Source organism: Poecile atricapillus, chromosome Z (genome assembly GCF_030490865.1).
Source record: "Poecile atricapillus isolate bPoeAtr1 chromosome Z, bPoeAtr1.hap1, whole genome shotgun sequence".
NCBI classification, from domain to species: Eukaryota; Metazoa; Chordata; class Aves; order Passeriformes; family Paridae; genus Poecile; species Poecile atricapillus.
The window spans coordinates 92,949,475-93,021,563 of record NC_081289.1 but is presented as its reverse complement, the minus strand read 5'-3'; the positions used below and the strand labels follow the sequence as shown (position 1 = coordinate 93,021,563).

Here is a 72,089-nt window from a genome sequence, read left to right as displayed (position 1 = left end):
CATATGCACAGGCACAGAGCCTCTCCACCTGCATCACTGCCCATGTTTTCATAGTGCAAGCTAACAGTCTCCAGACTGCTGGACTGTTGTCCAGTCTCCAGACTGCTTTTTCAAGAGATGCTCAAGTCCCTCACAAGCCTCCAACATGATACATGTACATGAAAACAGACTGCCCCACTGCACCAAGGTGGAAGCCCCACACCTCACGTGCCTGACAGAGAAGCAAAATCTTTGAGCACACTTAGACTGGAGGGGTTGGTTTTTCTCGTGTGATAGCATCTCCTGAGATGCCTGCCAGCTTCTGAGAACACCAAGATCTAAATGCTAAGGTCTAAAATGAAAACAACTCCTTCCAGCTGCTCTCACAGAAAAGAAAATATCTCAGAGGAAGAAGAAATACAGAGAAGAGATCTGATGCAGAGAAAGGCAGATAGAAAGAAGTGGTCTGAAAAGCATTTTCCTTTAATTATTTTTATGTGAAAAGGGTGTAATATTGTAGAATGGAGGAAAGTTTGCAGTGGTATCAGGTGCAGAAGTCTAAGCCAGCTCATCATTTGGACATGCTTGAGCATCATCTTCATTTGCAGCAACAGCATCCAGCAGAGGCTCATCCACTGTTGCAGAAAGGCTCACCCCAGAGAAAGTGAACAAATGAAACAATCAAATGAAAGCAGAAAAAAAAAGGGTAGGAAAACCTGATGAAGATATATTTAAGAGAGAGCAGAAGCAGTCTGAGAGCCCCTCGAAACTTGAGAGGCTCTGTTTATGTTACAGAGCTACATATCTGTTATCTGCTAACAGAACCCATTTGATGGCTGGCAAGGTTTGCTTGGGCAGTCAATGGGAAAGTGCAAAAGTTGCATAGGAGCTGGGGGTTGGCAAGTAGTAGCTGTGGTTTGTAAGAAAGGAAAAAGAGAAGCAGGTTGCTCTGCTGTATCCATCCAGAACCAGGAGGCCTTGATACCCAACATGAGTTTTGCAGCTTGAAAATGTGTGAAGGTTGCATTGGAAGGGTGAAAGTCTTCCAGTGGCTATCCCAGAGGAAAACTTCAGGAGTTTGATTTAGATATCTTTTTATAGTTTGTATTGAAATAGTTTGATAAAACAAGTTTTCTTGTTTTAGTCACGTTTGCAACTGGAAAAACTACCTCAGCAAACATCAGGAAGTTCAGATTAACCATCACAGATTATTCACAGAGGTGTTCAAGTTAAAGTTTCTTGCAGTGAGCCCTGTGTACACCAAGGCTGTCAGTGAATCCACGTGGTCATCTTGACATCAGTGAAAAACAGAAGGAGATGGCAGATAAGGATAGAGAGAAACCATGAATCAGTTCTCCAAAGAAATAGCAAATTTTTTTTCCAGTGTTACCACTCTCTACAGAAACCCTTCTGAAACTGTTTCAATCATGTCAACTCATATTGCCATTCTTCTATTATCAAGTCAGAAAATCAGTTATCTGATGTTGCAGTGCCAAGTATCAACATTTCCTAAAAGAAAACCCTACCAAAACAAAAAAAAACCCAAAACCAATAAAGTTTTTATCTGGGGCTCTGAAATCACTGAAATATTTGAAAAGGAATAAAACAGCCAACTGCATAAGAAATATATCTTTAGGAGCATTGTTCCCTGATCTCCACTTTTACCTTGGCTGCAGTGGGAAAATGCAAATAATTAGTCAGCCTTGGGTCAGCATGAGAGTTATAATATGTTCATTTCTTTCATCATGAATGCAGGAGGACAATGAATTATAACCATGCCCTGGGGCTTCATGTTCTTTCAGCATAACCCAACACATTCAGAGATTGTCTGCATCCTGAGAAAAAAAATTCAAACTTGACGTTTTCATTGTTTCCTCTTTTAGAGCTCAAGTTCTTCTTTCCCAAGGTTGTTTCTACCAAGTTACTACAAGTAATGCCAGGCTTGATTTCATTCTGCTGCACTACCACCCACTTCAGGAGTGGAAGCGTCCCTTCCCTTGGTGCCAGTAAGGAATGCACTCAAACCTCATGATTCTCTTCAGAGCTGTCAGCTGAATATGAAGACCTTTTCAAGCAATAGGGGCTTTTCTCAAGAATTACTAGGAGTATATGCTCATGGACATCTTTAAAACAGAGATTGCATTTCCTCTTGGTTGCAGTCTGCCTGGTCACAGTGACTTTAAAAAGGAACAACTCAGTTACTATTATTTGGGCTATTGCAGACAGTGTGGGGCACCCCTTGACGCCTTGGAATGGCTACTTAGAACAGAGGCCAAACAGAGTTAAAATAATAAAGTAGAGCTTTATTAAAAGCCTTCAACAGAAGCGCCTTGGGCAGGTGCAATGCAAATGCATCACAGAGGCTACACCCAAGGTGGGTTGTGGTCACGAGTTTTTTAGACAGATAAAAGTTTGGTCTGTTTGCATATCAGAAGTCAATTCAGGTAATGAAGTCATATTCCCCCAGTTTGTACCCCCCTAATTCACTCTTGTTTATACTTTTTGGGGTCTGAGGCTGTGATGGTGACCTTGGTTCTCAGGCCTCGAAGGATTACTTTGTCTGCCCAAAGAGTGAAGAGAGCTTACTAACACTCTATATGAAGTTCAGAGTTATACACTAATGCAGTACTGGATCTGAAAAATACAAAAGCTAAAACTTAAAGCATCATCCTTCTGCCCAAATGTATTGGTCCTTGAATTACAGACAGTGAAGAACAGTGCCTAAACCGGCACTGTACAACCTGCTTGGCCTAACCTGTATGCAGCTATATAAGTTGCACTTTTAAATAACAACAGCAAAAACAAACCCCAAGGGTATGGCATTGCAGGTGGGGAGAAAAAACAGTTTTGTTTTCCTTTTCTAAATTGGTTTGGATAATAGTGACTGCAAACAAACTTAAGAATGACAATTGCAAGCTCCAATGAATCACAGCTTCTGTCTTGTTTGAAGTGGATCAATAAATGTTAACTTTTTTGTCCCTCCATTTTTACAAATTCATAAAGTTAATTTCTGCCAGCATGATGGCATGGCAGCATTAGGGCAAGCTTTTTATTTTATATTTCCTGCAAAGCTTAATGAAATTCTTCTCTAATCAATAAAGCAAAATAAAGTCCCTTTTGGAATCTCTGACACAAGCCATGTGATCAGTCCAGCAATAATCTTATCAGGCTGCCATTGTACTTTACACAAGCTCCAGCAAAGAGGGACAGCTGGCATTTATTTTTAAACCTAGACATGACCATGAGAGCTGGAAGTGCTTGGGGATGAGTTAGTCATGGTTCACAATGACAATCTTTGTTAATGAAGCTCCAAGCAGGCTTCTATCCAGAAGTAGTAAGTAATGAGGTGCAGAAATGTTTACAAGTCCATAGAGAATTCATTAACCAAGCTCCTTTAGCAAAAGAGCTGGAGGAATCTGCAGGATTTGAAAGATGGTATTTTTACCAAGGAAAAAGTTAAAATACCAGGCTGGCAGTACACATGTAGGCAGAAGCTGGTCTCATTAGCTGATTGCTGACTATGCTTGTAAAAATCTTGCATTCAGCTGCCCCCTTTTCCTGCCTGTTGAGGTAGCACTCACCATTGGTCAGTGATCCAGAAATCAGGCCCTCTGTGACACAGGGCCCAGCAGCTAGTTATGGGGAAGGACCATCTACAGGTGGGTCACCACTTGTACGTGTTTGAGTCGTCATTTCTGAATAGGAGATGGCATTACGCAGACATCCAAGAGGCTGAGTGGATGTCCACACCTGGAAGGTTAAAGCAACTAAAAAGCTATTTGATTCTGTGCCTGGGGCTAACAGTGACAGATGAGAGATCTTCCCAAGGGGTCATGGCATAGGAGGGATAGCACATTGCAGAAGCAAGACATTTGAGGTCTTGGACATTCAATTGCTGATAAATAACAGCAGATAACTTCTGACTCCTGGGCCTGCCATAGGTATGAGGGATCATGAAAACAAAGGTCTCTAGATGTTGTCTCTGCTTGAGACTTTGAGGAAAATGCAAAAGCTATGTAAAATGCATGCGAATGTGTGAATTTCTGTCCTTCTTGCTACTCAAAAAACAGAGTTACTGAGCCTCGTTTGTCTGACGCAGACATACAGCACTAACAAATGCCACATGCTGCAATCCTGCCCCAGGACCAACCCTTTCTGAAGTCAAAAGCAATACACCCTGCTCTGCCCCAGCACTGAGCTCTCCCTGCTTACAGAGGTGCTGCCTCTCATGCACAGTGGGATGCTGACCCAGGAGATCAAGGAGGTGTGATCTGCCCTTGTTTGCAGCAAGGAACAGTATTGTTTTGACATATGGGCATTTTCTCTATCCCTATGAAGGGTTGGTACTAAGCAAGAGTGCAAATAGGTATTTGGAGCCAAGGTTGCACATTGTTATCTGGACTTTGGGCTCAACATTCCTTAGAATACATTCTGACTCTCAGGTTGCATGAGAGCTGTACAGAGCCAGAGCATCAGGGTAGTGATTACCATCTTCCCGGCTAATCCTGAAGGATGATTATCAAGAAGATAAAACCATTGTCTTTTCAGCAGTGTACAGCAGAGGTAACTGTAAAAAGTTGCAGTAAAGCAGATTCTGGCTAGACACGAAAGTAAAATAATTTACCTTGAGGGTGGTGAAGCAGTGGAGCACAGTGTCAAGAAAGACAGCGGAATGTTCCCCCATTGGGAGCTTTCAAAACCAGGCTGAATAAAGCCCTCATCAACTTGACCTGTTGCTGAAGGTAACCCAGCCTTGTACAGGAAGCTGGACATGAGTTTTCTAGTGATCCTTTTCTGCCCATACCTGTCAGTGTTTCTGCTTTTTTGCCCTCCTGAAGTTCTGAGTAGCTTTTACAATTCCTTTCATGGCATCTTTCAGACTGGGAGAAAGGCTTGTTAAGAATGTTGCATTTAAACTAGAAAATAACATCTTGATTTTCTTGTGTAGAAGGAAGAAAATGTCCAGAATTTCACAAAGATTTTGTGGCCATTTTTGCAGCATGTAGAAATTCAACATGACCCAGCTGCCTTTTGGTTATTTGCATGTATTTATAAAGCAGAGGAATGGTCTCTTGGTTTGTTTATTTTTTACAAGATTACGTGCCTAAATTCTGTCCAAAACACACAAAGTTTCAAATGTCTACCACCACATCTGTCAACAGGCAGTTGGTTCTGAATTACATATTTAAGGGAGAGATTTGCTTTACTTTCTTTCTATGTCTTTTTCTTTTTAATTTCTTTTTTTTTTTTCCTTACATTTCACATTTTTGAAGAAATTCCTTAGCCTTGACTGCATTACAATAAATCCTTCCAAAAATTAAAAATCACTCATTGCAAATACTGCTGGGAGAAATGATGGATTTGTCTTTACAAACAAGCAGTGGGTCTTATCTGAGAGATAAAACAAACATTGGGAAAGATTCCACTGATAATGAATAGAAAAAAGATATTTGCCCTTACAAACAAACTGTATGTTTGCTGATGAATGAAACTGGATATTTAAAGATGAAAGAGACAGTGGGGGAACACCATAAATTCCATGAGAATTAAAAATTAAGAGGGAGGGTTATACATTAGAGGGGAATCTTAGGTATCAGGCATTCCGGGATGTCTGTACCACTCAAGTACCTCAGCCAGTGGGGAAAGAGAGAGGGACATGTGGCTGTGAACTTAGGACAAAAAGGAGGCTGCATCCTCCAAAAATTTGAGAGACCCCAGGGGAATGCCCCATGGCCTCTCCCTTTATTCAAATAAAGTAAAAGGACTGTCTCCTTTTTGACATAAAAACCTCTGGTGTTTATGGATTAATTTTCCTGACACTGGTCACCTGCAGATGACCCCAAATGGGAACAGACCAGTCAATGTGATCAAGGGCATGCTGTGGAGAGGCTGGGACAGGATGCGAAAGGGGTCAGATTGCAAGGGGCAGCCCTGCCCCAGACAGGCAGAGCCCAGCAGTGATGCACTGGAGCCAGGGGCAGGTCTGTGCCCTGGCATGCAGCAAGCTGAGCCAGGCCAGTGAGGCTGGACATAAGCATAAGCTTTTTTCCCCAACACATACAGCACAGGGAGGAGAAACCACCTTTGTCCTTGGAGATTTCCAAACCTTAGCTGGACAGAGCCTTGTGCAACAACATCTGATCTCATTCCTGACCCTGCTTGGAGCAGGAAGTTGGTCTTACAGATGTCTCAAGGTCTCTTCCCCTCCTTGCTACTTCTGTTTTATTTTGTTTTGTTTCCTTGCAAGTCTCTGGAGAGAATTATTACATAGATACAAAGCATATATAAGACTTATATTCAGACTTGAGTAGACATTAATTTTTTTCAAAGACCTTGTCCTTCCAATGTTTTGCCAGATGCTCACAAAAACCAGTAAATTGAGGAGATAAAAAGAAAAAAACAAACCAAAAACAACAAAACAAAACAAAATCAGAACAAAACAAAACAAGAAAACTCCAAACTTTGGTGTCCTTCCCCATTCCAGGAACTTGGAAAAATCAGCTGGGAAACAGATGAGTTAGCCAATATTACACGATGTAATATTAAGAAAGGAAGATTAAACATTACATCTGCTGAGTCTCCCCCATCAGCCAGTTCAATGAAATTGGAAACCATGGACATTTTTCAGCTATTTACAGAGCTAAAGGCTCAAAGCCTTCAGAGATGCTCTAAGGTAAATTAGATACAGCACATCTTTTATACTAATGCTTGGTCTGCTGACAGCTATCAGGTGATAATTTGTTAGCCTTTTAATACCAACAACACTGAAAAACTATCATGTGGAATGTTATAGCTGAATGAGTGAATATTTTTCTTTAAACTTCCATTATGTCTACAAAGGAGAAGTATTTTGTTTTACTCTGATTACTCAGTGGGTGCCTTAAGGTGCCTTCTTGATTTCCCTATTAATCCTAATTCTTATAAGAGAGGATGTAGATTTTAGTTTCTAAATCTAATATAGGGATAGTAGCTCTGAGAATTAGGATAGGCTCTTTGATTTTTATTGGGACTTTTGATTCTCTACATGAGACAGCATGAGCTTGGTCACTAAGACTCTGGTTTAAGATGAATTTTTTTATGGGATTCTTAACTAAACGGCATAAGGAGTTACTTTCTGGTTAGTAGCCAAACACTGCAGGCTGACCTGAACATAAGTGGCTTTTGTTTTTCCTCTGCATATTTCTCTCCTTACCCTCACAGGACATGTGGTTGAATCACTTGACTGTTCGGAGACAGGAAAAGCTGTCCAAAATACAGCGTGATGAATTGCAAGGATGCCCCTCATGGGAGCAAACTGCTGACCCATAGACTGTTCTGTGCTGGATGCTTTTTGGAAACCTGCTAGCAAAGGCAGGCTAGTTTTGGAGCAGGGGCCACTGCCTCCTACGTGACCAGCAGACTGTACATTTACAAGCACGGTTGTGCCCAGCTTTAACCTGAGCTCAAGCTACAGTACATGAGCCAGAGCTGCCTGGGAACCTGCTTGTTTTTGACTGAGGCTACTCCTTAGACTGACAGTGAGCAAATTTTTCCCAGTATTTTCTAGAATTAACCATAACAGAGAGTATAAATTTATTAACTAATTTTTTTTTTTGGTGCTGGTTATCATTAAGTTATTTAACAAATAGCTGGATATGAAATACAGAAACATTTTTCTTGGAATATTATCTTTGTTTTTGAAGTCACAAGATCTGCTATTTTGTTAGTATCTTCTTGGTGTTTTTCAATTTGAGCTGCACCACCAGCAAGCATGTTAGCTCAGCACAGGGATTTTCACAGCATCCTCTTCCCTTGCATGTCATTTCTGCATTTTCTGACAAAAGGAAACATATGAACAATCTAGGAACTGAAAGAAACAAATCCACTTTGACATTCTTACAATAAGGAAAAAGTATCCATATCTGGTGAATATTAATTTAGAATCACAAAAAAAAAATTAACTTCAGCTATTAAAACTCTAGCAAAATAAAATCAGATTTGCTTGTTGGAAATATTTATTTCTAGGATTAGGTGTCAAATGTCTTCATTTGGTGAATCTTTTATTTAATTTGAGGCTTTAAGAGATGGAAATAGGATTTGGTGCAAGTTTCATATATCTCTGTAATTAGCACTCAAAAATAATAGAATTATAAGTAAACACTATCGAATAAGAGGGAATGTTTTATTCTGACATAATTGTTCTAAGAAATTTAATTATTCAAATGAACACTTTTCTTCATATGAGTTCTGTGTATTTCTGTTAGGAGAATAACAGATACAATGTTTGCTACTTTGTCATATAACATTTTAATAATTAAAATTTAGTTTTGGTAACAAACCATACAAAATAATGGTTTTTATTGCCATTCCATGAACAAATAAATTTTGCATTTGGGCTGCATTTATTTTCTTGTGGTTAAGCCTTTCCACTCTAAGCAGAAGGAATATGCTTCACAAAAAAATGTAGGTAAATAACAAAGCTGTTCCTAAAAGAAACAGTAATTCACTATTACCATTTGCCTGGAGAATAACTGTAATTATTTCTGGTTTAAAATCTTTAGTAAATATTGCTTATAAACCTGTCTGGAAAGAGTAGTATCCATAGAACTAGACCAGCTGATAACTGATATTCCCCCTGCAGACTTTCTACCTTTCTGCTTGGATTAGTTCATCATGAGGTTGAAATACAGCTGGAATGTTTATTCCTGCTCATAACAAACATTCTTAAGGGACTTTTATGTTCAATATTTTTGAAGTCTTCACAGGAATGTGGAACACTAGTGAAATCACGTTTAGCACAGGTTTGGACACTACAAAATGTCTTATGTTGAATAAGAAAATGTAAAATATGATTTCCAGAGATCAAAGCTCTTTCAGATGTTCTTCTTGCTAGTACAGGCAGCTGTTACAGCACCCTGTTAAACAGAAGCATTTTTTCAGGTATCACTGGGAACATTTGATATAATAAACCTTATTTCTCTTTCTTCAAGTAGATATATAAATTTTATTGACAGAATTACACTGTTTATCCACAGTATTATAGAGGAAGGCAACCTGGACTCTGAAGTGGCTTTATCAGGTAAACATTTTTAAAGTCCTGTCTCTTTCAATACTTTTCAAATGATGATTTAGCTTTGTGAATCCTTCTCTTTGGTCTTTCTGCTACCAGACTTCTAAGAGATGGATAATTAGCATAGAAAAATATTGACCCTTTTGATTTCACTGCTGGTCAAAACAATCCAGTCCTGACTAAACAGCACAATCCAGAACTAGTAGCTGACATTCATTAAAGACCTAAAAAGTAATTTACCCTAGGACTGACTCTGTGTCGAGATGAAAAACGAGGCATGGGACCACCAGGCTTTGAGACGATTTATTGCTCAAGTAGCCAGATAAGACAGCAGTCTCCAAGGCGTGAGATTTCGAGGAGCAACAAGTCAGCCATAGCTCAAGGTAGCCACGGGTTTCTTCTTCACACAGCAATATATAAGCTTTTGGTCCAATAGACAGTTGGCACAAAACTTGTTTTACTTCTTAACTGATCACCTTTGCTTAATTTTGCTGCACTGCGTCTCTCTCTTAGCCACTAAGCTGACAGGTCACATACTCCTACACACATTTCTATCACAGCTTCTAGATCCTTAGCCTACTCTTTAACACATTATTACACCCCAAACCTCAAACTATTTTACCTAATATAATTTCTGACCTACTCTAGGTATATTCTTACTTCTAACTATAGAGACATAAGTTTATAATTTCTCTACCCAATGTCTGTGTACCTTCATCATTACATTAACCCAAGCTCTTTCCAAGGCTGCAGATTGAACCCTTCAGCATCTGTGGAAGTTTCTATTTTTCCACTTCCTACAACTCTGATAACAGAATATCACAATTCTCACTACAGTTTTTAAAAATCTTTCCAAGGATACAATTTGTCATTTTTATTATACTAGACCTTTGAAGTCAGTAAAGAATAGTTTTCCTTTAGTGTTCAGCAAATGTGCATGAGCTCCACAGACCTCTCTGGAAAATGATGGTCTTTCATTAGAAATAATTTTAAGGTAAAGGGCAACTTTGCTGTAGGATGACTCTAACAATGACTTCTGAAGAAATATTTTTTAAGACTGAAAGTTTCAGTCTATTTTTCAAAACTGTTGTGGAAGCTACTACTACTACTACTACTACCACTACTACTACTACTGCAATAAGAACTACTGGCTCCCTCAGTTGGTTGTGGAAGTGACCCCAGACATTTGATCTGGACTTCAGCATGAATCTGGAAATCACTTCTGACATTATTTTACACTTAATTTTTTAATACTATTTGTAACTATTCTGATATTTTCAGTAGCAATGGAATTTGGAATTCACACTCTTGGTGCATTTCTGCAGCTTATTGCTTACTAGAGGTTCTTCTATGACCTTTTTGCTTCTTTTTCTCTGAAATTCTTTTTAAGTATCATCTTCTCCCTAAGTGTTTTCCTCTCTCTGGCTATAAGACACACTAAGTCTATCACAGGAATTAATTGTAAAGCATTGCTAATCTCCTCTCTGTAGACAGACTGCTTTATTTCAGGAACTGAGATGAGTAGAGGGTACATCCAGGAATTTATTTTGCCTGGTTTAACTGGGACTAGTAAAGAGGTGAAGAAAGCAGAAATCTGTCATGTTGGATGTGACATGAGTGGTCCAGCCAGCTGCCTCTCCAGCAGCAGGAACAACATAAATCCTTGCAGAAATGGGCTGGCTAGTACCTCCTGCATGGTGGTCTGACCCATAATCCTTCCTACCCTCCACAACATCCAGCATCCAGAGCAATACAGTGGGTCAGAACTATTTGCATTTGCCCCTCTCTGTACTGTTAAAGACCTGTGCAGGTCTGAACTGAAAAGCAATTAATCAGGAACAGCCTCACAGGGATCTGATCCAACCTCATCTACCAGAGACAAAAGGAGGATACTTTTTTCTATTGATTGGAAATAGGATTTAAGGAATCTAACTAATTTCCATCCTTGTAAAAACACATAATTGGTTTTTTGTTCTCTTTCATTTAACATTTCCATTTCTGTCAGAGTCAAGAGCCTTGATGCAGCTGGAGCCTGCTCTATTCATTCTATTCACCTGAATACCTTCAGGACAAAGGAAGCCTACCACTGCAGCAGCATATTCCTGGTTGTCTCTATATGCTCTGCCATAAATGAGGACTGATCATGGTCATCAACAACTAAGCATAACACAGCATTATAAAATGGAATTCGCTCAATCTCTCCATGGCATTTGCAGATTATAGCATTAACCTTTCTAAAGCACTCGATGATTGTTACTCAGTATTATTTTAAATTATACCATGTTTCAAAAGTTTACAGTTTTCTGGGGTTTTTTTTCAGCATCTGTTTCCAATGCAAAATACAAATAAAAATCCATGACTCTCCAAGTTAACCATTTTTTTTAGTCCTTCATCAAATTTAGGAAACAATATTGACAAAGTTTTGGATTGTAAATTTTTTTCTGCAGATATTACCTCGGTTTTCCTAACCCAAACACCCTGAGCCAACAGCAGGGAGCTGCCATTCTGCTGCCAGACCCTGAACGCCTCCCCCGCAGAACAGCAGATGTGAGCACTCAGCACACCTCATTCTGTTCCCAGAGATCACAAGGGAAAGGTGCCGCAGGAAGAACCGGAGCAGATGACAAACCACAGAAATGTTCAGGTGGGGATGGGCCAGGAGATGGGGATCACCCTGGCTCCCCTACACACGCGGCAGCAGAGTCGGGCGACCGTAAGGCAGCCTAGAAGCGATGGGTACGAGAAGCAGCGAGACGCAGGCGAGTTTAAAGGTGGAGTTCCTGACCCAGAGGAGCTCTGCAGCTGGAACCGGGGCCCTCCAGGCCCTGCTCCGACACAGAAATCACCCGACGGGCGCGAGCTGGCTCCCCGCGCGTCGCCGGGCTGCGAATGGCGCTCGCAGGGTGCGGGCAGGGTGGCAGGTCACTTGCTGGCACAGAGGAGACCGAGAGGTCCCAGCCGAGGTCCCCTAAAGCGCATCTCCCCGCTTTTATCTTTCTTTCCTCGCCCAGGGCCGTTTCACATCAAAGACACGCTGGCCCTGGGCAGTGCTGGCCCTGGCAGAAAGGCCCGTTCGCGCAGCACAGCTCAGGCTCCCCAGGCCCGGGAGCCGGGCCCGCAGCAGGCCCGGGGCGCGGTGCGGGCAGAGCCGGGCCTGGCTGGAGGCTTCATCCGCGCTGCCGGCCTCGCTGAGCTCACACCTTTCTCATGATGAACGGGATGCTGTGACATTCAGCCACAGAGCAGGGAAGCAAAGGCCACAGTCAGCAGAGAATCACATGAGTCGGATTTCCAGTAATGACCAGTTCTGTTGCCAGATCCCACTGAATGTGGGTTCAGTTCTAAGGAAATTGAACAAGAGGGCCCAAAAAACCAAACCCATATTGCATTTTGTTTTCAGATTACTTAAAAAGAATTAACAGCTTCTATGTGATGCTAGATGAATTGATGAAGATAAAATAAAAGCTCTTAGCCTTGATGCTGTAGAAAGATGCACAGCAGTTTGAAGAAGACAAAGTCTACTCCTCTCCTGATGGCTTTAGGATTAAGTAGTCCGTCATTCTGTGGTTTGTCTTGATTTGCTCACCCATTGATATTTCCTGAACTAAATTAAAACAGATTTACCACAATAATTAAAAAAAAAGGGGGGGGGGGGGGGAGGCAGAATAGGTATCTCAAATAATAGGCATCTCAAATTTTTAAGTTTATGTAATATTTCATGGTGAAATAATGGCACCCTAATGAAGAATGGGAATTCCATTCAATATTGCTTCAAAACAGCCTGGAATATGTTTGTTGGAGAGCTGCTGCTGTTAGACCAAACAAGAAAATTCTGCCCAGTCAGGGGGAGCAGATGCAGGAGGAAGCAAGAGTGTGCATGAGGTGTGAGGGCTGTGTGAGGGAATGGAAGAACTGACCCTCTTACAGCAGAGCTACTTTGCAGCAAAGCTGGTGGAGGTGTTCCGACTCTACTGGCCTACTAGATTTCCAGGCATTCATACCATGTGAAGAAAATATAAGGCTTTCCTATGAGACTACAGGCATGCATTTTTTGGACCTGAGCTTTCACTGGGACAGTGCCTGGGAAAAAATACTGCTTCTGGCCATGGGGCCTGGCCAAGGATCTGTCTTTGAAGAATTGTTTCAGAAGTGTTAACATCTGCACAAGATGTGTCTACAAATGGGATTTTCCTAAAAAATTTTGTGTTTTCTGGATGCAGAAAATTCGGTGATCTCTCTGTGTTTCTAAATGACTGACCATGGACCTATATCATGAGTCTGCATATCCTAAACGACACAATCTGCAGTGCTGCTTTCGACAGTTTTATACACACACTACCTCAAGCCGGCTTCCCCTTTTAGAGTTTGTCCACTACAACCAGTGAGCCCACCAGCTGCTTATTGTTGCCAGACCTCCAGCACCAAAAAAATAAAAGATTATGCTAGCATCCCCAGGCTGGTATTTGCGCTGTGGAAAAACTACATAGAAGGGAATGCCTTGCCCTTGCCAGAATCTCGGTGGAAGAACAGTCATTACCACCCATATTGCACAGAAGAGAAATGGAGACAGAGAGGGCTTAACATTCACCCCAGGGAGGGGAAAGCTGAAGATCTGTGGAACAGTTCTATAGCGACTGCTCTGCTGGCAGTGTACTCACAAATTCCACTTTCTGCCACGTGCTTTAACAATACCTGTCCAGTTCTTTTAAACTGTCCAGTCTTTTAAAGGTGACTTGTAAGTCTCTATCTAGCAAAAGAACTTTATTTAGTGAACTTCCACATCATACAGAGATGTTGCAATGAAAAATATGCTATAATATTGTGTAATCAAACACATGGTGAAGGAAGCTGCATAAATATTGCATGCAGAACTAGAGCAGGACACAGATCTGTGATTGTATCCACTCTTAAACCCCTCTGCATGTATATAATATATTTAAATATATGTATATCAAAGAGACACTGGGGGGCTAATAAGCAAGAAATAAATTTTTAAAAATCACTACTAAGCAAACATTTTTATGGCTTAGGCATTACTCACCCCATTGGAGATAAAGATAATTGTTCTTTTTATGTATCTGCTTTAGCTTACACACTTTGGACTGCTCTTTGAAGCTTTCCTTCTGGAGAGTAAGTAAAAAGTAATTCTTTACTTGTAATGCCAGAGCTTTTTAGGCCTTCAGTTTTCTGTGGGGTACAGTAGCTGTACCCATTACTTTGTTTTCAGTTCTGTAAAATTTACAGTAAACAAGAGGAGCTATTGCCCTTGATTCTCCTGTACATCCAAAACATCTCCAGACACCTCTGTCCTCAGGAAACCTAGTTTGTAAGTGTGTAGGTACCCAGATGCTTATGGGGGTTTGCCTACCCCCAGAAGAACAGCTAGCACCTAAATGACTTAGAGAACATTTGTTAAAATCCCAGTGGAATCAGCCAGGCAGAGGGCCTGCCTTTGCATGGAAAGTTAATGCTCAGAGGCAGTAGTATGAGATTTTGAAGGGATACCTTCCTATTTTTCCAGCTCTTCCCTTACATGGGGAAACTGTGAAGAAAAAAGGTGGTTTTAAATCACTGGACTTTCATAGTTTGTACCTGAAAAAATGTCTGTTTATATATGTTTCAGCAACCCTTTTGTAAAATTTTGTTTCTCAATAGGAAAAGGAGTGGGTTTGTTACAAAATTATCATTGTTCTTGTCAAAAAATTCCAAAGCCAGTACAAGTCCTTAGGTATATATATACCAACAACCATTTATCTGTAGAAAATAGTATGAAGCTGTGAAACCCAGCTGTATCAGATTTTGACCATACAAATTTCATACTTCTCAAAGTCACAGTCTCACAGAGACCCTTTGTGTGGGGAACAAGGCTGCTATAGGTCAGCAGTGCCAAATCAGGAGCTGTTTTTTTGGTTCACAGACATCTCCCAAACAAAACAAAATAAGAAAAGAGGAGACACTTTATTTCAACTTACAATGTTTTGAAGCTCTTTTTTTTTTTTTACTAGAAGAAGTTGTGAAAACAGAGGGCAGGCTACAGTGCCAGACAAAAAAATGGGTAAGGTGTGGTGGAATTCCACATGGCAAGACAGCAGGACAGCAGTCCCATGAGCATCAGAGGCTGCAGCTGGTCTTCCTGTGCTGTGTAGCACAGACTCAACCCAGCAGCTGGTGTGCAGTTCCTGCTCAAGTTCGTATCATGGGTCTGGCTATACCTGCAGATTGCTAGGGCAAAAGCATTGGCTTTGTGCTTGAGTATAAAAATGGTGCAAACACCCTGCTTGCTTAAAAAAACCAAAAAAAAACCCCAAAAGATCCCCCAAAACCAAATACAACAACAACAAAAAAGCCTTTCTTTCCTTAAAGGGATCACAGGGAGCTTAGCATTATTAGCATTGGAATATTATTTGCTGGGTGGATGGGGATGTGCTTTCTACAGTTGCTGTGAAAGCCCAAAATTACAGTATTCAGGGCGTATGAGGAGAGATCCAAATTGAAGCTCCTGCTCTCAGTCACAAAGAGAAAATCTGCCATTTGATAGACACCTGAACAACCAGATTAGAATGGTGTCCACTAGTGCCTCCTTCCCATTAAGCTTTGCCAAATTTAAGTGAGGGGAAAACATTTTTGTGTTTCTGGAAGGGGAAAAAAACCCATTTAATGTTTACAGGGAAAATTATGATCTCAGCTTTAACTTCAGGCTGTTTCAGCTGTCCCCACTCCTCCCACTACGACATTTTTTCTCTGTAGGTAAATATTTTTCTGGAGAAATACAGTTTCTCCTGCTCCCCACATGAGCACATTCAGAGTGACCATACTGTTACAATCACTACACTGGTGTTGTCAACTTGCAAACAACCTGTCTGGCTGGACCCTCAAGCTGACTGCTAAACATGGCTGGCTATGAGGAACTGCAAGAGGACAAAAAACAGCACAAAAAGCAGAAGTGGCGCATTCATCTCCTCCCAAATTCTATCTGCTTGCTTTTCCTTGATCTCTTGAGCAACTCATTCCTCTCCTTGATCGAGTTCTTGTGATAGATGGTCCTTCCCCTCAAGAAAGTCCATATTTTCTGCAAGTCACTTCACTGTGGACCAAAAATATGACTGTCAGCCACAGTTCAGCACTGTTTTCCAGTTGTCAATGGGGTGCTTCTCACAAAGCAGGAGAAAGAAAAAATTACAATTTCACTAAACTTGGTTGCTTTTTATTTTCCTTACTGCTCCTCAGATCCAAAGGAATTTCATATGTTCGTCCTGCCATAGCCACAGTATTCCAATCACAACTGTATGCTAGAGTTTCTGATATTTCTAGTCTCATCTGTTTCTTTGTGTCACACACAAGGAGATAGAGACTATCAGAGGGAGCAGGTAACTCCACTGAAATCCCACAGGAAGTGCTCTCCTGCTCTGCCTCCCAATACTGTTTTGGAGCTGTGGAAAACAGAGTACTGTGGGTTTAGCTGGTGCCCAGTTTAAATCAGCAGAAACTGCAAAGCCCACACCAAGGCTGAAAGGAACTGTGCAGGTAACACTGCCTGCTGCAATGACACCAAATGTACCAGATGCAGACAGGGTGCTCTACTCACAGTTTCTTTAGATGAGTAGCTAAGGGATCTAGTCGAGAGCTATGACCTCCTGCTCTTGCTGAGAACCAGTGTCAGGCATGCAGCTATAGAGTACACATGGGTATAATACCCTTCAGAATAGTATTCATACTAATATTTTTCACCAAACAGTTAAAAAATAAAAATGCATTAATTACTACAGAATTTATGGAAGTTTTCCATTTTCTACCTACTCTCAAAAATATCACTCTAATCACAAGCACAGTGGTGGATAAAAATCCATGGGAAATGCCCCTATATTAACAAGCACTTTATGTAACCTTCTCATTCAGCAATGTAATGTAAAATCAATCTGTAGTGTGAAAAACAGATATTGATCACAGACAGGTATGTGTGGCAGAACCATCTTTTAAACCACAAAAAATAGCTATCAGAAAAGAAAGGAATAGCACTATCTAAATCAGTGCTCACAATACAAAATTGACGGTCAAGGGATAACAGGTCTAGTTTCATGTTTTTACCAATTCTGTTGTCAGTCAGGACAACATCTAATCTCTCTGTTCCTCATGATTTCTTGTAGCAAAGTGTTTTGGGTTCTCCGGGAAAGAATATATTGTATAAAGAACACATAAGGATTGACAGGCATGGGAGTAAGACGATCATCTATATTCAGAACCAGACACAAGGTTTTTCATCCCAGTGAGGGGCATTTGAAGATAAATAACCCCAGATAAGAAGCAGAGGAAACATTATAAGAATATTGTTATATACAAAGGGAAGAAAGAGTATTGGGTACTGACATGGTTTTTCCTACATACAAAGGAGAAGCAGCAGCTCAAAACAAAGAAGTGAATACAGGAATGCCTAAAAATGCAATTTGTCCATAAAATCTACATTTCTTTTTCTGAAAAGCAGAATCAGGTTTAATAATTTTTTAAAACAAAACTTTATATTTGTTTTTGAAAACCTCTGACAAAACATGATGTTTATCAGAATTTTACAAAAATATTAATCTATAAATGATTCAAAAAGGTACCAGTGTCTGTCTGTGTTGCACAGAAGCAAACATGCATACCCTGACCAGCAACATGTATCCAAGTCCCATATCCAAATACTCTTTTCCTTCCCTAAAGGCACATGCCCCAGACTTACCTTCCAAGAAAAATTTACCAGCATTGCCTTGGTGCAAATCCTAATGTACTTCTGCAACATCTTGGGATATACTTACCTTATGCTTTTTGTTCTTAATCAGATTTTATGGTTTTGATTTTGGCTTCTTCTTTTTTTTCCCAAAGGGAAATGTACACTTCCAAAAAGAAATCTAAAGAATTTAAGGACATTGTCTCTTCCTGAACCTGACACATCACTTTTAGAAGCTGCATCTCCAAAATAACAGCAGGCCTTCAACCTTCCCTCAGAAGGAGACCTATTTGGATGGAAATGGTCAATCTTGACATCAACACTGTTTTTTTTTTTTCAAAAAGCTCAGCAATTACACAAAAGAATGCCTCTAATGGGTGTCAGGTCACTTCCTCATTATCTGTTTGGGTCTTTAACTGGAACTGTGGTAATGCTTCCCTACTGACACATATAAAAATTGCAGACTTTGATAGCCTGAAATTGCAGAAGTTCTGTCTCTTGCTTTCATTTGCTGATCCCTTGATTGAAAATCTATCAACGAAGATCATGTCACAAGCAAGTGTTGGATAACTCTTCCTGTCAGATCCACTCGAAAGACAGTGGATTAACTACCATGAGTGCTGGTCTTGAGTCACAGACTGTCTATTAAGAGTACCATGGAGAAATGCAAAGGCTAGACAAGCACTGAATTCAGTGACTCTGAAACATATGTTCTCGAATGTGTTGGCAAATGTTTTAGGAGCCTGTAGGGAACCATGACAAAAGGAAGATTCAATGACTGGCAGCAGAAGAAGCAGTTCCTTCTCAAAATTCTGATAGCAAAAGAGCCAGTCACATTTAGGATGATACTCTGAAGCATTTGGGACAGTTTGACTCCTCACTGCATTTTTTAGAATATGAACTCTCACTAGAATTTTTTTTAGATCAATAATTTCTTGTGAAGAATTAGCAAGGTTTTGTTGTTGTCAAATTGCAAGATAGAGATTAAAGTTGCATTAGAAGCTCTTCTTTATCTCTCTCTGATTTTCCTGCTGTCGAACAGAAAGTTCCAAACTTAAAGTATATCCATGCACTTTTTCTGTCTTTATTTGAAATGTAAGCGGAAAAGTGCGAAAGAGCAAATGTCACAGCAAGCAGATTTGAAATCCTCAGGCTGGAAGACCTTTTCATTAGAATATATTTCCTAGGGGTCTAACTGATTTTATTTTTCCCCCACAAAAAGAGTCATTCCTCTCCCTCCTTCCTCCAAAGAAGAAGAAAAAAGACAATCCTATATTCCCACAGGATGTTGACTCCATTCTGAAAAAGACAAAAGGAAGTTAATGTAAGTTATAATGTAGGAGGAAATTAATTAACAAGATAGGAAAGGTAACAAAGTGAAAGTCAAATAATGGTAGGTTTGCTCAGGGATGTCAAAGGCAGGAGTGAGAGTTATTTCTATTGGTTTTGAAAGCTCCTTTTATACTTTGAAAAACAAGGACTGATTATAGTGATTTGTAGTTGGGGATGGCAGGAAAGGAAACTGCTGCTTCTGCAGTTTCAAGACTTCTATTTGTTGTCAGTGATTTTCCAGCAGCTGGTAGCCAGATTTCTACAGCTGTGAGAAGGTTGAAATAAAGACTCTCCCTAGATAATTAAAAATCAGCACATTTTTGTGAAAGTCAGACAACAGCAAATTTAGCATATAAACTACAACCTCAAAAACAGTAATAAATTCCTTCTAAGACACACAAGGACCTTTAATCTGCAGCCTCTAATGCAGAGCGTTACAGACATAGGTACCTTCATTTTCAGCACAGTTTCTTGAAAGAGCAAAAATGGGTAAGAGCATGAATGGGACATGAAGAGAATAGTTTTAGTGGACATCTTGGAAAGCCCACTGTAAATATCTGAGATCAAATGCTTTTTTTAGCTGAAAGAATCAAAATATTTTCTTGATTCACACTTAAAATCTTCTGTTCACTTATACATACCTGCACAAACCTGTTCCCTCTATTCATATGAACACCAAGGTTTAGCTTCTCCATGCATTGCATATTCTCTAGATATTGTTTGTGCTGTGTCCATGTTTCCCAGAAGACCAGAGTTGGGGAAAAACACATTCCTAAGGGAAGCCTGAGTCCTTTTATTTATGTTTTATTTTTCTGGACCAGCAACTATCAAAGATGACCTATTTATGGATAGATTGCCTTTATATTATTTTTTTCCTCTTAGAACAGATAGATGTAGCAGCCCAGACCCAGATTAGGCCACCAGGTGCTACCCCAAGATTTCAGGGTGAAGGTCTCTTGGACGGCAAGATAAAATAAGGAGTGGGCATGATCCAGTGGCTCAAAACAAAAACACTTTAAAAAGGGGAAAATAATAAACTGCAATGACAACCAAGAAAGCAAACTTGGTATGGAGTGCACTGGGAAAGGCAAGGGCTGCAGTGGGGGGTAAAGTTTATATAAACCAAGGTAGCGGTGGAGTCTGAGGGAAGGGTACCAACCAGGAGTGAGGATTAGGAATATGCTAATTACTGCGACAAGTGTAAACCAATAACAACAGGGAAACAAAAGAACTTTCTGGCAACATTAACATGTGAACTTCCCAGGGAAAAATGCAGGTGAGTTTTTTCTTGCCATGACTAAGGGAATTTTTCCCATGGCCTTAAAGTCTCTGTCATCCTGCTTAACTCCAACTGATAGATATGTTCAGAGAATGTAATTGTTCTTACTTAGTGAGAAACACGCCCGTGAATCTCTATGGCAGCTGCCTCTGGCTCCACTGATTTTCAGATTCTCATGACAAATTTTAAGAATTAACAGACTGCAAATGAATGGTGAAAAAAAACATTGCTCTAGAATTCTTTATAGATCAGTCTGCAGAGAACAGTCAGCAGTGATGCTGAAAGAGTTTAGATAACAAGCAGATCTAAGAACACTGGGTTCAATGAAACCTAGTTTTCCTCAGATTTGTATCTTGTTACTGACCTGAATTCTAACATAACTTGAGTAGTGCTGTTAAATGAATTCAGCTCCTAGAAGGCACAGGAGACTAATCACATACTAAGCAGTAAAAGCTTTTCATTGCTGTTTGCATGCAAGAGACAGAGCGAGTTGGCTGTGCAATGGATTCTACTGTATTCCATGTTTCATAAAGCTAGGGCAGAAAATCAATTACTAGCGCAGTGGATTCTCTGGGGTCTGACAAGTAGAGAGGCTGGATTCTTGCCCTTCTCAATCGTTTGCTTTCACTAAACTCAAAACACAACCACTTTTAATATTCCTGTTGCTCTTGAATGTGTCTTAACACAGACAATAGGCAAAGATATTATTGTGGGGAGACAGAGTTTGTAGCAGAGTAGTTTATTTAGAAAACCTAAAACTGTGAGACAGATGCTTAAAATAAGTAGTGCAGAAGCAACACTTGGACACACCAATCCCAAGCTTATGAATGAAGGCAGTGGGGGTCAGCACAGGGGGAGATGCTGATCTCCTCTCTCTGGTGACCAGTGATGGGACATAAAGAAATGGAAGGAAGATGCAGCCGGGCAAGTTTCAGTTAAACATTAGGCAAAAGGTTCTTCAGTGAGAGGGTGGGCACTGGAAAAGGCCCTTCCAGGATCAAGCCTATTCAAGTTCAAGAAGCTCTTGAACATTGTCACATGGTTTAGTTTTGGGTAGCCCTGTGAAAAGCATGGAGTTGGACTTAATGGTCTGTATGGATCCCTTCCAGCTTGAGTTATTCTATGATTCTAAGTCTTGACTCATTCCACTCACAGGAAAATATACCTTAAAAATGGAAAGGGATATAGAAGTGAAGTTCAGTGTAGCAGTTTCAGGTTCTTAATGACTGCTGAGGTAAGATTTTTAAGAGCAAGTTGTAAAAAATTTAGAATCAGCATCTGCTATCTAGAGTGTTGAGAAATTGTATCTCTTTTAAGTATTGTAGTTTCCAGACACTAGATGAAAGTATTTGAAACCATTTTGCACCATGCCTTTATAATGAAGCATATCCTGACTGCAGCAGTTTTGCCCATACAGAGAAAGCATACAACAAAAAGGAAAGGATATGACTAAACACAGGAAGCAATTAGTCCATACCTTGCAGACTTGCAAGGAAAATGTGATAAACAGAGACCCTTTTGTTCGACTAAACATGCAGATATGATACTCTGAATTTATTACAGAAAATATCTGGGAAGGGAAAGTCCAAGTACCAGATAAAATGCCTGGAGGCAAAAGTATTTTGCTATCATACTACTTTACTCTTGTCTGCTGGGGCATGTTTGTACAAAACCAAGTGACATCTAAATAGCATTACACTGGATTCTCATATTAGTTTAGTATTCTTGCTTTCTGGTATTCTACCAAGTGCTTTAGGTTCATCACTCCTGCGATCTGAAAATCATTGTAATTTAAGTCTTCCTCTGTCACCTTACATGCAGTCCCTTTTCAATGCATGGACTTTACCTTTTACTTTGGAGGGTGAAGCTGGGTAAAGCTAGAGCTGCTGCTTGCAGTAAGTCATATAATTGATAGAGAAATATTTGTCACACTTTGTCAAAGATGTCATGGCTTTTCATGATAAATATCCAAAGCCAATAAATGAAAAATATGTTTAAAAATTTTGGTTTATTTGAATATATTACGCAGTCTTGTTGTGGTCATTATCAGGTTGTTCAATGAAAAAAAAAACAAACCAGGAGTCCTAGCAGAAAGCAGAGCAGATCAACAGGATCCTAAACTAACTCAAACAATCTTATTTCATATGCTCATATGCTCAGATTAAAAGTAGAAGCCTTTCAAGAAGGAATGCCACACATAAAGTATGGAATTGTATCTTCAAATAATAAACAGAATTGCACAATGGCAGTGTGCAGCTGGAAATTCCTATCCACCTTGCTTCACGCTGGCCTCCTGTGTAGACAAACAATGGATAAATAATAGTACTGCTGAAGATTCTATGGATATTGCTGTGGCTATACCAGGAAACATTCTTACACCTATTGTTTCAATCTTCTTGAAAAAATACACAATGTGTTCACCTCTCTGGTCTCCTCTTTCTGCCTCGAGTTAAAACATAACAGTAGATTCTAAACGAATGTAAATATATGTCTCACTGCACTAAATTTAGAAATAACAATGTTAAATGTCACAGGGTGAGAATGTGGGTGATTCCATAAATTCAAGGAAATTTAATGAAAATCTGGGGGAGAAAAATTACTTCCTCAGTGTACCTCAGTCTGGGCTCAGTTTTGAACCTGTTTTATTGTAATAAAAATGAACAGCTGGAAGATTGAAGCCATGAAGAATAATGTGATTAAGGTAGTATTAAGCAGAACTGGAGGGCGCCAGATTTCATTAAGCCATAAACCACTCAAATCGTCATAATGAAACATGCTGTATAATCACATAATAGTAATATTCATTTGCCAGTTGGAGATTGGTATATTGCAAAAATGCAGATCTGCTTTTGAAGCATTCTTTCACAGAATCACAGAATATGCTGAGTGGAAGGGACTCTCAAGGATCATCAAGTCCAATGCCCAGCCCCACACACCATCCCCAAGAGTATTTTCCAGATTTCTATTGAACTCTGTCACGCTTGGTGCTGTGACCATTTCCCTGGGGAGCCTGTTCAGTGGCCAACCTCCCCTCTGGGTGAAGAACCTTTCTCTAATATCCAACCTAAACCCCCAACACAGCTTCAGGCCATTCCTTCATGTCCTGTCACCGGTTACTACAGAGAAGAGATCAGTGTCTGTCCAAGTCCTTCATGAAGCTGTAGAAGAGCACAGGGCTGAGGGTGGAGCCCTGTGGAACCCCTCTAGTGACAGGTCACCAGGCTGATGTCACCCCACTCACTGTAACCCTTTGTGCCTGACCTGTAAGCCAACTGCGCACCTATCGCATAATGTGGTTATTCAGCTATGAGCCGGATGTTTTCTCCAGACAGGCTTTTCAATACTGGAGGGCCAGTATAGAAAGCTTTACTCAAATCCATAAAGAATGCATCAACTGACTTCCCTTGATCAGCTAGGTGGGTTACCTTATCATGAAATCAGGTTTGGTAAGCAGGACTTTCCCCTTATGAATACTAAACTCTGAAGTGAAAGTGACAGGCCTATAGTTTCCCTGGTCCTCTTTCCTGCCCCTTTAGAAAACTGGAACAACATTCATCACCTCCAATCAGCTGGGAGGTCTCCGGGTTCCCAAGACTGCTCAAAAATCAGGATAGGTTTTGCCACTACATCATCTAGTTCTATCGGGCCCCACAGATTTGTAGATGCTCAACTGGAGATCAGATCCTACACAACTTCAGGGTCAGTTGGTCATTCTCACAGTCACAGTCCTCCAGCTCAGGGTACTAACAGGTACTGAGACCCCACCTTGGCTCATTACCCACATTGAAATCGTAGGGAAAGAATGTGTTAAACACTCCTGCCTTTCCCCTGTGCCAATCAGCAGATATTTACAATTGCTACAATTGCCAAATTGCTACTAATTGATCTACTACAGATCTACTAGTGATCTGTTCTTCTGTGCATGAAAGAATACTCCAGGTTAGAGGAAATGACTGGACAAACCAGTGCATGAAAATAAGATACCCAGAATGGGTCAGAAATCACAGGAATACAAATCAAAATGAAACTTTCTAACATTTTCATTAGGTAAGAGTAAAACTGAGACAGCCATTTCACACATTAGTTAAAAGGAATAGCTGAGAGCTGGCTTTCTCTAACTGTACCCTTTGTTGTTATATTAGTCTTTGTTCGGTGTATTGGCACAGCTGATCTGTGGTCATTAGCTTGGAACATCTTCACCAGACTGCTGTCTTTTCACTTCTCCAAGGATGGCTGCAGAAGTGACTTTTATATGAACTGTTACCAAATCAGGCTAAAATATTCCATGCTAAAAGCCGCTCAGGAAAATCTGGGCCTTTGGGAATCACTTTCTGTTAAGAATTTCTTTTATTTCTATAGTTCTTTCTCTGTTGCTTCTCATTCTACTAGTATTTTTTATAGTCTTGGGGTGGAAACCAATTTCTCCACCCTTCCAGGGAAATGCTGTCTCTTCAGTTCGTTAGGTGCAGTGGAACAGAATACACTATATATGCACACCCACATACACATATAATACATGTATAATGTACAACATAGTAATCCAACAAGGACTCCAGGGAACATAAAACATGAACTGCAATTGAACTGCATAAATTTTGCTGCCTCAAGGTTGGGAAAACACTAATAAAGGGTTGCTGTTCCTTATTCCACTGTGAGATTGCAGGAACAAAGGCACTATTCGTGGAAAAAAATACACACAAAAATTTGAGGAAAGAGGGGGAGGAGGAAAAAGATAACTCCAGAGCAACTCTCCCCTTTTTCTTCTGTGACTGTAATGGTGCCATTTTGTTAACTTCAAAATGGAAATAGGTCCACAATAGCTACACCACAAGTTCAATCATTGTGCTCTGACTCCTCAGACCTCAACTGTGCCAGAAATGAAGAGAATGCCTGTGCTGCCCAAAGAGTCATTCTTATGCTGTTAGGAACTGCAGCTCTTTTGCAACACTGACACTTACTCCCTTACATTAGCGCTCAGCACTGAAATCACCAACTAATTTCACAGAATCTACTCAGTATAGGATTCAAGAACACCAGTTTCTTCCTTGAAAAGTTTGAAAGAGTTAGATTTTTCACAGACCTCCATGACTTCCTAGCATCTCTGTAACTAGGAACAGGAATCCTCTCATCTGAGCTAGAGACCTGTGAGCCCATGCTGGATTCTGGCTGAACCATGCTGAATATGAAATGGACACAAAATAGTGCAAGACCTTGGAAATAGAAGTGGTGATTGAGAGTAGTTAAATCTGAGAACATAGACAAACATAAGGAGCAGGCTAGCTGTCCTGGTTACAGCTGGGATAGAATTTGTTTCTTCTCAGTAGCTGTTACAGTGCTGTGTTTTGGATTTAGAATGAGAATGGTGTTGATAACACACCGATGTTTTGGGTTTTGCTAAACAGTGTTTATCCTTAATCAAGGACTCTTTTTTTCCCTTGTCTCATGCTCTGCCAGTGAGTAGGTATGCAAAAAACCCAATAAACTGGGAGGGAGTTTAGCCAGGACAGGTGGCCCAAACTGGATAAAGGGATGTTCCACACCACAGAAGATCATGCCCAGTACATAAACTGGGAGGAGCCACCCAGAAGCTCGCACAGTCTGGATTCAGGAGCGGGGATCTGGCATCTGTCAGTGGACAGTGAGCATTGCATTGTGCATCACTTGTTACTTTTCTCTTTTCACTATTATTACTGTTATTACTATAAATTTTTGCCATTATTATTGTATTTTACTTTATTTTCAATTATTAAATTGTTCTTAGCTCAACATGCAAGTTTTACTTTGATTTTCCTCCCCCTTCCACTGGACTGCAAGAATGGAGGGAGGGAGGGAGGGAGGGAGGGAGGGAGGGAGGGAGGGAGGGAGGGAGGGAGGGAGGGAGGGAGGGAGGGAGGGAGGGAGGGAGGGAGGGAGGGAGGGAGGGAGGGAGGGAGGGAGGGAGGGAGTGGCTGTGAGGTGTTTCATTCCCATGAACTTGAGGGCTTAAAACCATGAATCTGACCTTGTCTGTACAATTGATTGGCAATATAAATACTGAAACAAAACAAGCCTGGCCAGCTTCTGGATGTCTTTATCATGGCCAAAACAAAGAAATCTCACCAAAAGGTTTAAAGGACCCATCAGTGACATGTCGCAGAAAATGTATTTTACAATAAAACCTTTTTCATTTGACATGCCATCACAATCACTTGCCTAAGTGCTGGACTTTTACAGTACTCTCTGTTACTTTACAATCATTAAATAAAATAGAAAAAATAGTTTCACTTAAGCTTACAAGAATTGTTCATCCAGGACTAAAAATTTCCCATTTCCTATACAGAGGATTGAAACACTTTGCATATAGTGCAGACATTGGTATGGATCTAAACCAATGAGTTTCTCAATATAGCACATTTCAATATAGCACCGTGAAAGATCAACAGTAAAAGAAGAGTAGATTCAGTTTGTTTAACCTTACTGGGCCTGGGTATGGAACACCTATCTGAAAAAGCAGAGAAAAAATTGGAAAAAAAAGACAAATTTCAGTGTTAATTGGAGGCACGGCAGTGAAGGATCACTAGAAATGTCTCTAGAACTTCTGGAAACACCAGAGTGTGGTTGTGGCATTGCAATTAGTTCAGCAGAAAAGCTTGGAAGCAGTAGAGCAAGGGTCTAACAAAAAACTGTCAATATTTGCACATCTATCTGAGTATGGCAAGGTTAAACTAGTTTTCTAGTACTTTTACATTTAACTGAAACAGATATAGGTGGAAGAAAGATAAGTACACAAAGACAAAGATATGCTTACAGCCAGAGGTAGATCTGCCAAGGATGACAATGGAGACAGAGGGAATAAGGGAAACTTGCAGAACTGTAGCTGTTGTGGAAAATTAAAGATGCCATTCCTGGATATTAAGAAGCTATGCTGTGTGGAGATGTCCAAATCAGTCATTAAATATGTTATCTAACTACCAGCAGAAGTATGGATGTTTTGTAAGAAAAGAGCCTTGCTCTGAAAACTTTACATTATGAAAAAGCAACTTAAGTAAATAAGAGGCACACAGAAAAGAAATAACTTGCTGAAGGTTACACAAAGACCTCCAGTTTTCCAGTTATACCCACTGACAAGATGGACTTTATGGTCCTGATAAGTGTAGTATACTGGAACACTGGTGGTCTCTGTAAAGCATAAAAAGAAGCTCAGCTTTTTTCACAGAGGATGGCACATCTGTCTCTCTAAATAATTTCCAGCCTCTCGAGCTCTCCCTTACACAGGAACAGCTGCTCATGAACTCTCTCACAGGACCAGAGCAGCAGGAGACTGCATCAGAATGAAGTAGTGCAGTTGGAACTGCTATACCAAACCTTGAAATCTATTCCATTGAGAAAGGGAATTAGGCATGGAATGTGTGAGGATGAATGCCATATAAGAAACTGAAAAATTAAGGCATGATTTCCCAGTATGAACAGTTTAGTTATTTTTTGTCAATCAGCAACAGAAAATGCTATCAACTTTTAATCCCTACTGTAGACAAAGGTGTTCTTACTTAGCTATTAACTATTAACTTGAAGGACAGCTCTGTAAATGCTGAATAACGTAAATGGAATCTGCCCAGACCTGAAAAAAGCATTCTCATTTGGTTGCAGCAATTGAAAACTCTTTTTGGCTGTAATTCCTCTTTGCTTCTAACTATGAAATCTGCTGTTGCACTTTAAGCCCAAAAAGACCCTAATTACATGTCACAGATAGAACATTTAAAATTATAAGAGCAGTAGGCGTCAGAATATTAGCAATTCATAAATTTAAAAATTAAGAAAAACGTGTAGCATCTATTTGAAGTGGTAAAACAAAAAACATAACTTAAAAAAAAATCACAAAATTGAGTGAAAACTAAAACTCCTGCTTTTTTATTTCACCAGTTAACAGATTGCTAACATATAACAAAGCAACTTCTGAAGAGGAGTGGAAATATTCAAAGCCACTTGATTCTTTCTTACAGAAGAAAAAAATGTATTAACTGGGAGTGTGTCATAGGAAATTGGTTAATTACACTTTATTAAGTGACTCTAACCAGATGTTACACACCAACCAATTAACCAGACAATGATTTGATGGCTTTACTCAGCTGTAATTATAGAACAGAGATTAACAAAATTGCACTTAGCACAGGAAGGTCCTTCCTTAAATTAGTTTCACATGCCATTAAAGCAAGCAGCTTTTGAGCAAACTGCAGTTTTATAGATTGGTATATTATTTGCAATTACTGCTAATTGCTATGAGCAATGATTGCAATATCTCTGGAACACATCAGCTGCTGACACTACTTGAATCTGGCAACTTCATGGCTAACAGTGTACATCTTACTGATGTATTATTACTTGTAAGTGACTGATAGAAGTGTTTACCTTTATAATTGGAAATACAATAGGCAGTTTATCTTGCATAAAGATAGGTCTTTGTTTTTGTTCATAATAGGCCAGTTTATATGTGCAAAGGTATCTAAAGTAGCAGTTAATCCTCAAAACAGTTTTAATTGGATCAGGGGATTATTCATGTAATCGAGTACAATACAAGCATTTATTATCAGCCACTCATGCAGCTGGAATAGCTGAAAGCCTCTGACCAACACATGGGATGCATGATAACCTGCTTGTCAGGGAGGGTTCTCCTTTACACACCATACCATCTGGAAAAAGACAGGACAATAAACATCTCACTTCCAGTGACAAACAAACTGCCCATGCTGTAGTACATATGTGACATGCAGATACCCGACACATGCTGGCTTTGAAAGAAGAGCATGTTTTTTCTTTGCTGACTTCCGGAAATAATCCATCAGAGAAGAGAGACACTTTCAGTCTCTAGGAATGATGATGCAATCCCTGCTTGTGCCACATCTACTGTAGTAGATAAATGTACAGCTTCACAGGCTACAGCAGCAGGTGGGGGATGTGCTGAGCTGTGGAGACAAGAGCTGGAGACAGAAAAAAATCCGGTTAAAAAAAAAATAAATCTTACAAATTATTCAAGACGTAAGCATAAACCTGACAGGGAACTTGTATCACTCATATTGATAAGACACATGACAGTGTTTCTGAAGTTTTTTTGAAGACACACAGTGCTGGTCATCACAGCATGTGAGATGGGTAGGAAGCATTCCCATAGGTCACCAGATGATTACCTGACCATCAACAACATTGATGCCCAGTGTAGATCTTCAGAAATCCTGAGTTCTGGTACTGTCCTTATACATATGAATGGGCATCACATACAAAAGAAAGCAAAGAACTAAGAGGAATAGAGTAAGGTGTATGAATGATGAGCCACTTTAATAATAGCAGCTATAGGTTAATGCATTTTAAAAAATATAAAATATAAAAAAATATAAATAATAAAAATATAAAATACAAATAAAAATATAAAATATAAATATTTTAAAAATATAATTATTAAAATAATATAAAATCTAAGGACATCAGGAGTCAAGACTTCACTTTGTGAATCCAGTGCCAGACTTTTACTCATTGACGAACAGTTGGAACTGCTGTTAGCGACCACACTAGCAGGAATTCACACCCAGACCCATTGTGGAAACACAATTCCTGAGACAGCAGACATGTGGCAAGCTGGTGAGCACTTGAATACAGTGGCTCTTTGTGACAGAAGCTTACAGGGACCCCAAGAAATAATCCAAGACCATTCACCTGACACCATGGCAAGATCAGCCATACCTATGTCATTAGTGACTAGTTTGTTTAACCTCCTCTTGCAGACCACCCAGAAGCTGCATTCACAGCAATCTGTTCCCATGCCTCTCTCTCCTACAGTTTAGAAGCACACGGGTATACTGCCCATGGATGGTACATGTACCACTGGCACTACCAACAGGAGGAAGTTGATCTTTATACAGTAGTATTTTGTACATTTGCATACCATGCTTCTTGGCAGTATCTCCTCTGCCAGCCTAAGTAACCTGCCACTAGAATGCCCTATTCTCAGTTAGATTAAATAGATTCCAGATCTCTCTCATCAAATTCCACTCTCTTTTTCTCCTACTAGGCCACATATACCTTGTCTACCAGTGTCTAAAGCCGGACCATGGTTTTACAACCAGATAGTCAGAAGGCTGACTTCATATGGGTTTTTTTTTCAAATCACATTCTTACTCAGAAATGCATTAAACTGATGGCTAATTATAACTAAAAGCACATTTGTTATTTAAAATATTGCAGATGTTTCTTTGTGACTATTGTGAAGGGTCTTATTAAAACTGACATCTGCAATTTCCCTTTTCTACCTACTGATGGATTGGGACAGTTTTAATTTCTGTCAAGGATTCTGTCCGATATTCCTTAGAACAGGAGAATGGATTCAATAATTTCTCTGTACATGGCACTGAGGGCCTAAAAGATACTTGTTGACTTATTAAGTCTTTGTCTCCTACAATACACCACTGTCAAATATACTCAATGTAATCAGCTCCCTAAGGATTTCATCTTCTCTTGCTCCTTTTGAAAAAAAGCTGAAGTAGAAGTTCAGGGTCTATCTTCTCTGCACTCTCTCACAAGCGGCTCATACTCATACATCATTCTTCCAGTACTGTCTCATACCTCAAATCATTCTCCTATCACTATGAACCTAATTGATTTGACACAGTTTGAAATGTACTAATATCCCTCTGGCACATTTTTGCCAGAGAAACTGAAATAACTGAGAAGCCTTTCACACCATGACAGCCCAGGGAACCTGTTCCTCTTGCAGTAAGCCCTCTGTCAGGAGTCAGCTACTTTAGAAATCCAGACAGTAAAAGCCCCTTCCTCAAATATCAAAGCTGACTCTGACAATGTTTTAAAAATCCCCAAAAACAACCAAGACTGCAAGCTCAAGTTTACCACTGCATGCTACTGCCAAATGAATCCTGAGATCTGTTTATTTAATTATTTAAAGAAAAAAAGGAGACTATGGAATATATAATTCAGAATTTTGATTGTAAGATTTTGATTTGAAATTCAGACAACCACAAACAATCCAAATAAATCTCCTTTCTTCAGCCCTATGTACAACTAGCTCCTTCTGTTTCAGAATGCCAAACAAGCAGCTTAACCAATCAATGCTATATTTCATAGCCCCCAAGCTGGAAGCTCCTGACCCTTCAAGGGGTATAATATATATATTCTAATATATATATTCAAATATATCAGAATACTATTCTTGCAGATATGCATATTGAAGTAACAATAGAGATATAGCTTTTAGTGAAGAGGTTTTACATGTATGTAGGCATTTACAATTACGTAACTTGTGTATTTGTTTTAGCTTTGAAAGGAAGACAGTTATGAAGTTACTGACCCTGCTTGAGTCAAGGATCATGAAACATAAATTATTAAATCTCTTAAACATTTTAAATATGTTTTTATCATGGCCTTTAGGTAAAGTTCAACCGTTAGTGAAAAACAAGTATTTTCAGACCTTTTGAATAAATTTGGGAAGAAAAAAATTAGCTCTGTACATAAGCAAAGTGCATCAACATTTTGACAGCATATAAATTTCATGTACTTAATTCTCATTAAATCAGAACTCTTCTGTAATAAAGTCCTGGTTCTATTCACTGTCTTAAATCCTTCCTTTATTAAGGTAACCCCTACACATTTCAGATGTTTTGCCAGTAATTGCAAAGATACAGACATCAGTTCAAGCAACAGACAGCATTAATAGCCACTGAAAGCACCCTTGATTACAGTTTTTAACCACCAAGATGCCTAAGCCAAGCACATTGTCAAGAAAAACTATCTGTAAAGAAAAGCACATGAAAGAGGACTGCAAAACGGCAGACAGCAACACCACATACCGTGCCACGGAGAATGTCAGGAACAATATAAGGCAGACAGCAGCCAGTGACCCTAATCCAACAGCAGTCATGTATTGCAGAGTGGGTGATAAATCTGAAAGAAAGTATCAAACAGTTCAAACAAACAAACCAAACAGTGAAGCTGCAGTCTGCTCATAACTGAAGTATAGTAACAAAACCCAGGTGCTGGACTTATGGCTCAGTTAATGAGAGTAATGGAGCTGACTATCTAGCAGTTACCATCCAGTTGAGGAAGAAAGATTAATTAGAGTATTAAAAAAAATATTATTAAGCTCAATTTTGACATGCCTGTCCTTATAACACTGTAACACCAGTTTCCATCAGCAAATTACACATCTCTAGAGAAGATATCAGCCCTCCATAAAAATTACGGAATTGTCTTCCCTCCATATTCTAGAGTGTGTATCATGAAAAACCCTAAAACTTCATTTTACTTATTTGTGACAAAAGAAAGTGTGCTTTTAATACAGTTTCCTACCACTTGTTTATGACAATGATCTATCACACAATGTCTAGTAGATGGCACCTGAAACAGGGTCATTTGGTTTGGATTTAATGTACAGATTTGCCTTCCACACAAGCTGAATTAAGAAATAATTCTCAAAGGATTCAGCAAACCAAAAATACTCTCAGGCTCTCCAGCTACAGAAGTATATTGGGGAAAAAGACACTTCGACTGTAAGTCCATTCAGTATAAAGGCAAATGGATTTACAACAAAAAGCCAAAGGCCTGACCTGTCCAATTCTCATCTTCCTACGCTCATTGTTTTAGCCCCAAAACCAAAATCCACCTATTTGTAAGACAGCCTTTGATGATGTGCTACATTTTGATAAATGACAAATTCAGAAAATGACAATCTTCTATCTTTCCAGAGTTATTTTACAGCTATTGCCTAAACAGTCCTAGCAATGGAAGACCATCAAACCTATGAAATCCTTGATCTTAGCAGAATCTTCACAAGGAAGAACTGCCTACATTATATTCTAAGTGTGATGGTATATTAACTAGGTCATAAGAGTAATTAAAGAAAGAGTAACTGAAGAAAATCTAGAAATAAACACAGAGTTGTCAACAGATCAGTTATAGTGATAATCAGATATGGAGGAGGTGTACCTCAAGCACTCCATGCATCACAATTTGACATCATTCCAAAGTACTGTCTCACTTTCCAGCATTACTGCCTTTCCTAACTCAAATTTGTGAGACTTTCATCTCAAAAGCAGATTTTAGGGCTCATAGGAGACTCCAGTAGTGCTGCTTTCTTTGTCTGGGGTGGCAAATATTAGCTTTTTGCTGAGACATGAAGTCGGTGAAGAGTAGTTTCAACTATGGTGGAAAGGAGGGAAATATAACCTCTAGTGGATTCCAAAGTCCTCTGAGGTAAACTCATTAACTAGAAACATTTTAAAGTCAAGAAGTGAATAAAAATAAAACCACACTGAGAAATTTACTGGGTTTTAAAGTTATGTCACTTATATACCTAAGAAACTGTACTTACCAGTATACATATATATATATATATATGAAAAATATATATTTTTTTCATTTTTACACAGTATCTTCTGGTTTTTTTAAGACTGTAAAAAGATACTATTCTTGATAGACTATCAGAACATTCTAAAATAAAAAATATGGCCTCTAAAATCAAAAACATATTGCAGGGATGTTGTGTTGGTGGTTTTTGTTGTTTGGTTTTTTTGGGTTTTTTTATTGGTTTGGGTTTTTTTGTTGTTGTTTGTTTGTATGTTTTTGTTTTTATATTTTTATTTTTAATTACGGTTGTTCTTTGATTTTTTTAAATCTTTAAGCCAATATAGAACTATCTTAAAAATAAGCTTCCAAAATTTCACATCCTCTGTGATGTGATGATGGTTCAAATCTTTTGTGCACAAAAATTGCTGTAAAGATTAGGATGTGATGCACAGAAAAAGCAACATTGAAAACCAGGAAAAATAGGAGAGTCCATTTTAGAATGGATTGCTGAATCCATTGGAATGGAATAGTGAAGAGTAAGGAAAATTTTCTGTCTCTAATGTTTTCAATCCTTGAAGTCAACAGATCATGAATGGCGAAGAAAGAAACACCCACAGCAATTATTAGTTTATGCTGCCAAGCGAAGCCATGACAATTTAGACTTTTCTATTGAAGGAAAAACTGACTTACTTTTAATTTGTGCCCAAACAGCACAGGACTGTGTTCTCACCTAGAAAAGAAAACATATAAATCACTGTTTCTCATGAGAAAAATTTATTATTACTAACACCCTCTGAAAGATCAGCCATTGTCAAAAAATACTATTGGGAATGGAGTTTGTTATTCCCTTGGTAGCAGCCTCTATATTGTCTTAAAAGATTATAAATTATAAAAATAAGATTAGACATAGAGCTTTGATGAAAGCCTGGCTCCAGTTTTTATCTCATTTTTCTTCACTTCTTTTTACAACCTTCCATCCATGGAGGGATCTTTGATGTTGCTTTGATAAGAATTCAGCATTTATGAAATGCTAAGACAAGGCTGAAAATGCTGTGTTAACTCTCTCTTATACAGAACATGTAGATTAAAATAGATGGTATATTTTACAAATACTAGATGTAGAATTTTCTTCAGTTATGATAATGTGCTTGGTAATTTTTAATAACTTTATAGAATACTTACAGTTAGAGAAATATTTATCAAGGGTCTGCTTTTGCACACTTGTTAAGCAGGTTTGATTTTTTTTACAGTAAGCTTTGGTCTCTGTAGAGCATTTCCCCCTGGCTCTTCATAGTGATAAATACACAAAAAGTTCTATTTTAGGTTCTATTATCTATTGTGTAATTAGTGTGAAGTGTATTTTTGTAGTGCTTCCTGCTAAATGACTTTCACAGACTTTCACATAATACATATGCAATACATGCATTTTTCATATTGTAGCATATGTTGCTGTGAATAATAGTATGTTTGAGAAAGAAGGTTATGTTTTGAAGCATTTGGATAAAAGGATGAAGGCATTTGTGTGATTAATCTCACTTCTGTGTGTCTGCATGCTTAATTGTGGAATCTCAATGATTCTTAAACCCATTATTTATAAAAAAATTTCTGGTTAATGAAAAAAAAACAAAGGACTGACAAGGAAAATCTTCTTAGAAGAGGGAAGATAAATAAAAAGGGGAAAAAAATCAAATGCCAGATTCTGGGGCACTGGTGTGAGTGCCATCATTTTAAAATAGCTACCTTCATGACACACTCTAGTGTTCAGAAAATCAGACATCTCCTGCCTATCAGTGAAGTTACAGAGGTCTCAGAGAAATAAAAATAAATGGTAAGTAAGAACCTCATAGCAGACACCCTTTTCAAGACCTCCAAATATGAACAATGGAAAAATGAACACAATAATATGTTCATTTTATATTCAGTAATAATGTTAATAAAAATCAATACCAAGCCATGATTTTGCAGCATGATACAAATATACCATTTTTATTATGAAAGGAGACAGAACGGACCCTTAAGGATGCCAGAAAATAAAAGGGAATAATGAGAACATTAGTTAGAAGCCTATTACATCTATTTCTAATTTGTCTGTATTCAAATGTAAATGTGCTAACAAGTAAAAGATACTTCAGAAATGCTGATTTCACAGGTATTAAGAATTGAGGGCCAATCATTTTTTTTTAAAAGACTGAGCTCTTGAATCCAAATGCAGTTACTTATCTGTGGTAGTACACACATTATGTAAGCACATTTTTAGAAAGACTCAAAACCCAACAACCTGCTATTCATAATTCTGATTTTTTTTAGCCTTCTAATACCAGCAATTGCACAAAATAAAAGGGCATGACAGCTGATGATAAATCAATACTTTTGAACAAGCAGTCCAAGTTCCATTTCAAAGAATCAGAGCTGCAAACCAAAACAATTTGGCATTTGCAATCCCAGTAATGATTCATAACTGTTGCATGTAACTTTGTGTATTTCATCAACCAACAAATGCCATACAGGAAAGTATATGCTAAGGAGCTGATGCATTTTAAATGGTAGCAAGCAAGACTGACCTCTACAAATAACTGTAATGTTAATCCATCAACTCAGTGGCCTAGAAAATACGTCTGCGAATGTCAGCAGTGAAAGATCAGGAAATAATCCATAAGAGAGAGAAAGAATAATGCTTTTAGTGTAAGTTAGAAGCAGCTTAATAAACAGCAGGAAAAGTCTGCAAGAATCTACTTTGTGCAGCAAAAACCTCCACAAGAGTAAAAGAAGTTAAAATACTTAGAATAACTAGAATATTTGGAAAATACTGAGGGTAAAGACCTAGGGAAACAAATGCAAAAAGAAAACCAATGATAAATAAACTAAGCTCAAAGATGTATTTAGCAGCACTTAAAGAGGCCAAACTTGTATATGTTTGACTGATCAACAATCCTGCTCCACAGAGCACATTTTGCTATAAAATACACTTCATTGTCCAAATTCCAGGGTATTTTGGATGTCAATGTTCATAACAGTATTTATGAAATAAAATGTCTTCTACTGTAATTTTCCTACTTTTCCCCTCACACAATTAATTAAAAATTTACAACAACAGTCTTGTATCAGGATCAGAAACCACTTCAACTCTGCTACAAAAATCTGACTATTATTAAATAGTACTGCACTATTACTGCACCATAGATTAGCAGATACCAGAATCCTCTTATTACATACACTTGTTTTATTTCACTCACTTTGAACTGAGGCAGTTACAGGTAAAAAATCCTTTTACTCTGCAAGTACATTTTGAAAGGAATACACTACCATGAAAACAGTACTTCAGAATATGCATAAATGAGGATGTTATTCACTATTTCTTAACAGAAGCAGTTTTAACTTACTGAGATTTTTGTGTAGGCTCTCAAAATTGGAGACAATTATTTATAAGTGACTCATGGATCAGTTTTTGCATGCCTCCTTGCTTTGTGATGCACACATAAAGTCCTAAAAACTCTATTCTGATGGCAAGGTGAGGTTTAGGTGTTTCTTTCTTTATTAGAGGTTGATTAGTTCAGTTTTTGCATTTGACATTCAGGAACTGTATTGTACACAAAGACTGATCCCCTGTCCCATAGGAGAAAAATTTTCTGCTGCTGAGACTTATATTATAAAAAATTTTAAAACAGATGACTCCTGAGATAAATACAACTGGAAAACTAGATGATATGTACATTTTAGAAACTTCGTTTCTAATGAAAAATACAAACTTACTTTAAAATGATAAGAAATTAATGATAATAATCTACTTTTTTTTTCATAAGGCTTTCTCTATGGCGCTGGAGCTGACACTGCCTTTTGGAAGGTAACAACATGAAATAAATTTTTTTTTCCATGTCATTTGGAGAATTGAGATATTTAGTTATAAAATATTTAATTAAAAATTAAATTGGGTGAACTCATCATTGCTAAGGAGTGATTTTCAAATTCTCATGCTAATCTCTTTTAGTAAGTTCTAATTCAATACAGACACCTTCAATTACTGAGAAAAGGGATGGGCATTCATTTTTAATTATTTTCCATTGTTTGACTTTTGGCATTCAGAGTTGCTTCAACATTACAATGACATAAGTACCATTAAGGAATTATAAGATATATTTAAAGGGCTTCAGATTTAATCTAATTCTGTCAACTAGGAGATCCTTGAGGTGTCATAAAAAATTTAATACCCATCTAACATTTTCATCTTTTCCCCCAGCAACATTACATTCAAGAGGTGTAAAGAAGAGGTTTGAAAATATCCATTACCTTATTCCACTCACTTATTATTTTCAAAAAAACACAATACTCTTCTCCCAGCTTTAAAGGAGCATTATAAAACTTCCCATAATAATGTCTGTCTCCAAGAACAATTGACATATTATCAGCAACATCCTTCGCCTGAAATTCAGCTGCCACATATCCTTTAATGTCAGTGGTGTTACTAAAGAAAGCTGTAGCAGCAAAGGAGTCACAAATAAAAGTGCTTTGCAAATCCAGAGGAAGCACAATCACTTGATAAAGACTAGAGTGAAACAAAAAAAAAAGGAAATATTAGCCCTCATTTCAATGAAATAAGCATCAGATATTCATTAACCCATACTGGTTTTTGTTATTTGTAGCCTCTTAACTGTTTTTTATTAACAACGTCCAATATGAACACTTCTTATACTAAAATATTTCTGTGTGTTCCACTTCATTTTTAATCAAAAGCACTGAATGCACAGCTTAGAGCTGGGTCTTCTCATCACATATATGTTATTGCTACGTGATTATTTATGCTCAGAAGAACATAAAACTGAGATACTTCAGACTATGTCCTCCTCCTCCTCCTCACACTGAAGTTCACCTATGAGATGATATATCATTTTCTCTAAAAATTACTTGTAAGTTCACAGAAACAAGACTTTTTCTATTTAAAGGAGGAGAGGACAGGTACCATTTAAAAAAATAAATCAATTATGTCTTCATACCTCTCAAAACAATGTTTAGTCTATCATATTCAACCATAGGAAGACTATTCATGAAGGTTGATACACCAGCCACTCTATGAGATGTTACTAGCTTTCAAGTATTTTCTACTTCAGTGTTGTTAACCTTGTTCAGTACTTGAGTTAACCTTTTCCTTCTGTCACCAATAGCACTCAGTAAGGGGTAAATCCTTTTACTCTAGAAATACATTTTGATAGAAATGCACTGCTACGAAAACATTACTTCAGAATATGCATAAATTATGTTATTCACTGCTTCCTCTGGCTCTGGTGGGAAAAATGTACTGTCTGCATGAGTTCATTGGAAAAGAAAAATCACATCAGTAGAGGTGTGTTTGGATTCATCAATAAAAATCTACTGTGGATACTAACCTCACTGTGGATAAAGGGAAAAGAAAAATAAAATCAAACCTCAAAGCCAGTGGTGAAAACTCACAATTATCCAAACTAGGATTTTGTTCCAGAAAACAGCAAAAATCCTGAAGCTAAATATTACTCTGCTAAGGGGGGAAAGATTGGGAGGCACAGCTTAAGTTTTTTCCCATTGCTAAAAAACATAATGTTGCCACCCAAAACAGTTCTAATCTACATGACATGAATCTGCAGAATGCTGTTTGAAAGGGTGAAGAGCACAAAGACAAACCTGATTGGTCCATTTTGATCTTCTGCTTTCCGGAGTCTGAGCAAAGGTGCAGAACCTTTAACTGCAACAAATTCTATTTCTGGGAAAGGGGGATCTGAAAAGTAAACAAACACCAGTGGTTCAGAAAAGTTTTAAAAATATTTCAGGCATCAGTTCCTAACTAGTATTCAGTTCCTTTTTGGATTGCTAGCTACTTTTTCTGCCAAAACGTCCTTAATTGAGCCTTCAAACCCAAACAGCTGAAGCCTGCAGGCAGCATAAATTCATCAAGAAAAACACAGAGCAAATATGATTATGATGGTCTGGAAGCCCCTGTACTTCTGCTAGCTGGAAAAAAGAGAGATACCCATAAATCGTTGTTGACTACAGAGAAAAGAGCCATGAAAGCTTCGTTGGAGGAAGCAGTATTATTTAGTAGACTAACTGAAATGGTCAGGGAGAAGAAAAATATGAAACTGTGCACAGATCCCACTGCAAGAAATACAATGGTATAAATAGAGGAGAATTTAGTAGTGCCAAAAGTACTTCCAAAAAGGCAACTTTCTTAGATACTACTCATAGTCAGGTAGCAATATTCAGGCCCTTAAATTTGATTTCAGTATGGATACAGAACTCTAATCTGTTTTAGTGAGAATTTGCATCAAGGCCAACACTGAACAAATAGTTCTTCCTCTCATTTCAATGGCAATGATGACAGCTGCACACTGATATGGAAATTACCACTACCAGCCTGGAAGCAAGAATGAAAACAGCTTCAGTGTGTACAATCAAAAGGGCAGAGAGTGAAGTGTAGACACTATCTAGCCCAGAAGCCTGAAAGAACTTAGACAGGTAAATACAGCTACAGCTAGGCTTTTTGTGGTCAAAAAGTGCTGTTGTGCTGACTGAAGAGCAACAAATACAGTGCTTATTTACAGAAAACCAGGGCTTCAGAGCCAGGAAAAAATATCAATATTATGAAGAGAAACAAAAGAAAACTAATGCATATTTCACAAAGTTAAGTGACATCAGGCAAAATTTTTCTAAGATGCATGGATTTTTCAAAGAGCTTGTATACAAATAGCTGCACGTATCTTTTGAAGTATAGAAAATCATTAGTTTTGCAGAAGAAAATTAAGTTGTTAGAAAAACTGTCAAGAGGGTAAGTAACTGCTAAAAAGGGAGTTAAAAATATACATAATGTTGAAATTAGAAGTACTGGACTGCAGGAGAGTTATTAGAGGTTAGTACTATTAGCATTTTGTTAATAATCATGGTATAAAATTTGTATGTACAGATTATTTTTGCTGCTCAGTGTTAGAAATACAGAAACTTTACACAAGGAGAACTGAACCACTCTAACAGCTATTGGTTTTCAAAACTGGGATTAAATGCACCAGTATAAGACACAGGGTGATACACCAGGGCTTCTAATAAGAATTTATGCTAAAGAGTCTAATTTCCTTATACTAGTAGGAATGACATATTAGTACATCTCAGAATGAGTGCTAGGCAACAAAATGACAACACAATGAAAAAATCCAAAAGGCTGCTCTAAAAGGCATAAGAAACAGGCTCACATGATACTAGAATAGTACCACCCAAGGTACACAAGGCCCATGTGTGACCATTTCATGGTACCTGAAGCTCCCATCATCAGTGTGACAGTGCTATGTGAAACCAGTTCACAGGATACAAGGAAGAGATGGATAAAAAAATCCTCTTATATGAGGGAAACAAGCTCTCAGGTTTGTAACATATGAAGAGTATATCTCTTCTTTAAACAGAGATGAAACTTGTGAGGGGATACAGCTTTAGCATGGTATGCCCAAAATAATTCTAACAGGCCATACAAGCATCCCTAGCCAGAAAAACCTTTACTCCTTGACAAAAATCATCTTCAGGAGAACCTCCTGCAAGCTTACCCACCCAAACAAATTCCTTTGGTAGCTCCCTTTAACAGGGTATCTTCAAAATCAGGCTGTGGGTGAACTACCAGTGAAAAAACCTGCTATAAATGTTTAGGATTGAAATGAGAGTAATATTTATACAGTGGTCTACAGCTTCCTCCCCAGGGAAAGCAGAGTGCCAGGCACTGATCTCTCTGATGACCAGTGACAGAACCCAGGGGAATGGTCTGGATTTGTGTCAGGGGTTGTTTTGTTGGCTATCAAGATAAAGTTCTTCACCCAGGTGGTGGCTGGGCAACTGGAACAGGCTCCCCAGGGAAGTGGTCACAGCACCAGCCTGACAAGAGCTCAAGGATTTCGAAACACTCCCAGGCACATGGTGTGACTCTTGGGGATGTCCTGTGCAGAGCCAGGAGTTGGGCTTTGATGATCCACATGGCTCCCTTCTCAGCATATTCTATGATTCTCTGAAAGCCACAGTTCTACAATTACTTGCTTCCCTCTAGCAGAGACAGGGCAGAAAAGCCTTTCTGAGAGTTTCCTGAGTTAATGAAACATACTGCATGGCTGCCTGCAAGAACACGGAATGCTCTTTCCTCCCAGTCTTTTCAATACATCTGCAGCTGCAGATACTGTAAAAGGTACATGCAGAATTTCTATATGAACAAAGTAAATGAAAATAATAATATTTGACAGCAAATCTTTAGGTCCTTTGCACATTGCAAACTCAAGCAAACATTATGTCAGAGACAAAAATTATCTCTTAATTTCAGTGGTTCCTTAGCAGAGACACTGTCAATAGGCAGAGGGACAGGAAAATACATCTCTCAGGGTGGTTTTATCTGGTATACTTTTTTTATCTTCCTTTTCTTTAACATTCAGTATCACCACAAGACACTATTATTAATGTCTATTCAGAATTTTTTAATTTTCAAGAAAAACTTGGGAACTTCTTCTCTAATGTGCATTGCATGCAACGGTTTTGCATTGTTTTTATAGATAAACAGCACAAGAGGAAACAAATGTGGACTCAGATGACAAGAAGATGCTGACTAAGGTCATAACAATTGATTTTTCTATTTTCTATAATTTGACAGGAAAATACAAATCATGAAAATAAATAGCCATCCAGAACTGACAGCCCTAGCAAGTGGATAAAAGAGAGAAAAATATGAAAAAAAACATGGACAGAGTCTTTTACTGTGTTTCATTTCTGGTAAAAAAACCCACTAGTTATTAAAAACATCAAGCACACAGAAGACAATCTACCTGCTTTAATAAAAAGAGTGAGCAATTTGTAGCAATGTGAAGGAGTAATAATAATAATAATAATAATAATAATAATGAAATGAGTGGTTTAATTTTTGCTTTGGTGATCAAAAAATAATATATGGAATACTCTGAAGGAGTTATTCCATATGCAGTATTTTCCCCCTGTGATGTTTTTAATAAAACAGGGAAGGGAAAGTGGAATACTACAGAGAAGTCAGGGCTTGCACTAGGTGAGTTGTGTGAAGAAATCAAGATCCTCCAGTCTGTTCCAGTGCTGTTAGCACCTTTTCTTTCTTAAAGAATTGATTTTTTTAGGTCCTCACCAACAGAACAGATTAACATACCTGTAGAAACGTCAGGAAAACAGAGAAGATCATAGCGAAAAAGGAAAGTATATCCAGAGATTACCCCACTCTAAGCACTTCCTTGTCATAGCAGTCTTATGTTAGAAACATTCAAACATTTCATATAAAGGCTAATTTTCTACAATAAGAATCCACCTATTGATTTTCTCTTTGAACGTGAAGGCAAGCTACAGGAAAGAAAATACATGCCAGGAAGTGCCAAGAATAATCAGACACCTCAGTGCTGGAGCCAAAGCCTGTTCGGTGTTACATTGTAAGGGCAGTAACAAAGCTTTAAAAATAATAATGGTATTGAACAGCAAAGTCCAAAATCACATGACAACCCTTCACCGAGCTTGACAGTTCAAAGAAGTCAAATCAAAGACTCCTTTTAAGGTTGAGTTTTAAATAAAACAACCCTTTAGTGAAACAAGAGCATTTGCATGATCTTAATTTCCTGCAAACAAGGGATTTCCTTCATGTGATGCCTATGTAATTTAGGTCAAAGTCACAAAGTGCTTATTAAGGTGCTTGAGTTATTAGATATCAAGATAACCTGATATATCTATATAACCCAATATCAATATAACCTAAATTATAACTTTCTATACCTATATAACCTGATATAAATGACTTCCTTTACAATGTAATAGCTATTATATGGTTAACTAGCTGCTTAATCAAAAAAGAGGAAAAAACTCAGCAGGTGGATAGCTTCAGAGATCGATAACTATAGTACTAATGAGAAATTGGCAAATGTAAAGCCAATTAGCTACAAAATAAAGAATTTAGGCCACTTAGGACCAGACAGAGCAAGGAACAGCATAACTGTGCACGCTCCAAAGAGAAAGTTGAAAAGTTCAGATGTGAAGAAAACCTTGGAAGCCTTCATCAAAGATCCCTGATGACCCACCCCTGATGAAGTGGGGAGGCACAAGTGCAGTGCAAAAGAACTACCTAATAACCAGGAGATCTATGTAAATATATGTAAATATACTATGTAAATTAGTTCCAGCACATATATGATGATGTTATAGTGATATAATAACACTAAGCAATACTTACTGTATACATATAAATACACACACACATATATACGTATACCACAGCACTTGACAAAGGTGGGTAAGTTAGGTGGAAACCCTAAATCCCCCTCACCACCACCATTGCAATAAACAAATACCTGCTCTATAGACAGCAGTCTATGGGGATTTATTTCCAGCCTATCTTTCGGGCATCACAAGGTTATTTGAGGGCTTTATGCCCAAAAGGTTTTTGCTGAATTTTAAAACAAGGAAATAAAAAATACTGCTGTAAAAGTAAAGCTAAAATAAGGTAGAGCTATTAATACAATAGAAAGCATTGTTTACTGTTTGTACTCCTCTTTGAAAAGTAATTAACTTTACTATTATTTACATATTTAAATATAATTGTTCTAGTACCGAGTGAGAAGAGATTTTTCAGTTAGAGAGGAACATTACGTGAAGAGAGGGAAGGAAGGAGAATAAATAAATCAAGACCACATCTACAGAAAAAATCGTTTAGATCTTCTTTAAAGACTGGTCATTTCTGGAAATCCGACTCATGTGATTCTCTGCTGACTGTGGCCTTTGCTTCCCTGCTCTGTGGCTGAATGTCACAGCATCCCGTTCATCATGAGAAAGGTGTGAGCTCAGCGAGGCCGGCAGCGCGGATGAAGCCTCCAGCCAGGCCCGGCTCTGCCCGCACCGCGCCCCGGGCCTGCTGCGGGCCCGGCTCCCGGGCCTGGGGAGCCTGAGCTGTGCTGCGCGAACGGGCCTTTCTGCCAGGGCCAGCACTGCCCAGGGCCAGCGTGTCTTTGATGTGAAACGGCCCTGGGCGAGGAAAGAAAGATAAAAGCGGGGAGATGCGCTTTAGGGGACCTCGGCTGGGACCTCTCGGTCTCCTCTGTGCCAGCAAGTGACCTGCCACCCTGCCCGCACCCTGCGAGCGCCATTCGCTCCCCGACGCGCGGGGAGCCAGCTCGCGCCCGTCGGGTGATTTCTGTGTCGGAGCAGGGCCTGGAGGGCCCCGGTTCCAGCTGCAGAGCTCCTCTGGGTCAGGAACTCCACCTTTAAACTCGCCTGCGTCTCGCTGCTTCTCGTACCCATCGCTTCTAGGCTGCCTTACGGTCGCCCGACTCTGCTGCCGCGTGTGTAGGGGAGCCAGGGTGATCCCCATCTCCTGGCCCATCCCCACCTGAACATTTCTGTGGTTTGTCATCTGCTCCGGTTCTTCCAGCGGCATCTTTCCCTTGTGATCTCTGGGAACAGAATGAGGTGTGCTGAGTGCTCACATCTGCTGTTCTGCGGGGGAGGCGTTCAGGGTCTGGCAGCAGAATGGCAGCTCCCTGCTGTTGGCTCAGGGTGTTTGGGTTAGGGGCCTGCCTGGTCCTTCCACAAGAGGGGACCTGGTATGACAGCCTCCTAACCTCAGTGAAAGAGGCCTGGGAGCCTGCAAACAGCCACCACTGCTCCCACCTCACTTCCTACACGGAGGACAGGACCTTGCCTGGGTAAGCAGAGGCTGGGTAAGCAGAGGGGTGCAGCACCGTGCTGGACTCTGAGGGTGAGCACCCAGTTTTACAGCGCCAGCCACTTCTTAGATCCCCTGCCTGTGCCCAGCATTCTGCAGCTCTCCCTTCCTCCTGGACCTTGACCAAGTGCAGTGGTCCTTTGCACAACTCGGAGCTGCTTAAATTGGACACGTGGCACAGGAGACTGGCATATGTTCATATGCACCAAAATGAAGGCACTTCGCAGTACCTTGCCATGGGGGGAGAAGAAGATTTGGTCAGGGAAAACTCAGCAAGGTGCTTTTGGTGCTTTCCACTAGAAGGCCTGACAGAAGACACCATGTTTTCTTTTGCTTGTTTCTCTTCTGTGAGCAATCCACCCAAAGCAAACAGTATGGAAATCAGAGTTTATTCCTCTTGCAAAGCACTGGCTGTAAAGCATAGACCGTGTCACTGATATCAATTGCTTTGTAAAAAGAATAAGAGAAATTATCTGAATGTTCATGAGTTCACAGATACTTTGAAAAATTCTTATTATGGAGGAGTTCAGAAAAATGGTAGTGAAGTGATGTTCATATGAATTTAATTATCACATGTTTAAATAGTCTCTGCACAAAAATACAAAGTCCATGCATATGTATGAAATTGTTTACATGACTGGCAACTAAGTTCCCCCTACATTTAAAAAAATAAGTAACCATGCTCATGTTTTCATCACTTCTCTTTCCCCATTACATAAATCAGAAACTTCCTTCTTGTCAATTCTCACACTCTGATACTGAACACTTTACTGGATGGTTTCTCTGGAGGTACATCAGGTGCTCTCAGAGTAAGAGCTGTCAGATCACCACACCTCCAACAGTCTTTCACTTCCTCACTGGAAAGTAGATTTTGGGTTTTCCCTCCCTTTCCAGACCTTAAAGAACTGCCTTTATGAAAGAATGAGTGTAAATCTTTTCCACCCTACAAGAGATCAGAACGATAGTCTATCTTTTATGTACGTGTGTACATCCATAGGCAGAAGAACAAATTAGACATCACGATCTGATCTGTAATGTCATACATTTTCCACACACCAAGACAAAGGAGCAGAATTCTAGAAGATTATACTTAATATATGATGGAATGCATTCTTCTTATTCAAGTCACTTTTTAGACTCTCTGCTTGTGAGTCTACTTTCTCACATGATCATATGAAGACAGAGGTGAGACACACACAAGTACGTGGCCTGCAGGTGGACGCTGGGCTAAACCAAAAAGAACAGCAGCTGAGAAACATAGGAAGTACTACAATTATCTGAGGCACACAGACTCAAGGTCAAGCCTACTCAAACCCCCTGGAAAGTACATGTACAAATATATAAGAAATTGCAGCATGTGTGAATAGTATGCCTTGAACAAACTCAAAATACAGCTTGATTCTAAGCAGAAAATCAAGAGGAGGAAAAGCAATGAGAAATCATAATCAAACCTAATATAAATTATTTTAAAAGAAGGACAGGTAATCAGTAACTCATGCACTAAAGATCTATTTCTAGTGTCCAGAAACACTTCTGTCTTACTATGTCTTAGGTCCTAGTGGTCTACTCTAAACAAAAGCAAAAAGGAAAGTGAACAGAGCCATGTGTAAGTAGTATAATCACAAGTATGCCCACAAGACACTCCTTTCCTTCTCTGGAAAGGGACATGGGATTCCTTGCTTAAATTACAATCTTTCTATCATCTTTTTATAGCTACAATAAAATCACTGCCTAATAATTTCTGATAATTGACTCAATTTCCTATATCCAGTAGGTAAGTGGTGAGAATTTCTTTAAAATAAGTTAAGACAACATAAAAAACTGTGCAAGATACCTGTTATAATGATCCATGAAGCATTTTCTAGACAGTACTTACCATCCACAAGATGACAGAAAAAAACAACTTTGTTGGAACAATTGTATGGAACTGAACTATTTTTTTAGAAGGCACTGTTTTTTTGCCAGGGAGGAAAGCAGGCTTTTAAGTCCAAGTTCTTGGCTTTTTATTTTTAGAAATAAAATGGGTATAACATGTCTTTATTTGGGATGGATATGGGCATAGGTATAGATATTCAGGATATAGAAGCAACTTTCATAACATGTATTCATAAATTTTGTTTTTTTGAAAAAAATACCCAAACAAACTGCTAGCATTTACATACTTACTATATTCTGCAACAGTCTAAAAATTTACACAATCACTATCCTTGTCAGGAAATTCAGTTTGTAAGGCAGTGATCATCCAATTGTCTGGGACATGTCTATTCACACTATTTGAAACTCCGCAGTTAATATTTTCCAGACTTTCAAAATGTAGAAAGCTTTTAAAAGTCTAGGAGATACAACATCTGCATTTGCCCCCAGCTGTGGGAACAGACCAACTGATCATGTACCTCTTAAAGGATGGCATATGAAACCCTAAACAACCCATGAGAACATAATCAGTAAAACACTTTTGTAAGTCTCAGTTTCCCTAGAGCTTCTGTGTTAAGGCGTATCTTGCATTTTTACAATACCATTTATCTAGAAAACCACCAGAGCTAATATAGCCACTTTTCAGAATTAATTTGGCAGATAAATTGAGATCATTCCATCCACCATGGAAAATACATACATGATTACAAAATAATTGGACAAATGAAGATGAAAATTATACACCTACTCTTGAATTACAGCTTTTTATATAAATTAAGCTGCTTGCATATACAATATAGCTTGCTTGTAATCCAATTCCAAAGCATAAGACACAGAAGTCAAAGCAGCACTGCTTCTTATTATTATGAATTATTTCAGCTGTATCCTTTCCATCTTAGATGAGATGACAACACAATTAATCTTATTTAAATTCCATTATTTGGCAAGTTTTGCAGAAAGATCATAATTGACTTTTTAATTTTCTGTAATTTCTGCAAAAACTTAAAAAATACGTCCTTTATATTTTTTTCAGTGGAAGTAAAAAAAATAAATGTTTGCACATCAAGTTTTAGATAAAGACTCCTAATATGACAGAGTTAACACCTATCTTTTATTGCTTATTGAAGAAGATAACTACCACTAGGGACTTGTATAGTAAAATCTTGTTTCAAAATGGAAATGACCTAACTTTTATGCCAAGACCTTTCCTGGGGCTATGTATGTGCATTTGTTAAGCACTAACTCAGCAGAGAGGAAAATATGCCAGCTGCCAAGACACAAATACCATTTCACACAGCACCTGCTACAAAGCATTCTCTAGAGCTCTGCTGAGTAAGTGACCTGATGCAATCCTGCAGAACTGAGGAAATACCACAGGATGACAGAGTAAAGAGCTTTTCCTTTTCTGAAGTATTTCAGTAACTTTTTTACAAAGACACATATATTCATGAACGCTTGGGCACTACTTTTGAGTAGTGACACTTAGGAAACTTGTGAAAAGGAATTTCCAAATAATTACTGTAATTTCATTTAAAAAAACAAAACAAAACAAAACAAACAGGTCGTTGTAGATCTTAAACAGAACCTTTAAGAAAAAAGATATGTTTTGCCTTTCATGAAGCTTAAAACCATCATATTTACTACTGAAAATACAGCAATACTATCAATTTCAAAACACAAATTTCAAACCCTTCTTAAGCAGTCAGAAGAGAATTGATTCCATCTAGTGGCTGAACACAGTTACAGACACTCAGAGAGTTTTCATGTTTTTTACCTATTGTAATTCATGTCCCTGACAGGAAGAGTGATACCATCATCAAACACTGCACTGCACTTCACCTAATACAGAGAGTGTGACAGTACAAGGATGGTGAAAACTGTTCTAAGCAAAACAAGACACATAAGATGTTTCCCATCGTGGCATTTTAGTGACATACATCCTGCTAAATTGTGAAGCCAAGGCTTTTCCTTCAGAAGCTTATTTGCTCAAATGTCTTTTATGTTTTGTACTCTGCCAATTAAAGGTGAAAGTATCTGTATGAGGTAATTGCAGATACTTTGGATTCTTGAAGACTTTAGTGATAATCTGTCTCTGTTGTCACAAATACCCATACAAAGTGCAGTTGAGATATTAACTCTACTATGGAGAAAACTTTTTCTTAAAAAGTGACTAAGCCTCTAGCAGGGCAGGGAATTTAACTCAGCTGTCCTTGATACCAGTCTTGCATCCAGCCCACCAAACTATCTTTTCCCTGATGTCCCAAAATAACACATTAACACTCTGCACCTCAATTTCCCTCCCCCTTCTGCCTCTGAACTCTACAAAATCCATGATAACAAATAACAGACAATTCTGAGCATGGAAAGACTACTTTGACAGCCCACCAAAAAACACTGAGATCAACAGTGTATATTCAGTTGAGTCTCTTACACCCACTAGGTGCTTTTGTAAGTATATAAAATAAATGGCAAGACCCACCTGTAATTTGTGTTGTCATAGAAACAAGCAGCGAAAAATTCAAAGCTACCATGGAAATATTAATAGAGTAATTGGTGCCTGGTTGCAAATCTAAACAAAGTTCAGGAGCTTGCTTGTGTGTGGAAAGTTCAAAGGTCATTTCATGATGGAAGTTCTTCTGATACCAACGCTGGCCTTGCACATGAAACTGTAACCAAACAATCACAGCATGAAATTTGAAATGTTATAATACATTACTTGCATTCAGCCATCTCATACTCTTAATCAGAAGAAACAGAAGGAGAGAGCACTGCATAGGATGTGTCAAAACTGTTGGCATTGATAGTGAGTCAAATTCCAGTGCTTCCAAAATTTGATCTATCTTGATCAGATCCGATATTTTCCTTGTTCTTTCACTTGTCCTTCTAGTCTATCTTCTTTTTTATTAATTTGCCCTAGGCCGTATTCCCCACTAACATACAGGCTTCCAGTAACAGTTCACTTTCATTGAAGTATACCTTCCTGGTGAATTATAAAAGTAAGCTCACGTGAACACCTCACCCTGAGGATTGAGACAAAATCAAGTTATTTTTACCCATGTTCAAAATGCCAGCTACACTCTGGGATCTGCCTACAGACACCTATATTTCCAGGGAAATTTACAGACTTGTGGGTTCTTTTTTTTGGTTCAATAGGATTTTGTGTTTTATTGTTAATGACTGAAATAATCATGAAGTAACTAAATTAAAGCCTCTCCTGATCAAATGATTTCTCTGTTAATGAAAACTAAAATGCTTGCTGGATATTAATTGTGCATTAATTTTCCCCTAAATAGATCCTATGCGATAATCTCTTAGTGCCTCCTGGCACAGGGAAACTTGAGACAACAGCAGGTGGTCAAGAGTCCTGGCAGAAGTAGTTAATGTAGAAATTCCCTGCTGGGATAAGGGCAGACTGAAGGCATACCACAAGGCAAAGAGAACTGACTCAGTGGAACTGGAATAGAGTTGTGTGAGTTGTTTGCCTGAACATGGCAAAATTGAAAGTACAGATAAGGAGAGCAAATTAAGAGTTAAGATTGGAAACAATAAGCAAGAAATGGGACTACAAGAGAGCATGGTCTTTCTTTGGCCACTATGCAGTATTATTCTTTGGGGTTTTTTGAGACATTGTTATAATGAGGAACACTGCTAGCAGTGCATGTTTGAAAAATTAGGTCTTTGATTGATAAAAACCACTTTCTAGATTCAAAATGTAGATTGTCACTTACTGAGTATCTGTCTTCCACACCAGTTCCCCTGACATTTCTCCTCCATTTCAAGCAGGTATCATTAAAAATTAATACATTATTGAAAGCTTCCTTTACTGTAGAGACAATTTAAAAAGAGATCAACTTATATTTGAAAATTTTACCTCCTTCAACTTAATTGAATATGAGTAGCTGAGAGTAAAATTTTTTAAGAAGTCATAAATTTCATTCTCTTCTGAGACAGAGAGGTAGGTTATCATTTTTTTTTCAATGAACAAACAAGATAAGTAAAACATGATCATTTTCCAGATAAATTGGATTTTGGAAAAACCCAAGCATGCTATTCAGGAAATGAAATCCAATACACAATTTACTTGTCCAGACCTAGAAGGTTATAATGACAGAAATATCAAGGGTACAGGCCTCCTGATAATTATCACAGAACAATTTGACATAGTTGATGCCCTTCAGGAAAAAGCATGTGAGCAAAAGCATTTTTGTGGATTCCAAAAGCAATTATTTCTCAAGGTCTGTCTCACCAGAATTAGTATGTCATAGGGTAAGCCTAAAGTCTCCATGACTAAAATACTACAGAAATCCACTGTTAGAATGTGACTTCTGTAAAATTACCAATTTTACCAATCTGGTAAATGCCAGAACCCTGTTAATCACTGGCAAACATCAGAGCATTGTCTGTAATGCTCATACCACTTAGATCAGTGTCACATAGCCAAGCAACAGGGAATTCTCCTACAGGCAGAGAACCATATTTCAAGGCAAAAATGGAAACCAGTAGGCACTGTACCATGGACCAAAATTCTGTACTAATCCTGCCTCAGCCAGAAGGCAAGTCCTGAAAAAAGCAAATTTGCCAAAGCCTTCTGAAGGGCACTTACTGCCACTGCTCTCCTCGCTCATAGAGTCAGTGGCCAAGTGAGCAGAAAGAAAAACATCTTGGAGAAAAAGAGTATGCTGACAGTGGCTACATGTGCGTAGTCAGCATAAAGAATTATGAACTCTAGGAAACAGTCCCTTTTCCTGTTAGACTTAAATCAGTGAACTCTGCAGCACAGTAAGTTCTTTTATAAGCACATAGGATGAAAAACACAACCTACCCTTTGTTTGAATTGCTACTGTAACAGAGACGGTGATGTTTGTGGAAGAAATGGTTGTTATATTCACCATGTAGTTACTTCCAGAATTCAGATTTAAACACACCTTTGGATTATCTTCACTTGTACTGATGTTAAATATCACATCTTCTGAGAACATCTTCTCATCCAATCTTTGGCCCAATATATGAAACTATTGAAACAAAGACAACAGTGCAATTTGTTCTGGCTCTCCAAAATTCAGAATACTTGTTTATTTAATCCTACTGGTTCTTAAAGGGAACACAGGATCACATCTGATTTAGAGTACCAGTTCAAGGGAAGTATCTAGGTTTTTGACTAGCTACAAGTTGTCTTAATAAACTGGATCTTTATTTCTTCTGGCTGTTAAAATTATTCATATTTTTTTCATATACTTCTACAACAGATAGAAAGAATCTATTATGGAATCTAATCCAATCTATTAGGAACCTAATCTGTTGTGAACTCTACTAAGATATCCAACTCAAATAGTAAGGTGTGAGCACATACTGTTTCTTGTTCAAAGCACACAGATAAAAACTGCATCTACTTGTTACTTTCTTTCCTTGTCATTCCTTTTTCCCCCTTACCCCGCAGAAGCAGTAGCAAGACGGAATGCCAACAGTAAAAGACAAGCTTGCCTAACATTGTCCCAGTGTAGTGAAAAAGAAATCTGTTGCTTGTATGACATGAAGGGACAGACAAAGCTCACCTTCTCTGGCTATTCTGAAGTGTCTTTCAGATGGCTGAATTCAGAACATATCATACAAGAGATCCACAGCCTGCCAGTTACCCCTGGCTATATAAAAAACAGTTCTGACCTGTTAGGGGAACTGGGAAGCTGTGTTTTCCATCGCAGCAGTGCTCAATAAAAGTATACAAACTAAAAATACTTTGGTCATAACATAGGAGGAGAAAGATGGGTTGTTTTCCAAAATTATTACCCAACCTTGAAATGTTTTCCACATTAATACACTTACCCTGGACACACTAAATAACACCTTTTATTTTCTTCCTTACTTATACATACTAAAAAGAAAGGAAAGAAACCAAAACCAAACAACACACATGCATGCAAAACCCTTTCTTGGGATGTCATTGTGAAAACACAGGAATTCTTATCCTGTTGTTTTCGCTTCCCATAATGCTGACCAGACTATTTGTTTTGTTTCTGATAATCTATGCCTTGATTTTTATTCTTATAAAAAAAAAAACCAAACCAAAAGACCACAAAATAGTTACAAAGGTTGTTTGCAATTTCCAAGAAAAACTGTTCTAAAATTTTCAGATATACATTGGTTGAACCTTTTGAGCAAAGCACACTATTTTGATGTACCTTGCATTTCTAAAACATGTTATATCCAGTATCTGCAAGTGATACACAGTTCAGTTCAGGTGGTTGTCAAAGACAGGAACAGAGCCCAAGTTTTGAAGTGTTTTCTGTGGCAATGTGAGCTTGAGCTCTTCAAAGGAACTTCACTAAAACATAAACTTATGCTGTAACCTCTTACAGATTCAAGCAGGCATTTAGGTGATTTACTGGAATGAGACCCTGAAGCTTTTGAGTTTTTCACCTACCTTTAGGACAGGAATTTTCTTCTTTCCTAACCCAGCCAGTCACCTGTAGGTTTCTAGGCGCTCCACTGGGAAGATCAAGACAAACTACCATACAAACAAAACACTCAAAACAAATATCCACTGCTGAATCAGCAGATAAAAGCAGGACAAAATTCGTCCAAATCTCAAATACTTCCATTATCACTTACTGTGTATGTTTCCTGCACTCCCAGTTTTCCAGTTTTCCTTTGCCATCTCACACATGTTTCATTGAATATGGATATATTACTGAATAATTCCTCCTCTGTGACCAAAAACATGAACATAAAAAGAAAATCATTACTTCTCATGCAAATCTTTTATTTGGAGCAACTGCATATTTCTTACTTTTTCTGTGGTTTGGTCTTGGATTATTTTTTTGCTCTGCTTTTTTGTCCAAGCAGGAAAAAAACAAAGAAGGTAAGCACATGTTAGGTGGAAACCTTTCTCTTAGCTGTGTTGGCTCCTAAACTTAAAATAACAGGCTAACTGAAGAAGCATGCCCTGAGCTAAAGACTGTGAACTCTTTAAACATACAACCAGTATTACATAAACTGACCCAAGGAGCTTTTAAGAAAGCTCCTGTGTTAGACTGAGAAAGAGTTTGTTTGTAGCTGCATGAATGTTTTGGTTCATTATTTACATGAGCTACTTTTTAAAAGGTGTTGACATTTTTTCTTGTTGCAGAATAAATAAAATTAAGTAACACAGCTTAATTCTTAAAATTAAGAACACTTTTCAAAACAAACTAGATTAAAAGAATGGAGCCCACAGAACCAAGCATGTAGGAAGTACAGTTGTAGCAACCAGAGATACATCCCTCAACACACCTCTGTTAATTTACACACAAGAGCATGCTTTCTCAGAGACACAGCACAGTGAGGAAGGTAATCTCATCCACACTTTCTTTCAGCACTGTCTCTTACTGCTGTCATTAGACACAGCACAGTTGCTCTCACATGACAAGATAACATTCTCACGTAGCTAAAAACAAAGCTCTCTGGTTACAACTCACATCAACAGTGAACATATTTACTCCTCTCCTTCACCAGCCTTCAAATTGTCATTCCTTTGTCCTACCACCATGTTTTCACATTACGTTCATTACATGACCTAGGTCATACAAACCCAATCTGATATAGATTCTAAGCTGAAAAACACTTAGCTGCTGAAAAATTGAAAGATATTAATAGGAGAGCATTGGTAGATACTTCAAGGAATATTCACAAAATAGTAGGGGCACTGTGCTGCTATAAAAGCAAGCACAGGTCAGGGCACCCTTCCTCTAAATATAAACTTCATTACCATCTCACAGGGGCCCTCTTGTAGCATGTGGGCATCAAGCTGTCATTAAAATAAATCAGTACATTAAGAATTTCTAGCATTTCATACTTGGGCAGCTATTTAGAACTACAATGTATTAACATTAATGTATTTTGCAGTGGTTTTTCTTTCTTTTTCTTTGACTATTAGAACTGCCATGAAACTGCTTTCTAAGATTATTTCCCTTTCCATATATTCAACAAATAGATGCCTCACTGACTAGACTGACTAGTTCATCTCCCAACTAATTTTAACTCCTCCATTCCACATTCATTGTATTTGGAAATGCTGCTGAAAGCTTCCATATGTCCAGGACAGAAGAAAGAGATCAACCAGTGTGTCCTCTAAAACAAATTTCTTACAAACAGCTGTGTGATTAACTGTATTTAAGGGCTGCTTATTGTTATTGTTATCTGTTTCACAGTACTGCCCCAAAACTCTGCAGTCTTAGGCTTCTGTATGAACACAAAGAAAAAGATTATATTCAGTTGTTGTATTCTTTAAATCAGACACAGTTTTATTAAAAGAGAGAATAGCAAGAAGGACTCAGAGGGAAAATGTTTCCATATCCATGAGATCTGAATTAAAATGCCTAACAAGAAGGCAGGAGGGGACAAGAGAGGGAGTAATTGCATGACTTCTTAGCAAGAAAATCTGCAACTTGACTTATGAGTTTATAAAATACAGTGGGGGGAAAAAAGAAATGGAAAATAAAGCAGCAAACAACAAAAGGGTTCTGAACTTTGAGGACAAGGCCACCAGGCAATGACCATAAATTCACAGAATAGCTGGCAAATCTTTTCTCAAAGATTTCCACTTTAAATGGATGTGAGTGAAAGAGCATGAAAACCTGTACAGAACAATTACCACAACAAAGTCTTCAGGAAAAAGCAGTCTGAGGAGACTGCTTTTTCTCCTTTACTCCTAGTGATCACAGTCTTTGTTTGGACAACCAAGCATACAGAAAGGTCTTGGTTTAACATTAATCCCAGTAACATAAACATAGTATCCAATAACAGCACAAAGGTTTCTCTGAAAAAAAATATTCTGCAACTAGAGGGAAACAGGTTCCTTGAAACATTCATTCTACTGTGAAATCTAACAGTGACTTACAGAGATTGGGAACTTGGGTTGTGAAACACACAGTAGCAGACAGTAGCATCCGGGCCTAAAATGTAACTGATTTTGATCAACAGCTTACACTCAAATTCACAAATAAGATGGGAGAAGCGAAGACCCTCCATTTGCCTATATCTCAGCACTATAAATTTTAAATTATGATTAACCAAGGTGAGTGAAGTTCAGTGCTACCCCACTGACATTCATGTTACCTTCACAATCTTTTTCCCATTCCAAGAGAAAGTGTCCTAGAAACAGCAAGCAAAGAAATACCCGGAGACCAGAGGTGAAAGGTGAAAAAAAAATCCTGGAGGAGTAAAGGCAGATCTGGGAGAGGATAGAGAGATGCAAATAGCACCTGGTGTTGGCAGCCAGGAAAGACAGGTGCTGGTCAACACAACACAAATGGTAGAGCGCAAAAAAAAAACCCAAACAAAGTGTTTCAATAGCACCAGTGGGTGTTGGAGAGGGAGAAATTATGTCAAGAAATTCAAAGATATCAACCTTTTTACCAGACAGCAGACAGAATCAGCTCCACTCTGATATTTATCTTCAGCAAGTAACTAAAAGGGAATCTACATGTGCAAGTTCATTTACAGAGCTCTTGCCACCTATCCCCATGCATATCTACATGTAATTTAGTGGAAAGAAAAAAAACAGGTATTAGATTTCTTTGTATATTTTAGCCTGTTCAATTCTGTAAGTGGTGAATGATGTTGCAAATATAATTTGCTACTAATACAGACTACATTTTTGCAATTAAATAAATGAAAATATCTCAAAGGCAGGTGCCAAGAGGACAAAGCCAGGCTCTTTTCAGTGGTGCCCAGAGACAGAATGACCAGCAATGGCTATAAACTAAACCACAGTAAGTTCCAGCTCAACATGAGGAAGAACTTCTTTACACTGAGGTTGGCAGAGGACTGGAACAGGCTACTCGGGGAAGCATGAAGACACTCCAAACCCACTTGGACGTGTTCCTGTGTCACCTGCTCTAGGTGACCCTGCCTTGGCGGAAGATTGGACTGGATGACATCCAGAGGTCCTTCAAACACTGGTTCTGAGATTCTGGGAAGCCAAGCACTTCTACTCCACAGGAAAAGAAGTTCTGTAAGGACCAGCAATACAAGATGTCCAGGCTCACATGCTGAGCACACTGGACAGCAGGTACTTTAATTGCTTATCTGTTCTCTGCACTTCAATCACCTCATTTTATGTGTATAAATCAGAGGTTGGAAAAAACTATAATCCAGCTTACTGTTGCCTTTCCTTACTGGTGTCTTAATCCAATCAGCATCTCAAGTAAAATTAACTTTGTAATGATATTTTTTAATATTTAAACTAGCTACTTAGAAAAGTTCTTGTATACACATACACATACACATATATATTTACCATATATCCCAACAGAGAATGCACCAAACAATACAAATAAAGGGCATCCATAGCAACCATTTTTTAAGAAATTAAGAAAGTAATTGTCAAAGAGAATTTCCTGTGGATGTTCTCTTAACTGCCTTATTTCAAATGTAATTTTTCAGGCGGGATGAAAAGACAATTGGTTTTCCAACATCTATCATAAATTATTTTGGAATGGTACATAACCTGGTACATAACTTTCTCTCATTTTAATGGGCATTACTGATTAATTATATAAGCCATTAAGAGCACTTAAATCTCAAAGGCATCACTGCACAAACTGAAATTTCATTTAATTTTAAAGCAATTTGTTACCTCTACTAAATTTGAAAAATGTAGAAGTCAAGAAGATGCAAGATTTTGCAACAATTTCCTGTTGATAGGTAATTTTTTTTAAAGGAGTGTGGACTAATTAGGCTATTTTTGTAACTCTTCCTTACCATTCTATTTGACCATAATTGACTTTTTTGGCCCTCTGATCCAGCAGCTAGAGCCAGAATCTAGCAGAGTTCTAGCTGAAATCTGTGGTAATTCTATGAGTGCAGTCTGCAGGTTCAGGCCCTTCAAAGCTTCAGAGCACTCGACAACTCTTGGCACTGCCAAGACTGACAGACCTGACTAACTTAGTCACTCTACACAATGTTGGCTTCAAAATCAATTCACAAAATACCATCATGTGAGTTTTCCTGAAAGAAATATGAATCATGACTTCTAACAACAGCAGTTCACTTGGGCACTTTAGCAGCTGAGAAAACTGCTCTTCTACATACTCATTTTCCTTGTTGTCACATGTTTTACATTAGCAGTACATGCTCAAGAAGTCAAGTGAGGGAAGAGATGCCTCATGCAGTGCCTCTGTTTCAAATGAAGTCCTTGTCAGCAGTCAAGGACACATTTTTAGTCTTTTTAAAAACCATAAGATGTTTCAAAGCTAAATGAACACCATCTTCTGCAAAAGACAGCACTGCTACTTAAGAACTAGAGATAGACAAGTGAACTAGTGATAGATAGTAGACAACTCCTTTTTAGGACACAGAAGAACACTAAAGAGCACAACAGTCATAGTCCAAAACATCTGCTAGTTGTTGCTGTTAATAAAATGTCAGTACCTCCTGTTTCCAAGCACACAGTATGACAATACCTTTGTTACACATCTCCCTTGTCAGGACTCATTCTTTACTAAGAAAATAATTCTGGAATGAAATTCAGATAACTGGATGTAGGCTGAAAAGGCAACCATGAATAAATTTTTGCTTTTGTCATTACGAGAAAAGAACAAAAACCAAAACAAACAACAAAAGAAAAAGAGAGGGGGAGAGAGAGGGAGAGATAAAGGGCTTCAAATTCAATTTCTACTGTTTGCACTGGAGCACATTTTACAATATTGAATTCACAAGAAAATATTGTTAAATGCCTTCTGCCCCTTACTCCACAGACTTCTAAAGCTAAAGGCTCTCAGTGAAGCAATAAAACTCCGGTCACATTAGTCTCTTTCTGTTTGAGATAAAAAGCAAGACTATAGAAAGATCTGTGGCATCCAGTAGATTGTTAACAGTCTCTTTTGTGACCTTTCCATCTAAAAGTACCACCACATGCCCTACATCATGAATTAGAAGGGGATTTCTTGCCTTCATTCTTCCTCCTGTTCCTAATTTCAGAACAGGAATGACAAACTAATTAAATTTCAATTTAAACAGCAACTTTGTATGGTAATACTTACCTTTGCATATGTATGTAATATTCTCCCATGACTGATCTATTTTACATTCTGAAAAATTCCTGTCTCCGTTGAAATAATATCCTTCTTTGCAGTGATAGTACACTCTGCTCCGCAGAGTGGTAGAGTTGTCCCAGGTCATCGTCGTGTGTGGAATCAGCAAAGGTTTGCCACAGTCTATTTCTGGAACAGAGAAAAAAGGAAGACAAACCTTGAAATGAAAATACAAAGGCAAGACAAAGTGTTAAAAATGGAAGAATGAACTCTTTCAGCAAGTTACACTTCACTTTTTTCCACTTCTTAGAGATTTCTAAAAATCAGGCCAGCTCATCAGAGCACAGAATTTTGTGGCTGAAGACTTTCTAGCAGGGTGCAGCATTTATCCTACAATATGACCCATAAAATAAAACCAAGTGTCTTGATTAGAAGTGGAGAGCAAGGATATTTAAGCAAATTTTTATGAATAAGTCTATCTTCCCACAACACTCTCTTATCCTCCACATGCTATTTATCCCTATATTTTACCTACCATTAGTAACAGTAGATATTAAAAAAGACATTCGGTCCAAGGAGTGTCATGAAACAACAGCATCAAGAAGGTTATGTTCCTTTGTCAGTGGATTTAATTCAGGTTTTGAAAAAAGATGCTGCTACAGACAAGATGAATGACCAATTCTGAGGGAAAATTTGACAGATTATGCAAACCACTTGCAGGTAATTAGAAAGCAGGGATAATGAACTAATAATTTAATTCATTTGCTCTGGTTTTGTGGGCCGCATAATAAAAACAGGGAACAAAAAATTAGAAGTGAAGATCAAATAGAGGGAACAGTATTATTTAGGGTAAAATCTGCTTTTCAATTCACAGTGAATGTTGTACCTGAAGAAAATATTCTAAACCACTTCAGTTATAAGAAGCAAACACTCTAAGAATTAAAATCTTACCCTCATTAAAGCCTATATGGAGCAAACAAATTTTTTTTAACTGTTCAGTAATTTTAAGTGATTCTAAAATGCTCTCAAAAAAAACCCAAAAAAGTAAAAACCAAAGCTTATAGAATCATGAGCTGTATAACCTTTAAAGAAAAATTTAAACATATGTGTTTAATAATGGGCAATATATCCACCATCATGACTACCTTCCTCTCCATACAGCAATGAGTATGGATGAGTATAGTTTATCTACTATAAATCATCAGAACAAGCCTTGGAATAACTAATGTACATGCAAGCATGTGCTTAACTCATAGAAGGACAGTATGTGACAAGACACAAACAATCCTGCTCTTCCAGCTACCTGCCCATGGCCATTCTGTAAGCAGACTGAAATGCAGAAGCACATTCTTGTGTAACACTGAAAACTTTCCACTTAGACTCATGACACAGAATAAGAATATTAAAGGTCATTCTAAAAGTAGAGAGTGGTTATAAAATACACATGGAGCATTCAAAAAAAAATACTACATTTGATTGCAATAAACTGAAAGCTTGATCCTACTGGATCAAGCTGAAAAGATATTTCTTGCCCAACAAATGGAAAAGTGAACCTGTGCAAATGTAAAAACTGACTAAAGTGTATAATATTCTAAGGTCTCCTAATTAAGAAGATGAGCCCAGATTTAAAAAAAAAAAAACAAAAACAGAAGAGTTTTTTTTTAAAATGTACCTCTGTGTTTCATCTTACTGATGGAGCTCATTACGCTACATTCTTCCAAATCTGTAAGAGCGCTATAAGAGACTTGACTCATCTCAAATAGCAACAGCATGTCTGAGGATTCAAAATTTGCAAAATTTGTCAAAATACAGGAATTCTGAAGGTAAGTTAATAACTAACAGCAGTTTGATTTCTGATAGCAGCTTCAATGGCTATCAGAAAAATAGAGTGGATATTGAACTGGAAAAACGTCAGCAATTTAGGCTGTATTTTCATCTCATGCTAATCCCAACGCTTGACATGCCTTGGGATTATGTTCTTGGAATGTTAACTTTTAACAAAATTTTGCAACTTCATTAGCAACACAGATTAAAAAAAAATCCAAAAAAACCAACCCTGTTCAATATATGGTTTTTGTTTTGTGACAACTTTCTATGCCAGAACATTGTATAAACTGAATGCTCAAAGAGGATGACCGATATTTTTTACAGTGATTTAAATGGTATCTATGTTAAATAAATCTGAAGGCAGACTTTATTTACCTTTGCACACCAAATCAGGGCCATCCCACTGTCCTTTGGCATTGCAGACTGCAGTGTGACTGCTGCCTGCCATCAGGTAACCATGATCACACTTGTAAGTAACTTCACTTCTGTATGTGGTCCCACCCACAGATGTTGTGGCATGTGAAACAGGAGGTGGAACCCCACAGTCCACACCTGAGGAGATGAAGGAAGAGGAAGACAGACCTGTTAGTCAACCAGCAAGAGCAACGACAGCTGCACTCACATAAATATTTCTTTCATCTTCACCAGCTAACCCTCTTCTCCTGTAGCAATGCAACACTTCCTCAGGTGCTCTGCAATATTCCTATTATGACTGACAGTGCTGTAGCTACTCCAAACATCTGCTTCCAAATAAAAGGACCAACAACACTTTCCTATCTTTCTCTCAGAATACCATGCTAAATCTGTTACTCCCTCCTCAGTCTAGCTGTTGTATAGAGAAAAGTCCTGGTTTTCTTCTAAATCTTTAGACTCTCCTGCTTTGACAAACCTGATTACATCTGATAAGGTGGCTCTATACCATTGGCAATGAGCAACACTCAAAGGAAGGCCGATGAGCAGAAACTGCCTTTAGAAAGCAGAACTTTAAAAAGTGCACGAAAGCTGTAAAAATGAAAAACCATAGAAAAGGTTACAACATATAATACAAAAGTTTCCTGTTAAGGCAAGAGTCTACATAAGGCTTAAGCAAAGAAGTCAACATGCACACACACACACACAAAAATATGAAGAACTTGTTCAAGGTACATTTACTAGTATTAAAAAAAAAATAAAAAATCAGACTTGCTGGTTTTACAAGAGAAGTCCTAATTGAAAACCAGGAAAAGAGCTTGCAATACAAGGAGGAAGTAAGCTTGACATTTCAGACTTTCAGCTGTTTCTTGGTTTATCATGTATTTTATTTCAATTAACTATGTGCTAAGAAAGTCTGACCTGACCTCCTGTTTGATTGTAGAAATTTAAAAAAAACATACAAAAAACAAACTTTTGAAAAACATTAGCAAAATACAAATATATCAACAACTCGCAAGAATTGCATTGCACAATCTTTCCCTAGGGTCTGCTTGAGACTCGAGGCACTCCCTATTTGTTTTCAAATTCATTGTCCTTTATTTATATTGGGGGGTGGGGGGGAAGTGTTACTTGCATTGTTTTATAATTGTTTTATCTTTTCCTTCTTATGAATTTCTTGTGACGGTATTTTGTTTTTCCTAGCCACATTGTTTTAGTGCCCTTATTTTAATTTATTCACTTCCCATAAATGTTACATTTCTATCCATTCTCAGAGGGAAAAAAAATGAGAAAGCGAAAGAATTGGAAACCATGAGGACTGTTGTCATTTCAGAGAAAGAAAAAACTCTCTTCACTGAGTGACAGTGGCAATTTCCAGGATGACAATTCTCCCCTGTAGAACTGCTACACACAGTGTATCTTCTGCTAGCTAGCACTTCAAGTAGCAATGAACTCGTACAAAGGCTAACTACTCATGGGAACACAAAAAGAATCATGCACCCATAAGCAGTAATATTGCCAGAAAATGGATGATTAGAACACCAAAGCAAGTGTACATTTTAAAGACAGTCATAGGAAACTTAACGCTTCAGGGATGTGGAAGTGTTTGTTCACACACAAATGCTCTTAAAATTACGGAGACTACCCAGAGTTGTGGAATGCTATGATGCCTCTCTTTTGCATCTACAGCAAACTTTCAGACAAAACTTCTCAAGGTGTCAGGAAAATTGATGTCTTCATGAGAGGTCAGTGATGCTTTCCAATTCAGTAGCCATTAAATGCTAAAGAAATCTAGTTGTCTTCTGTAAGCCTCAGCTCACAGGCAGAAGGACACACTGCAGTGTCTGTAAAAATGCAGGGACCAGCACCAAAAATGTCACTACACTAAAGGAAAAGGTAAACAATAACATGTCCTTTTACTGTCTTCTTTTTCTTCAAATAACCAGATCTTGAAAAAACATTTCATTCAGATTGTAGAAACAGTCTACTATCTTCACAAACACACTTCCCATGCATGAAGCCCCTTAATGAAGAATTTAAGAAAGATTTAAGACTCTTCACCTTTACAGCTTAAAGTGGCAGGTTCCCAAGTTTCATTTGCAGTGCAGTATGAGAACATTCCTTCATTGCTGTAAAACCCTTCTTGACACTCATAATGAACTGCACTTCCTGGTAGCAAGCTGTAGTTCCCCACAATGTAGCCATGCTTCATTTCAGGAGGGGAACCACATCCGATTTCTGCAAAGAGACTGGGTTGAAAGGTCTCACAGTACATAAATCACAACACCTGACCGCTTTAAAATTAGCTGAACTAGATGGTCACATCACAAAATACACCCGATCTGATGAATCAGAGGGGTTGCCAAAGGGGTAGAATATTAGATTTGAAGAATTGTCCTGGCCATAGTTGGAGGAACACAGGGAAGCAGTTATTGAGCTACACCCTTACTAACATACAACTGGAGCCATTCACAACACCAAAGATGAGACACTACAATGTGATGGTTCTTTGTGTGGGCCAGTCTCATTACAGCAATGGCTGAATGATACTTCAGCATCAGAGGAAAATATCAGACGCCAGTGCACAGCTTTATTTCCCTGTGCACGGGAAAAATGAAGCACTCTGCAGTGGATAAATTGAAAAGAACTGTTCTGCCCTCCAAATGCTTCATCTCATTGAAAAAGCCTGCATACAAAAGCCGCACTCCTCCAGCACATCTGTTTGGACAGGGCTCCCTTGTGCAACTCTGCAAGAAACACAATCGATACAGACACTCTACTTCACCAAATACAGAGGAGCAAGTCAGTGAGATAAGAAGCAGGGTTATCAGCAATTCTGGCAAATACAGCGGCGCACTCCACTCAGAAAAGCTGAACTCTTACGGGCTGTTAGTTTACTGATGGTTCTGGCAATAATTCAGAAATAAAAGCTGAATATAATCTAGGCAGCTCCTTCCACCTGGGACGCCTGTGTTCATTATATGCTCTGATATCCACAGCTTACACTGCTATCAGTTTGCATCTGTGAAAATTGACACTAAAGATGGATTTTTAAAATGGAAACTTGGTTTTGGTTGAGTTTTTTTTTGTTATGGCAACATAAACAGAACCATTTATTTATGCAGGTGGCATAGTATGTAATAAATAGCTAAATAGTTGTTTTCGTATTTCTCTCCCCTTGGTTTTTTTCATTCATCTAAGCTCTCTTATCAGATACTTAGTCTCTCTTCTCTTCCCCTTTATGGGGTGTGATTATATAAACAACTGGATTACAACACACTTCCTTTCTACTCCGAAACTAACTACATTACTTTCATAACATTATCAAGCTTCTGTGACCCAGCACATCTGAAGCACTGCTGAGAACCTGTAGGAATATCTGGCGTTGACTCTGGGATCCTGACATCACTGGAACAAACTGAATACAAGAAGAGAAAAAAAATCATACAGGAAGCAAAGTCCAGAGAAAGGGTTTCTGCCCTGGAGAAGCTCAGGCCAGAACAGGCACTACACTATGGTTCAACATGTGATTTTATATGCTAGCAAAAACAGCATCCAAAGACTCTCACCTTTGCATGAAACTCTGTTTCCATCTTGATGAAAAGAATGGTCTCCAGTTTCTAATTTATAACCATCATTGCAGTAACACATGTAGCTTCCTTCTGTATTCACACACCTTGCATTGCGACCACACAGTCCAGACTCCTCACATTCATCTATATCTAAAATTCCAGAGAAAAGTAGATGCACTTCACAGTAGGTTGGGTTTTTTTTTCATTAAATAATATAGGGCCCAAGCGGAACTCTTTCATGAAGAATTCTACATAGCTTCTCACAGCTCTTCTAGGAAAACAAAGGAGTTTATCATTGTCTCATCTTCAACCATCTAGAAAGAGGACTCTTGCAATTTTGAACTAGATAGCTAGTTGAAAGCTTGCTATCTTTAGAATTACTGCTGGTTTACTTGACAAATAGTTTCCAATGTTATATGATGTTCAAACAATTCCAGAAAAATCCTGTATTTGGACATCTCTTCAACAGTTACAACAGTTCATCAGTAACAAGGGACTGGCTAATATTCTACACTAAACACAAAAATTACAGTCTGGGGAATGTTAAGTATCATCCTATTTTGTTAATCTAGCTGCTGCTGCTTCTTAAAAGATCGTTTGAATGAGACAGTGAAGCAATGATTTGTAACATGTCAGAGTTCCAAATGGAACTAATTCATAGCTGTTAGGACCCTGGAAGTCAAACAAGCACATCAACAACAAATAGTTCTCTGATACAGTGTCAGAAAAGAAGTTCTACAGTGATGGGCAAAAAAATACTTGTGCAGTAGAAAATTAAGTTCCGGATTTGTCATGCTCAGGATTCTTTGTGATGTCTACCTGTACAGTTCGTGCCATCATTGGGAATAAATGTCTTGTTGTTGTTGGAGGCTCGGTATCCATCAAGGCAAACACAGTAAAAACTTCCATGTGTATTATGACACAGTGTATGATTTCCACAGATCTTGCTGGCTCCAATCTGGCATTCATCTTTATCTGTCAGTACATGTGGAAAACATCAGAGAGAGATTAAGAAATGTGGGGTGCCCTCCCCCCTTCACTCACACACAAGTAACCAGACTTCTCCTTACTGATTTCCTTTATAAATTATTTGGGATGTAAACACTGCTGGTAAGCTGGAGAACAACAGAAATGGTTGTCCCTGGATGAAAATGTGAAAACACTTCATGACACAGCTTAAATTGACCTAAGAGTTTAAGAGCTGCTGAAACCAGAGGGCCCTGGTCTCTCCTTCCACTCTTCCTTATGGCATATACAAGCACAGCTACAGTCTGGGTAGAGAATGGATCAAGAGCAGCCCTGCCAAGAAGGATTTGGGGGTGCTGGGGGTGAGAGTCTGGACATGACCCAGCCATGTGCACTCCCAGCCCAGCCAAACGTGTCCTGGGCTGCATCCAAAGCAGCGTGGGCAGCAGGGGAGAGAGGGGATTCTGTCCCTCTGCTCTGCTCTGGTGAGACCCCACCTGGAACCCTGCATCCAGCTCTGGGGGCCCAGCACAGGAAGGAGATGGACCTGCTGGGGCAAGTCCAATGCAGGCCATGAAGATAACAGTTGGCTGAAGCACCTCTCTCACAAGGAAAGGGTGAAGGGATTGGGGGTTGCTCAGTCTAGAAAAGAGAAGGCTCTGGGAGCCCTTATTATGGCCCTCCAGTACCTAAAGGGTACTGGACTTTCAAGAAAGCTGGAGAGGGGACTTTGGACAACATCCTGTAGTGCTAGGACAAGGGGGAATTGCTTTCAACTGAAAGAGGATGGATTTAGATTTGGTATTATGAAGAAATTCATCATTGTGAGAATACCAAGGCACTGGAACAGGTTGCCCAGAGAAGTTGAGGATGCCCCAGTGCCCAATCCCTGAAAGTGTTCAAGGCCACTTGGATGGAGCTCTGAGCAACTTGGTCTTGTAGAAGCTGTCCCTGGCCATGGAAAGGGGGTTGGAACTGTGTGATTTTTAAGGTCCCTTCAAACTTGAAGCATTCTATGATTCTGTGTTTTTTGTACAGCAAGACACCTGAACTCTGTGCAGGATCCAGCAGCTGCCAGTGCTTTGTGAAAGAAAGGTAAGAGATGGAGAGCAGGAGATCGTTGGTGAGGGACCACCCCCTTTAAGCACTGGTAAGCTGTTACAGACACTGAGACACAGCATTTGACATTGTTCTTTGATGCACATTTTGATTCATACGTATAAAACGGTCTAAGAAGGATACTATCAGTGACAGTAAAAAAACGTTAAACACTTATGAACATGAAGAAGTCTTTTGGTGAGGAAAAACAATCCAAATATATTCTGTGGGAAATTCTGCCAAGAAATGACACAGTTTTTAGCCTGCTTTGAAGAACTCATTGAAACTACTTGAGAAGGAGCATTTTAGGAATTCACAGAGTTTCTTTCCATTTTGTAAACAGGCAGCCTACCTTGACAATGGGTTCTTCCATTGCCTACAAATCCATAATTGCAGATGCAAACACTTTTTCCTCCACTTTGCTGACATGTTGCATGAATGTGGCAAGTTGCACAGACATCAGGAATGGATCTGTTCACAATTGCTTTAAGGACAAAAAACCACAATTACCTTTTTTGTAAAATACCTTGTGGCATGGTAGGATAACCAGCACAGAATTCAAAGTGGAGATAAAATCCAGTCTGAAACACACAGATAGACTACTATGTACCCCAATCTCATTTTGAAACTTGCAGGAAAACCCCAGCTATTGTATGAAAAGACTAAAGATGAAAAATAAACAGAAAAGATTCAACAAATAACTACACTGAGCATTTTTGTTCATCCTTCTCTGACAACAAGGAAAAGAGCTCTTCAGCTATCAGAAAGGTTTAGAAGGTATATAGTAAGCAGCTCTACCCAATATTATTAATCTTTTCTCCATATGCATTTGTTTCTCTTTTGTCTTTATTTCTGTTTCCTCTGCTTTGTTGTGGTTTTTTCTGTTATTTACACATAGACATTTGGGATACTTATCAATCTGTTTGTATCATGTGTCAGTATAGTAAAAGCGTTATTCAAAAAAATGTTGAGAATGCTGCCAGGAGTAAAATGACTTATAGTAAAGTAATTTTAGAAATTAATTTATATTAAATGTGGTTGAGAAGCACACAACCTAATTTACTACAGTTTGACAGGGCTTTAAATATACATAAAATTAGAATAAACTATAAATTTGTTCTCTTCTTTGTATTCATACTTTCAGGGCATTAGGTTCACTTTCCTCCATTTTCCTGATAAGCTGTTTTTATTATCACACATACCCTCACTTTCCAAATGACTTATGTCAGCATAGATGACATTTAATGTAGATGAAACATGCTTATGTTAACACCTTTTTATATTTTAAGATAAAGAACTAATACTGCACAAGCTGATGTCTGATGGTGCTTGACAGAAGTATGGAATTTTTTTACTTTTCTAAGATAGCTGAAATTGATAAGAATACTAACATCACTGTATATTTAGCTTGTCTGACAAAATTTTGACCACTCTACAATGTCTAAATACACAACCGGAAGGAGAAGGCAGCTGAACACTCTAGTATTTTTATGCATCAAATTTATCTCTGTGATAAAACTGCCCTTCCACATGTGCAGGGTGTCAGTTTTACTCACAGTGCATTTATGAGTTCCTTCAGACTGTGGAAAACATTGCAGAATCCTACTCCTAATTATCCAGGTTTTTATATACTTGTGTGCATGCGTGTTTCTGATACGAACAGAAAACAGAAACTGTCAGCATGCGACGGCAGCCAACACAGATGAGAAAACTGAATTTAAAAACAGCCACGGAGAGAACTTTCTTACAATATCTCCATCTTTTGATAAGACATGGGAGTATCGTCCTCAGACTGTTGCTTCAGGAGATTAAAAAAAACGTGTTTCCACCCTCTGCCTCCCCTTACTACTACAGTTGAAATTTTATTACTTCTTTGTCCTTCACAACGCCCAATTTATCATGCCAGCACTACAGTCACCTCAGTGTTTTGGTCCTGCCCATGTGTTCCCCCAGGCGCGGCTCCCGCCGTGGCAAGGCCCTCTCGGCCCGGCAGGACACGAGGTCGCTGCCACCAGCTCCGCAGCAGGTGTCGAGGAGAGACCCAGCCGGCGCCAAGGACCGCACCCACCACGGCCACCTCTGCCTCCGCCGCCCGGGTGCCATCACCGCCACCTCGGGATGCTCCGCCACCATCACCGTGGGACGCTCGGACGTGCACACCAGCATGGGCTGCCCCCAACACCACCACCACCACCAGGAGATCCTCCACCACTACCAGCAAGGTCTGTCCGGCTCCCAGCTCCAGCTGGCAGTCCCCCCGCCCGGCCGCACTCACCCCGCGGCCGCCCCGCGCAGCGCGGCAGCGCCAGCAGCAGCAGCAGCGGCAGCAGCGGCCCCGGGGCCCGGCCCATGTTCCCTCCGCCACCGCGCCCTCGGTGCTGCACGGCCCCGGTGCCTCTGCATGGCCCTGAGGGCGGAGGGAGGGACGGGCAGAGCCCTCGGCCCCGGGAGGAGGGCGGGACGCCCTTATCGCCGCCGCCGCGCCCTCGGGCCCCGCCGGGGCTTTCACCCTCAGCGAGGCCCCTTTCCTCCCCGGCCCCACTGCCCGCAAAACACTCTCTTTTCTTCCCTTTTTTTCTTATTTTCCTTTTTTGTTTTCTTTTCCTCTCTTCCCTGGCACAACCCCTTTCCTTCCCCGGGACGCCGCCTCTGCCCCGGCCAGGCAGGTGGCAAGGCTGATAAGGGCTGCCGCTGTCCGTAGCCCGGGGGCGGGGGGAGAAACGGATGGTAGGATTATTTGTGATTCCCGGGAAGGGCGGCTGGACAGACACACCTGTTCGAACGTGGGAGCTGTAAGCTCGGCAAGCGGGGCCGAGCAGCTCCGCGTGTCCCCGGCGGGAGCGCCGCAGCCGCGCCCCGGCACAGAGCTGGAGCATCAGTCCCGCCTTGTACGGAGCTGGTGCAGCAGTGCACTGCCAGCCCTCAGTGCTCCAAATAAAGTAAAGCTTTCTCACTGCAGGCCTTAGACGCCGCTCAGGTGAATTCCCAGACGTCGGGTTTAGACAGAACCAGTAGCGCTGTCTAAAAGAGTTTTCTGCTGTAGAAGAGAAGCAGTAGCCCTAGCGCTCATAGTTCTCCTCATTCGCGTCTGTGAGCTTGCATTTTAGAAAGCTGCATAAACTTACTTTCATCTAAAAATGCAGTTGCTCAGTTATCACAATAGACGAGTGCCATGGTGAGGAATCGCGGAAGCCTAACACAAAAGTATAATTAGGCATATTTGATAAGTCTAATGAGGTTCCTGAAGAAGTTTTGCTCATGTGCTATGGTGACTTTTTATTAATGCCCTTGAATGCTAAGTCTTCCCAGTCCTCTATCACCACTACTTTTAAGTGATATAACCTGACCTTTTACTGCTGTATTAACAACAAACACCAAATTATCGTGTCTGATTTCAAGGAACGCAAACCCCAGTTCCATTGAATTACCAGCTTTATTGATTTATTTACCTAAGTTGCTCTCTTCCAGTTTTTGGTTTGTTGTTTTTTGGTTGTTTTTTTGGGGTTTTCTGTCTGGGGTTTTTTGTTTGTTTGTTTGTTTGTTTGTTTGTTGGTTGTTTGGTTTGGGTTTTTTAATTTCTGTTCTGCCTACTTAAGCATGTATACATTTTTAATCAGTTTCTGCTATGTTTATTCATCTTGACCAGATTCTTCAGTAGCAGCCAGTTACATACAAGTGATCCTGCTTTTGGACATACACACTACAGATGTCATTACTGCATATTTCTCCCTTAAAATTACAGAAATCAGAAGCATGCATTCTCAGTGGTGGTAAGTAGCTTATCATTATAAGGAATGGTTCAGAGAGCAATTGTTCTGCACAACATATTAAAATGGTTTGGAAATTAAAATTTTCCTCTTCCGTGGCAGCCCACTGTATAGCAGACATACTAATCACTGCAATTTCTACTGTTCCTTTCATATAAAGTAGTGGAAGCAACTTTTTATAATTATAAACACCTCATGCAGCAAACAGGAAAATATTTTTGGCACAAAGCCTGAAGAAATACATCATATTTATAAAGAGAACAAATTAAAAATTGTAATAGAAATATTCTTTAAAGAAAGTAGCAATGATATGTATCAGCTGAAAGAAGTACAGGACCTAGACTGGAACTAACCCCCTTGGTATGTTCCTGTCTATCGTGCCTCAAACAGACAATTAATTGCTGTTTAAGACATACTTCAGAACCAAATAATTAAACTACACACAAAGGCTACTTTAAATTCAATGCATGGTAATAAGAAATAAATGTCCAAAGATGTTGAGAGGCTATTTGTTCTGTTTTCTGCTCTACGACAAAGTCAGCTCTATGATTCCTGACATACTTGTCTAACTTGCTCCTTATGCTGAGAATGATGTAGAATTCACAGCATTTCCAAAGAATCTCTTCCACTGCTTCAAACTGTGGGTTTGAACCCACCAGTGCAATTCATCACAGATCACTTATGCCCTGAGGTCACCTGCCCAAGCCATAGCTAATTGGTACAGAAAGATAAAGATTCAGGAGGGTAAGGCAGACCAGTGTCCCAAAATGCTGATCCATAACATCTTGGGCAACTCTTGCTTGTTTCATGGAAAAATATCTCTAATGAAAACACAGACTAATATCTACTTACATTTTCTGTTCTGGACAGGATAAAAATTTTAATATTTTCCTTGTCAAACCTAAAGGAAGCCTAGTTTGTAATTACAGTGTTTCCTTCATCCCTAACATTAAATTACCCAGATATGTATGGTATAATGTAATACTGGTATGTACCAGTATTTGCCTCAATTTTTCTTCTTCATGAAAAGAAAATAGTTATTATGGTCAAAGTAATTAAATTAATCCTGAGATACTTGGAAGTCTCCTGTGCATTTTTAGCTTGCAAGCATCTCAATGCAGATAACTGAAAATCAGAAGGACAAGCTAGATTA

The 72,089-nt window shown here is 38.9% G+C and overlaps 1 protein-coding gene and 1 long non-coding RNA gene across 6 annotated transcripts; one reads left to right on the top strand and one right to left on the bottom strand.

The window, feature by feature from the left end:
* Positions 1–6,467: 6,467 nt before the first annotated feature.
* LOC131573545 (uncharacterized) lies at positions 6,468–11,243 on the top strand. Its single transcript, XR_009276211.1, has 3 exons — positions 6,468–6,652; positions 8,994–9,037; positions 11,034–11,243. It is a non-coding gene; the product is annotated as an uncharacterized LOC131573545 (long non-coding RNA).
* A 16,965-nt stretch (positions 11,244–28,208) lies between these two features.
* SUSD1 (sushi domain containing 1) lies at positions 28,209–70,139 on the bottom strand. 5 transcript variants are annotated; one of them, XR_009276215.1, is made up of 17 exons: positions 69,445–70,139; positions 67,522–67,653; positions 65,925–66,080; positions 65,103–65,255; positions 63,595–63,771; positions 61,498–61,674; positions 59,305–59,484; positions 53,894–53,988; positions 52,110–52,299; positions 51,016–51,110; positions 49,767–49,953; positions 39,316–39,409; positions 37,951–38,206; positions 34,357–34,396; positions 32,172–32,265; positions 29,095–29,297; positions 28,209–29,009 (listed from the first exon to the last, which is right to left on the bottom strand). XR_009276215.1 is itself a non-coding variant. In XM_058827626.1 (16 exons), the coding sequence occupies exons 1-16, from the start codon at positions 70,043–70,045 to the stop codon at positions 29,159–29,161; spliced, it is 2,766 nt and encodes a 921-aa protein (XP_058683609.1). In that variant the 5' UTR covers positions 70,046–70,139; the 3' UTR covers positions 28,209–29,158. The 5 variants fall into 5 exon arrangements, 4 of the variants coding, with proteins under 4 accessions (XP_058683609.1, XP_058683612.1, XP_058683610.1 ...); XM_058827626.1 differs by having other exon boundaries at positions 28,209–29,297; XM_058827629.1 differs by lacking the exon at positions 69,445–70,139 and adding an exon at positions 68,726–68,751 and having other exon boundaries at positions 28,209–29,297.
* Positions 70,140–72,089: the final 1,950 nt, after the last annotated feature.

Excerpts from the sequence above, each read along its gene's own strand:
- SUSD1 (XM_058827626.1), bottom strand. The coding sequence starts at position 70,045 with ATGCTCCAGCTCTGTGCCGGGGCGCGGCTGCGGCGCTCCCGCCGGGGA. Across the intron at positions 66,081-67,521 it reads TGGAAGAACCCATTGTCAAG|ATAAAGATGAATGCCAGATT; the intron begins GTAGGCTGCCTG and ends ATGTACTGACAG. Across the intron at positions 51,111-52,109 it reads AGTAGCAATTCAAACAAAGG|TAAAGGAAGCTTTCAATAAT; the intron begins GTAGGTTGTGTT and ends TTGTCTCTACAG.